This window comes from Dermochelys coriacea, chromosome 3, assembly GCF_009764565.3.
Source record: "Dermochelys coriacea isolate rDerCor1 chromosome 3, rDerCor1.pri.v4, whole genome shotgun sequence".
Taxonomy (NCBI): Eukaryota; Metazoa; Chordata; order Testudines; family Dermochelyidae; genus Dermochelys; species Dermochelys coriacea.
Window position 1 is genome coordinate 132,712,306 of NC_050070.1, and position 72,089 is coordinate 132,784,394.

At 42.4% G+C, this 72,089-nt stretch overlaps 1 long non-coding RNA gene across 1 annotated transcript; it reads right to left on the bottom strand.

The window, feature by feature from the left end:
* Positions 1-15,153: 15,153 nt before the first annotated feature.
* On the bottom strand, positions 15,154-20,185 carry LOC122459411. Its single transcript, XR_006280097.1, has 4 exons — positions 20,130-20,185; positions 19,020-19,174; positions 17,790-17,838; positions 15,154-15,740 (listed from the first exon to the last, which is right to left on the bottom strand). It is a non-coding gene; the product is annotated as an uncharacterized LOC122459411 (long non-coding RNA).
* Between the last annotated feature and the right edge of the window lie 51,904 nt (positions 20,186-72,089).

Below are 72,089 nucleotides of genomic sequence, written 5' to 3' on the forward strand. Positions count from 1 at the left end.
GAGTGCAGCTGTCATTGTGGTTCACAGAGCAAAACTTGATCTTTGATGTAGGTGGGGCTTGATCCAACAGGGCTGGAATGGGGGCAGGGGAGAGAAGCATGAGGCCCTGCCTCTCTGTAGCCCCACCCCTGCTCCTCCTCTTCCCCACATGGCCCAAACCCTGGCTTTTGGAAACTGAGGCTACCTGACTCCTTGCTCTCATTTTTCCAATCACCCAACCATTTTCTCCCAGACCCTCAGTTTTCCCCACCAAATAGCCCACTCCACTCCAGCCCACCACAGATAGATTCATTCTCATGCCAGTTCCCTCCCACCAACTTCTGATCGACTCCCTGCTTGCTCATGTTCTCTCAGCCCACATTTCATGATCACAGCAGGGTATTCAAATCTATTGTCCAAGGGGGAAGTGACTTATGCAGATGACACTGTTGACCACTTGGGTTTGCTACAAAATATAATTCTTGGGCTTTAAAACCCCCACCTATTTTGCTGAGACAATTCCATTGAATAACAGCAAGATTTTGGGATTATGAAAAGACACTCCCTTAGTGCCAGACAGGTGGAATTTAAAGGGTCCAGGATTGTATCACCTTCCACATAGTTTTTAACTCAGTGTGGATTTGGACTAAACCACAATAAGCCACATGTGCTCATGCAAATGCAGAGTCCCATGGATATGAATATTCTAAAGCACATTGATTGACAATGTTCAAATGAGTAAAATGACACAAATTATGGTTTTGCAGTTCATTAAGAGAGCTATTTGCATATGATAGCCCTGCTTCAACCACCTCTGCCAAGTTGCACTAGCAGGTATCTGATTGCACTATTCAGAGTTCATGAAAAACAAAAAAACAACCCCCCCCCCCCACCCACAATATTGTAATGTTTATCCCAGGTGGATCATTCCATTAGTTCTCTGCATTCATTGATCCTTGGAGTGACACTAGCTTTGAGAGGCGCTGTGTGGTCTAGTGCTTAATGCATGGAACTAGGAATCAGAAGTCTAGTCCTGGATCTGCCACAGACTTGTTTTGTAGCCTTGGCAATTCTATTGTGAATGGCAGGTGTCAAGCAAGTGACTCTGATCAAGTTATGAACAATGGATATACGGGGCTATTCCATAAACAAAAGTTGTTTCAAAAGCCTGTTAAATTGCGAAGTGACAATGTGCTATTGTATCATTTACAAAACCCAAGAGATTAAAAACAAGGAAATGAATAGTTAAGAACATCTATAATCTTCCACTGAACATGAACCTGTGATTGTGATATGTACAAAGAATTGCAGAGTTCATTTTCACATAATGTTAACTGATTTTTGAAATACGCCTTTTTATTTAGGGACTTCCCCCCTTTTTTTTGTTTTGTTTTTTCATGTGTGGAGATAAATAGAAATAGTTGCTTTTGTTTATTTGTAAACAAATGATATGGAGGGGCAAAGGCATAGATCCTCAAAGGCATTAACAAGGGTTAAGTGCCCAAATACCTTTGAGGATCTGTGCCAAAGAGATGATGAAAAACAAAGGAGTGAGCAGCCCGGTCCATCCTAATAATGGCTAGAAATCAAAATCCATATTGACACAGCAGCATGCAGATTGTTGTGGTAAAGGCTGCTCTCATTTGTGTTGGCTACCAGTGGCCCCTAGTAAGCAGAGTGGAGGCATGTTTATAGTCTCATCCTCTTCTGAACTAGCTAGTGGTCTGGAACAGGCACTGGAGGAAGTGCATGCTGCACTGAGTGACAGGATGTAGCTGTTGTCATTCCTATGCACACTCTTCCAGTACCACCAAAAACTTTCCACTTGCATTTGGTCTCTGCAGGCAGAATGCTTCTGGGGAAATGGCCTGTCCCACCCCATTCCATTCAACTGCAGCAGTGGCTTTCCAAGCCACAATACGGATCACAGTAAATTAGGACTTGAGGGATAAAATAAGAGATGAGCAACACTAACTTTTGACTGTAAGATTTGTGAGGTAGAGATTATCTGTGTTACATATGTACAGTGCCTAGGACAACAGGGTCTTGGTACATAACAGGGATGCGCACAGGTACTACCACAATACAAATAAACCCACCACCACCACTTTGCAGATTATAATTTTTATATAGCATCTTTCCTCATGAAGGTTCCCAAAATGCTATGAAATTATATAGATTGAAATCATTTAATTAAAATATTTACACAATAAAATACACAGATTATATTTTGCAGTCATAAATATGTTGGCATTCAAAAATTCTAGGCCCTGATCCATAAGCTATGGAAGTCAACGGGAAACTTTTCTGTGGGTTTGACATTTGTCTAAGAGCTTGTCGGACATGTATAATATTTGATTCCATAACTTCTCTATATATTCTGAAATACAGTCTTTCAAACCTTTTCATAGCATGGACCACACCTTCGAAGTTTGTCTCCCATTCTGAATCGCACAGACCACCCTCCCATTTTTGGTCAGTTATCCCTGTAGTAACTACTGCATTTTAGAAAGTAGAACAGTAATATGAGGAAAGTACTTGCTGTACCTTTAGCTGCTGTTAATGAGATGCAACAGCTGGAAATAAAACGGAACACCATGTGACAAAGCTTTCTGTGGTCACCAGCCAGCATTCCACAAATCACAGTTTGGGGTCTGTCAAACTAGGAAAGGCACTGTTTTCACTTTGCAGTCCTTCAATTAACCCGATTAGCTAATTTATCTTTTTCAGTTTCTGTGTTGGTCCATTGCCAACTGTGTCCACGTATCTATTCAGGGGACACCATCATAGGGCCTAATCACATCAGCCACACTATCAGAGGCTCGTTCACCTGCACATCTACCAATGTGATATATGCCATAATGTGCCAGCAGTGCCTCTCTGCCATGTATATTGGCCAAACCGGGGCGTCTCTACGTAAAAGAATAAATGGACACAAATCAGACGTCAAGAATTATAACATTCAAAAACCAGTCGGAGAACACTTCAATCTCCCAAGTCACTCGATTACAGACCTAAAAGTCGCAATATTACAACAAAAAAACTTCAAAAATAGATTCCAATGAGAGGCTGCTGAATTGGAATTAATTTGCAAACTGGACACCATTAAATTAGGCTTGAATAAAGACTGGGAGTGGATGGGTCATTACACAAAGTAAAACTATTTCCCCATGTTTATTTTTCCCCCCTACTATTCCTCATACGTTCTTGTCAACTACTGGAAAGGGCCCACCTTAATTATCACTACAAAAGGTTTGTTGTTTTTTTTCTCTCCTGCTGGTAATAGCTCACCTTAACTGATCACTCGTTATAGTGTGTATGATAACACCCATTGTTTCATGTTCTCTGTGTGTGTGTGTGTGTATATATATCTTCCTACTGTATTTTCCACTGCAAGCATCAGATGAAGTCGGTTTTAGCCCACGAAAGCTTATGCTCAAATAAATTTGTTAGTCTCTAAGGTGCCACAAGTACTCCTGTTCTTTTTGCGGATACAGACTAACAGGGCTGCTACTCTGAAACCTGTGTTTGTTATGTCTTTGTGACTATGTGGATTTTCTTCATACCAGTAACCAAACTTTACCACAGGCTTCCAGGGCCAGAGTTTTGATCTCTGTTCTTACCTGTGTAAATGCAGAATAGCTCCATTGATAAAAAGGTCTTTTATGGGTTAATCCCTTCATTTGTTACTGTAAGTCATATGTGGAATACCCAGTATATAAAAAAAGCATTGAGTGTTGAATCACATGGCACAGTACCTGGTATGTGGTACAAGGGAAGTTGCTAATAAAAGACTGACATATTGGCAATAGAGGGTAGTTTTGTTTTTAAATACTGCAAAGCACAGAAACCATCTGTGTAATGAAATCCTGAGGCAACCTATTTGAAATGCCAATGCTTTTTATCCTCTAAAATCCACAGCAGTTACCCCCAGCTGTGCTACCTTAAAAGCCTGCAGTGCAGTTTAACTTTTACCATTGGAAGTCAATTTAGATATAGAGCCAGGAGGCTAAAAGTATGTTTAAGATTGCAGGCTAAATGGTGACAGAGGCTCAAAGTAGAAGGGAAGTGGAGATATGCCACAAATTCCTTCTTGATAATTAGTTTTAAAATGTGGGCAGAGGATGAGTGATAAAGGTAGTTCCTTCTCCATTTTAAAGGACCATTTCTCCTTTCATTGAGGTTAACAGGAACATATCTACTGACTCCACTGAAAGCAGGACTGGGTCCTAAATATGTACTGCTTGACCCATAGTTATAATTGTAATGTCCTAATGTATATATAATTTCTATATTAGTGGTGGCATAAATAGGCACACATTAGAATTCCAAGTAATCCGTAAGGTACTGTGTATTCATGAGTGGTGCTGAGAAAAATGCTGCATATAGGTGTGTGTGGAATTTTCAGAAGGTAGACAACTGGCATTTTAAAAGGGCAAATTCTGGTTTCAGGAAGGTTAATAGTGCAAATTCTGGTATGTGCTACAATTAAAGACTGTAACATAATCCTGTGACTCAGAGGTTCTTTTTCCTTTCCATAGCACAGCAAGATTCTGTTATTAACTCTAATCATCTGTTTTTCCCTCTAGATATGACACAGGGGATTAAGATTTTTACTGGTCACTTTACTGGTTTCAAAGAAAAAAAGATGTAGCTGATCAGAGTATTTAACACAGAAGAAGAAAAAGAGCCAAGTTAGAAAAAGAAAGGCAGTTGTTTGAAGGTGTGAAATCAGAGAGCCAAGTTACAGAGATTGACAGAGCCAGAAGAGTACCCAGAAGTCACCTACTACAGGACAGGCCCAACAAAGAAAATAACAGAACGCCACTAGCCATCGCCTTCAGCCCCCAACTAAAACCTCTCCAACGCATCATCAAGGATCTACAACCTATCCTGAAGGACGACCCATCACTCTCACAGATCTTGGGAGACAGGCCAGTCCTTGCTTACAGACAGCCCCTCAACCTGAAGCAAATACTCACCAGCAACCACACACCACACAACAGAACCACTAACCCAGGAACCTATTCTTGCAACAAAGCCCATTGCCAACTGTGTCCACATATCTATTCAGGGGACACCATCATAGGGCCTAATCACATCAGCCACACTATCAGAGGCTCGTTCACCTGCGCATCTACCAATGTGATATATGCCATCATGTGCCAGCAATGCCCCTCTGCCATGTACATTGGTCAAACTGGACAGTGTCTACACAAAAGAATAAATGGACACAAATCAGACGTCAAGAATTATAACATTCAACAACCAGTCGGAGTAGACTTCAGTCTCTCCGGTCACTCGATTACAGACCTGAGGGTGGCTATCCTTCAACAAAAAAACTTCAAAAACAGACTCCAATGAGAGACTGCTGAATTGGAATTAATTTGCAAACTGGATACAATTAATTTAGGTTTGAATAGAGACTGGGAATGGATGAGTCATTACACAAAGTAAAACTATTTCCCCATGGTATTTCTCACCCCACCCCCCACTGTTCCTCAGATGTTCTTGTTAACTGCTGGAAATGGCCTACCTTGCTTGTCCCATGAAAGGTTTTCCTTCTGCCACCCCCCCCCCCCCGCTGCTGGTGATGGCTCATCTTAAGTGATCACTCTCCTTACAGAGTGTATGATAATACCCATTGTTTCATGTTCTCTGTGTGTGTGTGTGTGTGTGTGTGTAAATCTCCCCACTGTATTTTCCACCAAATGCATCCGATGAAGTGAGCTGTAGCTCACGAAAGCTTATGCTCAAATAAATTTGTTAGTCTCTAAGGTGCCACAAGTACTCCTTTTCTTTTTGCGAATACAGACTATCACGGTTGCTACTCTGAAACCTGTCAAGTTACAGAGGGTTTATCCATTTAAACAGACAAATTAAACAAGACATTTGCAACTAAATTGCACCCCTCTTTCACCATCATTCATAAAGCCAAGTTAGCTATTTTAATGACCAAGTTAAACAGGACACAATTGAGTTGGACTCCTTTGCAACTTGTTTTAAGGTGTGATATCTACAAAAAGAGCCAACACTGACCCTTTTTTGTAGATGTGAAATGGTTTTGATTAGCTCTTTTTAGACTGCCAGCCTGCTTGTGTGTTTTGGATGGGTCTTGCCAGTTGAGTCTGTATTTTCAAACACAGATGTAGCTAACAGAATTCCTGCGGGTGCAGAGTGCGGCTGAGAGGATATGGTTCCTGTGGAAAGGTGAATCGCTTTGGAGAAAGGTTTCAGAGTAGCAGCCATGTTAGTCTGTATTCGCAAAAAAGAAAAGGAGTACTTGTGGCACCTTAGAGACTAACAAATTTACTTGAGCATAAGCTTTCATAAGCTACAGCTCACTTCATCGGATGCATTTAGTGGAAAATACAGTGGGGAGATTTATATACACACACAGAGAACATGAAACAATGGGTGTTACCATACACACTGTAACCAGAGTGATCACTTAAGGTGAGCTATTACCAGCAGGAGGCGGGGGGGAACCTTTTAGAGTGATAATCAAGGTGGGACATTTCCAGCAGTTGACAAGAACGTCTGAGGAACAGTGGGTGGGCACCCCCACTATTGCTCAGATGTTCTTGTCAACTGCTGGAAATGGCCCACCTTGATTATCACTATAAAAGGTCCCCCCCCCAGCCCCCACCTCCTGCTGGTAATAGCTCACCTTAAGTGATCACTCTGGTTACAGTGTGTATGATAAAACCCATTGTTTCATGTCCTCTGTGTGTGTGTATATAAATATCCCCACTGTATTTTCCACTGAATGCATCCGATGAAGTGAGCTGTAGCTTACGAAAGCTTATGCTCAAATAAATTTGTTAGTCTCTAAGGTGCCACAAGTACTCCTTTTCATTTTGGAGAAAGTGACACAAAGGTTCTTCTGAAGTGTTTAAACAAGAGTCTCTGCCTTTTTAGGCATGACTGCCCTTCTGGGTCCCAAATGGCATCAGAAACAGAAAGGTCAAAATGCCACAAGAAAATACAGATGGGCTCAAGCCTCAGAATTGGGATCCAGGTTTCAGACACTATGATGTTTGGGGTGCTCACATTGATCTCTTTAAGAAAGCTTGTTTTTGCAGCATTTTTGTCTGAGTTTGGAAGAGGGAATGCTGGAAATTACAGCTGATCTGGGAGTTCCACTCTGCCGCAAAAAGCTTTGATGAAGAGGATATTATTTTAGTTTTCATTGAAGTTTATTTAAACTTTTTTTGGGGGGGGGAAGGGGCAGATTATATTAGAAAGTCAAACACTGAAATGTTTTGTTTCCAAGAAGTATAATTTCAGTTGCCAAAACCCATAAAGTGTTTGTTTTCAGGTTTTCATTAAAAAATAAACCTCCTATTTGTCAAATTTGTAATGTTTCACTTAATTTTTTCTGCTTAAAAAGTGTGTTAGTGGAAAACTAGCAGCTGTCTCTACTGGAAATCTTGTAAGATGCCCTATCTTTGGGAGATTTTTCCAGCCTGGGTTTGGATTCAGAATTTTGGGTAGTTCCCCAAACCTGAATTCAGTTGTCATTAAGAATGATTGCAAGAACTCACCCTCTAACAGCAAGCAGTGAATTGGCTTTCTATCCACTCCAATCAGAATGTTCATTTCAAACACTGTTGCCCATTTTAACCCAACTAGCTACTTAAAGTTTGGGGCCCTTAGGGTCTTCCAGGTGGGAGCAGAAATTGGTGGTAGTCAGGTATCTTTATAAATAAACAAATGTGCAAAGACCGCACAGAGTCCAGTGTCTCTGAAGGTAGGAGGAATCAACTAGCACAGCAGTTCTCAAACTGTGGATCGGGACCCCAAAGTGGGTCATAGCCTCGTTTTAATGGGTTGCCGGGGCTTGGATTAGACTTGCTGGGGCCTGGGGTTTCAGCCCTGGGTGGCCAGAGGGGCTCAGGTTACAGGCCCCCTGGCCAGGGCAGATGCCCTTGAGCTTTGGCTTTAGGCCCTCTACCCGGCTCAGCAGGGCTCAGGCTTCAGTCTCACCTCTTGGGGTCAGGTAGCAATTTTTGTTGTCAGGAAGTGGTCATGGTGCAATGAAGTTTGAGAACCTCTGTAATAGGAAACAGCTTCTTTTGTTCACAATACCAACACTACTCTATTTGCCTGCTCCCTTGACCCAGAAATCTCTCCCCAGTTTTCTTCTAGGGTCTGCCACTGCTCTCAGCTACTCCTTTGGGCATCTGTGCTCAGATTCTAGTGGTGTTCTGCCCACCACCCCAAAACAAAACAATACTCAGCGAAACCTCCTGGGTGGCTTCACACACTTCTCTTCGGTGCAGCTTATGCCTACAATTATGCTAACTGAAGGGTAAATTCACACCTATCAACCTCAATCCCATAACAAGGTTTCATCCAACTCATGAAACTATCCTCCCAATGGGTATTGGATTAATGGTGGCTATTGCTACCTTTGGTAGCCTATAGAGAGAGATTATCACATCACTAACCCTTCTCACCTTGACTAGGCCAAGTGACCGGATTTTATCTTTGTGGGATGCCACAAGTGGCTAGAAAAATAACCACCTCACAAGCTGCTGCTGCCAGAGCTTGCAGAAAAGCTGTAGATCTGGCAATCCACAAGCAGAGCCGTCCCTAGCAATTCTGGGGCCCTCTGCAGCCCCTCTGCGGGGGTGGGGCCCCAGGCCTCTGCAGGGGAAGGGGGGCTGGCTTGGGGAGCAGAGGGGAACCACCCCCCAGCACTCACTGGTGGCGTGGCTGGGGCCGGGTCACTGCACTTCCCGCTGCTGATGAGTGCAGACCTGGCCCTGTTGCAGAGCTCAAGGGAGTGGGGACAGGGGCCCTGGGGAAGAGCCGGAGCAGGGGTTGGAGCAGCACGCAGCTGTGCAGGGCACCAGGAAATTTGGTGCCCCACGCAGCTGCGTACTTTGCGTATGGGTAAGGATGGCCCTATCCATAAGATAGTTAAGAGAAGAAACTACAGCTCTGAGTCCACTTGAGGGGCAGTCTTCAAATATGGGAGTAGCTAGGCTGCTCTGAAGGGGAAGTCTGCTGGGCAGTCATATGGAGCAAAAGTGGCTCCTTCCCCCAGGAAAGCCATTTCTTTGCTATTGCTCTCTCTCTCATCCAGGTGGACTCATTAGAGACAAACCATGGAGGTGAAGAAAAGCTAAGAGCAGTGAAAACAAAAATTCAATAAGCCATGGCAGCTACTGTCAGTCTACAGTCTAGATAGATTTTCTGCTGGGTGTACAGTCAATATTAGTGCATTTGAATTTAAACAAAACCCAACAATAGCAAATAATCAGTTCTGCAATACAAGAACCTTGGGACTATGGCACTTGATTTCACTTTGGATGGTTTCCAGGTGAGTTCCTCCCCTTTTGCCCCTCAGAACCCAATCCTGGGGATAGTTGAGCACCTGCAACATCAACTAATGTCAACAGGAGCCAGCTGCAGGTGCTGATCACCAGGACCTGGCTTTGAAGGGGCTCCTACTCCAATTTACAAAGGATGAAACTCATGCACATTATGCCTCTGGGGCAGACATGTGTAGCCACAGGAATCCATCCCTACAAAAGATAACAGTGGAAAACATCCGTATTTGACTCTGCTCCTAATGGCAGCAGATTTACGACCTTGCTTGCAGCTAAACCTGTTAACAGTGACATCATGCAAGAAGAATTTAAAGGTGCAAACCATGGTATTAAGTTGATTACTTGAGAGGCACAGTGGGAATAAGTGGAGGAGCCCTAGGGGCTGAGTGGATAACTTAAGAGGGGCATTCCTCAGTGATAAATGAGAACCTCTGGCCTGCCCTCAGTTTGGTGTCATGGTGCTTAATACTTAGAACCGCAATAGAGCGAGTTAAACTCTAGTAATAGGAACAGCAGTCAGTTTGGAGGGAGTTTGTGCATGAGGTCACTGTCTCTCAGCATGAGCAACCTAATTTGTATGTTAACTGCAGACAGTTGGTGATAGAAAGTAATTAGAAAACAGAACAAGGTGCATGGATTTTAGGGAATCAACTGACAGCAAATCATTCATGATACCACTGTGGTTTAAGATGCATATCCAGCCCCTCCAGCATTGAAGTCAGGCTGTCTGGTATGGTTATGGATTCGGATGGGCTCTCCAACAGTTTGTCTATAACCCTTTAGTCACCTTGCTTTCTATGACCTCCCTTGGTAATTTCCAATCCCTCTTTCCCTCCCCAGTGTCCCATCACCTGAGTTTACTGGGCATATCATCTTTATCAGATTATGTGCAACTGTAAATTGGTCCACAGGACTGTTTCAAGCAAGTTTTGTGCACATTATACTCTAAGGTATGTCTCATAAACCTGCCCTATGAGATTAAAGTATAGCAGTGATGGGCCCCAGGGCAGAACTACATGCAGGACCCTTACCCACAGAAACAAATATGCAAGGGGTGGGGGGGGAAGACACTGGAGTGGGTGGGAACTAGAATTCAGACTATCGAGAGGAAAGAGAGCTACTTGCATGAGAAAGGTCACAGGGAGCATCTCCTTAGCAACCTTGTTACTTTCAGCACATTCAGATACCACCAGACTGATGTTCAGAGTTGCTGTCTGTAAGACAGAACAGGGTCACCACCTGCAGAGCACCCCCTCATGGCAAGGAGTGACTCTATATCACTCTCACCTCACTTCTCAGGGCTCCTCAAAACTCCATAGTCTGGTTTGGCTGCTGCAGTGACTTGGCCCTCTGGCTGAGTCTTAACAAAAGGCCACCCCCTTCTGGGGAAAAGAGAAGTTCCTTAGTCTAAACTCAAAACAAAAAACCACAAAGTCTTTGTCCTCATTTCAAGCTAAGCCCAGCCCCTCCTTCCCAAGCAGCCTGTCCGCTGTAAGGGCTTGTCTACACTTACAGCACTGCACCAGTGTAGCTGCAGCACTTAGTGAAGACACTACCTATGCCAACGGGAGAGCTTCTCCTATCAGTGTAGTTATAGCAACATAAGTTTGTAGCACAGACCAAATCTCAATCTTCTGTCTCCAGTTTTCAGCCCTTCCCAGCTCTCCCTCAGCCTCTCCTGAGCACCTTTGGGTTGCTCCATGCTCTTTCCCAAGCAGACACTCCCAGGCTTTCCTACCTGGAGTCTTTCACAGGCCTCTGCCTGGCTTGTGCTTTCCTCTCACTCCTCCCACCCTTCCTGCATTCACCTACTATCACCACTTCTTCCCCCCAGGCTTCTGCAGGGTAGATAAGGTAGAGTACTGATTGGGTCACATGATTCACTAGCCACATGACCTTTATCTTCCCTACCTGGGATGGAGAAGTTAGCTGTGTCACAGATGCGGCTGAGACACTTTTCACTGTAAAGAATCAGCCCCCCGTGACACTGGTTAATGTCTGCTAGTCACAACTAATAGTACATAGGGCATGATCCAATGTCCACAGACATCAGTGGTGGGGGCTTTACATTGATGTCAATGGGCTGTGGATCAGGCTGTCATGGTGGTGGTGGGTGCTATATAAAACCCTAAGATAGGTAGATAGGGATGAGCAAACCTTGTAGAACTGGCAGTGCTGTGAACCTTGTAAACTACTTTTGGTGTTCCTAAGATCAGTTGGAGTTCAAGCTGAACTTTCAGAAGCAAAAAGTTTAAGTGAGTTTGAATTTAGGCAAGATGACTTCCCTTATCCCCAATCAGAACCACATGTGAAATGTTTCCCTCCCCTCACAGGGGTGAATGTCTAGCTCTTATAGCATACATGTAACAAACAGGGCTAGAAAATTAGGCATGGAATCATTCTGCTTGCTTTTCAACCATGTCCAACCACTTACACTGCAAGCCCTGGAAGTGTGGTGAGATGAAGGAGGGGCCCTGAGATGGAAAGGAAGGATGGATCTGAAAGAGAAGTGGGTGGGTTCCACAACAGGAGGGGCTAGCAAAAGAATAGGTGAGAGAATGGAAGACTCTGGTGGCTGAATTATGTTACCTTTAACAGAACTCTTTACTGGTGTATGTATCCTGTCAATGCACACGTGTGCCTGCACATGTACTCCTTGCCTCCTGACAGACTGGCTGTGCCTCCCTCTCACTGAATTCCAGCGACGTTACGTGTCCGTCAGAAAGGAAAAACTATTTATGCCACAGGCATAAATAAATCCAGAAAGCATTTGCAATAACACAGATTGCTAAGGGCCCAATCTTGATTCGACTGAAGTTAATGACAAAATTCCTATTGGTTTCAGTGAGAAGTGGATCAGGATCTTAAGAGCGCAAGGGGAAACACAACAAAGGCAAACAGAAATGGGAGGAAGAATGAACGGACAGAAAATAATCTTGGTTTCCAGGAGGAGTGAGGAATTGTTCAGGACAGCTCTGTGTGTTTGTCAAACTTTCAGCAACACAGGAGCAGGATGTTCTTGTGAGGCGGACCGTTGACGTACATTCAGCACTTTGATCCTGTGGTATTGTGCACATTAGAACTGCATAGATAGATTAGGCAAGACAGATTTGTGCCTGATTAAAAAAAGAACATGGTGAGGATTCATGCTGTGTAATAATTTCTATTTGTTATTTAAAACCACATCACCTTTCTTTTTCTTTCAGATGCCAATTCATGCCTGCCCTTTGATTGGATGAACTTACCATAAGAACGGCCATACTGGGTCAGACCAAAGGTCCATCTAGCCCAGTATCCTGTCTTCAGACAGTGGCCAACGTCAGGTGCCCCAGGGGGAAGGAACAGAACAGGTAGCCATCAAGTGATCCATCCCATCGCCTATTCCCAGCTTCTGGCAAATAGAGGCTAGGAATACCATTCCTGCCAATCCTGGCTAATAGCCATTGATGGACCTGTCCTCCATGAACTTGTCCTCCATGAACTTATCCTCCATGAACCCTGTTATAGTCTTGGCCTTCACAACATCATCTAGCAAAGAGTTCCCCAGGTAGACATACCATTATCATAATCATTGGTAGCAGTATCACAGGATAGCCTAGAGATGCTAACTGAGAACTGGATCCCCACTGTGCCCCAAAAGGGACTTTTTTTAAAAAAAAGAAGCAAAACAAATTAAAGGTTGTGTGATCCAGGGAACATGTGAGCGCTGCTGACTTTAGCAGATGTCTCTTTCTAAGCTGATCTGGTTTCACAAAAGGAAACTCCATTAATGCTGGAATAGTGTGTCAGCTGGTGTGTGATGGAAGTCCAAGGGTCCCCACCTCGCAAAGACAAAACACAAGTAGAGGATTAAGTTGCCACATCATATTTTTGTTTTTATATGAATAATCACATTTTTAAACCACGTTATCCTATTTACATACTTAAGTGGTTGCATTATATGTACTAAGGCTCAAAACTAGTCCCTAAAAACCTCAAATTCTCCAGCTACAGTTCCTTAACTACTAAGCTTCTGGAGGGTGCAGCAACTTTGTGTTCATTTTTGGCTTCAATGCTATTTGTGCCAAGCGATGCATTAAAAATGTCAGCCTTCAATATGACAGGTTTCAGAGTAGCAGTCGTGTTAGTCTGTATTCGCAAAAAGAAAAGGAGTACTTGTGGCACCTTAGAGACTAACAAATTTATTTGAGCATAAGCTTTCATGAGCTACAGCTCACTTCATCGGATGCATTCGATTCAAATAAATTTGTTAGTCGCTAAGGTGCCACAAGCCTTCAAAATATATATATAACATTTGCATTAGCAACAAGAAACTTGAAAGATTTGGTTGTTGGGTGAAATCCTGTTCATTTACCATCAATGGGGAGTTTTGTCGTTGACTTCACTGAGGCTAAGACTTTACCAGGCATGTATTTGAACCTATTCATATCTTTCAGTAAAGAAATCTGGTTGAAAACATCACAAGAAAAGGATTTCTTGCTAGATTTCCAATATTGCCTGGTTTCAGCTGATTGGAAAGACTGCAAGAATTGTTTCTGAAGTGAGCTGTAGCTCACGAAAGCTTATGCTCAAATAAATTTGTTAGTCTCTAAGGTGCTACAAGTACTCCTTTTCTTTTTTGTGAATACAGACTAACACGGCTGCTACTCTGCATTCTGTATGATAATTTGGAATTTCTGCTTCTGATAGCAGCTGAAATCAAGACTTCAGCCCTGGAAAACCCCCCGGAGTTGGTGTCTATGCCGTGGTGTCAGCATTAGAGAGCAGTTCAGTGTTCAAGGAAGGCAGGGATACATACATACGTTCACATTAAAATAATTCTGCATTTCTGTAGTGCTGCCCACCTTAGGATTGCAAAATTCTTTACAGACAATAATCAGTTGATCCTCACAACTCTCTTGTGACAAAGGCAAGAATTATTTCCACATTTCATGGACAGGGAAACCAGAGTTTAAGGCTGAATCTGAACCACTGAAGTCAATAGGAAGGTTGCCATTGACTTCAAGTGGAGCAGGACCAGGCACTAAAGTGATTGTGCCCCAAAATCATTTAGCAAGTAAATGGCAGAACTGGGAAACAGACCTTAGACAACTCCCATCCTTTCATGTATTTATACCTGTTCCTGTATTTTCCACTCCATGCAGCCAATGAAGTGGGTTCTAGCCCACGAAAGCTTATGCCCAAATAAATTTGTTAGTCCCTAAGGTGCCACAAGGACTCCTCATTGTTTAGACCTCAGACTCCTGGCTCTGTGCTCTAAACAAACTCCCTCTTACTGGGTGCATGTAGCAGAGCGGGAAGCAGCCAGGTCAGAAATAGCTCAAGTAAGCAGTTCCATGGCACCTTGCAGCAAGATCAATACTAGGAACAATGTCGTTCAGATCCTCCAAGAGGTCAGTCTATCTCAAAGAGGTCAGAGCTTTACAATGAAAGCACAAGGGCATGACTATGCCAGGGCACAAGCGGAGACAGCTTGGCACAAACAGAAAACCTGGCCTGGCCTGGAGCTACCTAGTTTCCACTAGGGTTAGGGAGCTGGGGAAAATGCTATTTCAATCAGCAGGGTCTGAGATCCTTCTGAAATCAGGGGTTTTACAAGGAGCAGGTTTGCTGCTGTGGATTATAACAGCTGGGGCCAAGCCAGCACAAGCTCCATCTCTTTGTTTTCATGGCACTGATCTGTGTATAATCAATATCATTTTCTGGACAAAGGGGAAAATACCCTGATGAACAAAGAGCGTTGATTGCTCAAATCAGTGTCATTCTTTTCAAAACAGAATAGCCATCAAAATGAGCAAATTAGGCGAAGGCAACGTCTTCTTTTGTTCTCATGCAAACGTCTTTAATTTAAGAAAAGTAAATATAATCGTCATTTGCATTTGCAGACATGGGATGATCTCAAAGCATTTAAAAGCACTATTGAATAAATCCTCTCAGCACCTCCCCACTCCTCCGTGACAGCGGGAAGCATTATCTTCACCATTAATCATGTGGGCAACTGGAACAGAAATGGCAAGTGACTTGCCCCAGTGACTCAGTGGAAAGGCTTAAAATACAACCCAGGTGTTCTGTCTCCCACTCAGCTGGCAGAATACTTTCTAAGATGTATTTCTCCAAGCTTTCCCTGAGAAATCTGATGCTCATTAAATGCATTTTGGGAAAACAGGACATTCTGAGATAGAAATATGATATGGGTTCAGAAATTCACGGTGTGGGGGGTTTGACAGCAGATTTGGGATCCAATTTAGTGTGGGGGTCCACTTCTCTCTATTCTGCAAGGCTCCAACACTGCCTCATCTCTCCCATGGCCTCCAAATCCTTCTGTATCTTTCAGACTCAAGTCATGGGGTCTGTCAGGTCCAAAAGTTGACAAGTTTTTGAGCAATATCTATCAAGCAGATTATGTGAGGACCTGAAAATCTGTAACATATATTCCTGGTTAAAACATGCAAGAAAGTTCTCACTTTTCAGGGCTCTTGAATTAGTTTCTATTCTGATGAGTGTCATATCCTAATCTCCTGAAAGAGAAGAACAGTTTTTCCTGGGGAGGTCATACTTAGCTTGTCTCTAGGGAAGCAGGATGCTAGATTGACAGGGGCCTTTCCAAGGCTATAATTTGTTTGATCTCAGGTAAAATTTACTGGCCAGACATGTATTTTCCTGTTCTCAGAAGAAGCTCAATTGTGTGTTCAGCATGCAGAATAAAAACTTCATTAAACAGTAATGGACATGGACACTCTGGAGACTATGATTGCCACCAGTCTCAGATTTGGCAGTGCTGGGTGTGCCTCCTGCCAAGTGTCTGACAATGGCTTGTGACACTGCTGTTGCAGGGTAGCATGATGATGCAATATCAAGACATCATCATGATGCAAACATGGGATTATGGTGTGACAGCTTTGTGCTGGAAAACAATAGTTAACTCAGGCAACCTACATAGAGAGTAATGACTAATGACCTAATTCACTTTCCCTGGTTTTACACTGGTGTAACTATTAATGTCAGTGGAAATACTCCTGGATTTACAGGGGTGTAAGTGAGAGCAGAAACAGGCTCTAAATTATGGACCTAACAGAGGGAGGCATTTATGTTCTGCTTCAATTCCGTTCCCTTCATGAGGAACCATGGAACCCTATGGAAACTCAGGCAGTAGTTACTGCCTGTTCTTTTTGTTCCTACAAATAGGGACTTTATCTAATAGATGGCATTATTCTATATTTGGGGGATTTGCTCTTGGAGGTTTCTGTTTGTACCTTGAGGCTATAGTTTAATTTAATTCTCTTTATTCTCTTTATCCCTGCTTTAATTCTCTTTTCTCCTCCCACAGATGACATCATCTGGTGTAATGAAGGGTCTTTTCTGTCTGACTGGGCTAGGCTGAATATTGGTTGGATTTGGTCCCTGAGGGAAGCAGGTGTTTGCTCAGAACCATTCCATCCCCAGAATTAGGCTGCTCAAATCCTTTCAACTTGCTGTATTTTTTGTCTGAATCTAAACGAGATTTGAGGGTTCTGAGGAGCAGGTGGGATATGCTGATTATTTGAATCCTTGTTGTTTGAGTGCATGATGAGTAGTTTATTTTTTCCTTTTCTTTCATGTTCACACAATGTTTTACACTGATTTCCCTCCACATGTGTATTGCCAGACAGAATGATATAATGGACACTGTGAGTCTCACTCTCAAGGGCTTTTGTAAGAGCTTGATATGGCCGGGCTGTGATCTCAATGAGAGGCAGTGTGTGTATCTAATCCTAAAATACAATAACAGGCTTCTTCTTGGATTACGTTGAGTTTGCTTAATGTATGATTGTTTATTGTTCACCTGTGTAATGATGCACATGGGGTTTAGCACAATTTGAAAATATTAATGAACATGATAACATTTTAAATAATACATCATACAAAATCCTCCCATAACTTAAGGGAACACTGTCAATATAAATTCACATTGAGCAGGAAAATAAAAAAAGATTTTCCCTTATCTGTGTTACTTACTATTAGTGTTATAACCTAATAGGTTATTCACAGTGAAAGACTTACTGGGGGCCTGATTCACCAGTTTTACACTGGTTTAGTGGAGTCACATCAGTATAAATCCAGTGGAATGTAAAAATAGACATTAAATTAGGTGAACACTGATGAATCAGCCTTTTTACAATTTGAACTATTGGTTTATGTTCTGCAGGTCAGCCAGGGTGGGCATGAAACTGGAGTGGTCAATTTCACTTTCTGACCATAGATATTTTCACATGCTGGTTCCCATACACTCCTTTATAACTCTGCAGCATTTGCGATTCCAACATTGCAGTAGGATCTTTAAATTAAAAAAAGAAAGTTTTTATGACTATTTAATTAATGAATGCAACACATCTGATCTCTATCAGGGTTTTGTAATTCCTCCCCTTCCCATATTTTTGCAAAATCTAAATGTTGGGCCTAAACTAAACTAACAGCCCTTTAATCACTTACCAGCTGGTCCTGAGAATACTGCATTATTGACCCCAGGGCACTCCATCAGCTGGAAGAAGGATATGGATCAGTTAAACATTCATCCAAACTCCCCTTAGACTTCTTGAACTGTCAGTGGGAGCTGGTGAACTGGAACTTCTTTCACAATTTTGCAAGGAAAATACAAACGGGTTAAAGCAGGATGTCAGCTACAGGGAAATCTCATCATGTTGACAAAGCTGTGACACTAGAATTTGGGAAGTTCTGGCAGCAACTATTTCACTTTTCAAGGAAACATTCTTTTTCAATTAATACTGCACCAATTTTGACACCAAAGGGTTGATGAGGGAGTTGTTGCATATAAGCAACAGCCATTGAGGTCACTGGGAGCTGCCTGTATGATGTGGCTGCATAACTGAGCACCATATGTTCACCAAAAATAGCTCTAGCACACGACCGATGCATTTTCTTTCAAGTGCAACCAGTGATCAGCTGCCAAAATTTGAGCAAGGGGCTTCTGTAAAAATATTCTGCCTCCGTCAGTGATACCTGTGACATTTTGTATAAAACATTCCAGCCACTCCATATTCATGCACCATCCTTTCTTCCGCTGCTGGCTCTGCACCTCTCGATTCAACATGCACTCCCCTTGCACTAACGTCATGGAGGCTCCGCTAGGTAGCTCCAGCAGTAGTTGTGGTGGCAGGTGGGTGTCCTTGGCCACATGAGTCACAGGAGCAGTCAGCAGCCATGGGAATGGAGAGATTACGTGTACGTAGTGATTTCCTCAGGCACTCCCCCGGCACTGGCAGGGTTTACAGGAGGGGAGTCCCGGTGGTAGCGTCTGTGGCAGCTGCACACAGCAGCTGCCTGAGTCAGCTCAGTCCCATCCCCAGGGACAGCTGAACATTTTAACAAGCCGAGTTAGGCTTAGCATTTTGGGCCTGTGAAACATTTTTGTGCCACCCATTTCCCCACCATTGTTTCTTGGAGAAACAATGCAAAGACTTTGAAGAGAGCTGGAGTAAAAGGGGAGAAGCTGGCGGGCAGCGTGTGTGGGAGAGAGAAAAAACCCTGAATTCAGCTTTCCTTGGGAAATCTGAAAACGTATACCTCTTTGGAGACCTTCCAGCCATTATTTGCTTTTCCACCTTGTAGATCCCCCACCCAGCCCATGCCTTTCTCCTGCAACAGCAATAACTATAGAAGTCCAAGTACAACCAACCAAAGTTTGGTTGGAGCTTAACACACCTAGGAGCCTTTCCGCACTTCAGCCTGGTCTGCCTTTGATAGGTTCCTTTGTCTCCAACCATTTCTCCTACACAACCTGGCCAGCCTGTTTGGGCATGGGGCATGTTTGTTGTAATGACCTCCCGTTGTGAAGTGAGCTGGGCGTACTGGTTCAGCTATACAAATAAGAACAGACTTAAACCTTTAGTCAAAAATCAAACCCAAATCATTTAGAATTTTTAAAAAGCTCCAATGACATTGCTTTTCATTTTTGTAATTCTCAGCATTTCCTAGCTGTGGTTGGGACTGGAAGCAGAAATGATTAAATATTGCAAAAAAAAAAAAAAGTCCTCTTGGCAGTTCCCTGTGTAGAACTAGAATCAGGAAGCTCTTTAGATGCAATGGTGCAGTCTAAAAGCCTAAGCAGAACAGAGGACCAGAACTCTCCAGAGAATGCCTCTTCTAACGTCTAGCTAATCCATTTCCCAGACACCTGAGGGTTGGATCATTTGATAATATCTCAACTTCTAGGTTTTTACCCCAAACAAACCTCAGAATCTTTTTAGGGTTTGTCAAGGTTCCTTCCCCACTCTGGACTCTAGGGTACGGATGTGGGGACCTGCATGAAAAGACCCCCTAAGCTTATTCTTACCAGCTTAGGTTAAAAATTTCCTCAAGGTACAAACTTTGCCTTGTCCTTGAACCCTATGCTGCCACCACCAAGCATGTTAAACAAAGAACAAGGAAAGAGCCCACTTGGAGATGTCTTCCACCCCAAAATATCCCCCAAGCCCTAAACTGCCTTTCCTGAGGAAGGCTTGATAAAAATCCTCATCAATTTGCATAGGTGAATACAGATCCAAACCCTTGGATCTTAAGAACAATGAAAAAGCAATCAGGTTCTTAAAAGAAGAATTTTAATTAAAGAAAAAGTAAAAGAATCACCTCTGTAAAATCAGGATGGTAAATACCTTACAGGGTAATCAGATTCAAAACATAGAGAATCCCTCTAGGCAAAACCTTAAGTTACAAAAAGACACAAAAACAGGAATATACATTCCATTCAGCACAGCTATTTTACTAGCCATTAAACAAAAGGAAATCTAACGCATTTCTAGCTAGATTACTTACTAACTTAAGGAGTTATGAAGAGCATTCCTGATCTGTTTCCGGCAAAAGGATCACACAGACAGACAGACCCTTTGTTTCCCGTCCCCTTCCAGCTTTGAAAGTATCTTGTCTTCTCATTGGTCATTTTGGTCAGGTGCCAGCTAGGTTATCTTAGCTTCTTAACCCTTTACAGGTGAAAGAGTTTTGCCTCTGGCCAGGAGGGATTTTATAGTTCTGTATACAGAAAGGTGGTTATCCTTCCCTTTGTGTTTATGACAGGGTTAATTCAGAAGTGACCCTTTATTAAAGGCAGTTATAAGGGAAATCTCCATGCTGTGCAGTCTGGTTTGTTCAAACCGATGAGTTTCCTGATGGATTCAATGAAAGCAAATGGTATTGATCAATGCCACACCCACCTCCTTGCAGCTTTGCAATATTACACAGAACTTCACTGAGAAAAATGATTCATTAGTGGATGCTATTGATTGGAGGTTGTGATTAATTCCTTCCTCCCTTCGGGTGCACCTTGGTAATGAATTCACTCAATTTAAAAACCTTACAACCAATAGCCCAACCGACTGAAAGGAAGTGACACTTGACCCTCCAGTCCTGCTCCTTGTTGCAGTCGAGAGATTTTCTGCCTCATCTGTATAGACATGATAATACATAGCATTTGTACAGTGCCTTCCGTGAGAGTACGTTAGAAACATGAACGTATTTAGACACCCAAACCCCTGAGAGATAGGAAAGTACTATTGTCCCCATTTCACAGGTGTCAGTAACTAAAGAACTGATCGATAAAGTGTCCTAACAGGCCACACAGTGAGTCAGTATCATAGTCTGGAATGGAGCCTAGATCTAGAGCTTTCCAGTCATGTGACCTAACCAGTAGATCACACTGCCTCCACTTTGCTTTCTGTTCCCCTTCATTCTTGCTCTCTGGCCCCTCCCCATCCTTTTTTCTCATTCACTACAGGACCGATCCAAAGATGGACAGACTCCCATTGACTTTAATAGGCTGTAGATCAGGCCCTGTTTGCACTATCCTCTAATGCTGCTTTTGAGTGAAGTAAGGAGAAATCAGCACTGGGGAGCCAGACCGAAGCAGCAAAGCTGATCTCTCTATGATGAAGGAGCAGGAGTAGTGTTTCCAATCGAATGTTTGGTGTCAGCCGTAGGCAAGGAGCTCTCCTCCAAGAAGGTTCCCGCCTTGGGCAAGTATTTCTGTTCAAAACAGAAGCTAAACAAAATAAACCCGTGCATGCAATACAGATACAACACACCTGCTTGGCTTGTGGCTTCCCTGGTGCTAGAGATGAGCCTGAACCACAAAGCTCAGATATGGATTTTGGTTTGAGCCCATCTTTAACTAGTTCAGCTTAACTTCAGTTTAACTAATGTGAAGTCTCAGCCGCTAAGGTACCACGCTCCAGATAGTAGCTTAATTCACTCCTGCACTAATGGAAGCAGCCATACCCCATGGGAGGTTAGGCAGTGTTTACAGTGCCATCCTCCTCAGAGACACCAGCAGCCAGGGCAGCTTTCAGTGTCAGATTCATAGTTGCTTAGAGTTTAAAGCCAGAAGGGACCATTAAATCACCTAATCTGACCTCTGATAACTTGCATGCAGTTATCTCTGTAATGAGCCCCATAACTATAACTTATGTTTGGCTAAAGCAGCTCTTTCAGAAAGGCATCCAGTCCTGCAGAAATCAAGAGATGGAGAATCCACCACTTCTCTTGTTCCTATGGTTAATCTCCCTCACTCTTAAAAACATGTGCCTTGTTTTTAATTTGAATTTGTCTGACTGCAGCTTCCAGCCATTGGTTCGTGTTAGGCCTTTCTCTGCTACATTAAAGAGCCCTTTAGTACCCCAGTATTTTCTCTCCAAGAAGGTATTTACACACTGTAATCAAATCACCCCTCAATCTGCTTTTTGATAAACTAATCAGATTGAACTCTAAATCTCTCACTGTAAGGCTTTTTCTCCGAGCTCTCAAATAATTTTGGTGGCTCTTTTCTGCCCCCTCTCCAATTTTTCAACATCCTTTAAAATGGACACCACAACCGGATGCAGTCTGCCAGTACAGGTCTCACCAATGCCTGTAAAATCACCTCCCTACCTCTACTCACGACTCCCCTGTATAACATCTAAGGATCACATACCCCTTTTTGCCACAGCATCGCAAGGAGAGCTCATTTTGAGTTGCTTATTCACTATGACCTCTAGATCCTTTACAGGGTCACGGCTTTCCAGAATACAGTCCCCCATTCTGTAGATATGGCCTGTATTCCTTGTTCCTAGACATGTAACTTTGCATTTGGCTGCATTACAATTAATTTTGTTTGAAAGGGCACAGCTTACCAAACAATCCAGATCGCTCTGGATGACTGCGCTGTCATCATCATTATTTACCACTCTGCCAATCTTCATGTAATCCGCAAATCTTATCAGCAGTGATTTTATATTTACGTTCAGATCATGTTGAATTGGATCTTATACCGCTCCCTGTGGAACCCCACTAGAAACTCCCTGATTTGATGATGATTCCCCATTGGCAACTGCTTTTTGAAAACTATCAGCTAGTTAGGTCTTAATCTATTTAAGATGTGATTTTTTGATATTGTATAGTGCTAATTTTTTAATTAGTATGTTGTGCAGTGTTAAGTCACATACCTTACAAAAGTAAGTATGTAAGTATGTTACAGCTACACAGTTACTTTTGTCAACCAAACTTATAATCACACCAAAGAATTAAATAAGACCTATTTTCCATAAAGTCATGTTGACTGACATTAATTATATTCCTATCCTTTAAATCTTTATCAGTTGAATCTTTTATCGTTTTTTCTATTATTTTGCACAGAACTGATGTCAGGCTAACTGGTCTGTAGAGACCCGGGTCATCCCACTCACCCTTTTTGAATATTGGCACAACATTAGCGTTTTTCTGTATTCCAAGATTTTTTTAAAATTAACATCAGCAGTAAAGAGGTCTCCTCAGCCAACTCTTTTAAAACTCTTGGGTGCAAGTTATCTAGGCCTAATTTAAAAGTGTTTATCCCTAGTAGATGTTGTCTAACATCCTTCTTAGTTATTAATGAACTGGAAAATACTTCATCATTCTCATGATACAAAAATATCATCCTGCTTCTTTGCAAATACAGAACAGAAATATTTATTAAACACTGCTGCCTTTTCTGCATCATCATTAACAATTGTACCCCTCCATCTAGTGATGGGACTATCTCATTACTAGGATTTCTTTTGTTCCTTACATACTTGAAAACCTCCATATTGCACAGATGGTGCTGTCACAGGGCATCCCTTCACCTTGCCTGCAAGTACCACTGCCTAGCCTGTTCTTGTAGTCTCCTAGTCACAAGCATGTGTGGACTATTTGTCTTTCACTACATGTGCATTTAATCTTCAGTTTCAAAGCACAACAGAACGTACCACAGGTTTATAGCAGGAGAAAACTTCCACACAGCTTTCTCTCCTCTCCTAGGCTTGATCACCCTTTTGAGCTCCTGTTCACTTCCTGTTCTTCCCAAACATACAGCCTCCCAATTACTGAGCCAACTGCCTCATCAGCCCAGCAATTGCCACCCAAGTGTCAGTCATTCCCAATAAAAATGGGTTAATTGCCTTCAGTTAAGCCTGCAGTCTTCTGCAACTGCAGTGACCAGGGCACTACGCCCCAAATTTATTTATATGTGTTAATATTATTGTAATCTTTCCTCATCTTTAAATCTATGTAGTTTAATGCTTATTTTTATGTGTCATTTTCATTAACTTTACACACACATTATTTCTCTATAGTGCTTAAATTATAGCATAAGTGCAGTTTAAGTGGAGTCCTTGTGCTTATATAGTTCCTCTCTGACCCTGGTTTCCTTAAACCTTCTATGTGGAATATAAATTCTAAGATACACTGCACTTATTTCACTCTCCACAGGCATGCCAGCAAAGTGGGAATGAAGCATGGTCTAATGCAGTGTTTCTCCATGGACTGGTGCCAGTCCCTGAGATCTCCCTGGCACAGTTTAGGAAGGCAGCAAGCTAGTCCTTGGTATCAGAAAAGGTTGAGAAATGCTTGCCTAATGGATAGGACTGGGAGTCAGGAGACTATCTAGGTTCTATTCTGAGATTTGCCATTGACCGGCTGTGAGACTGGGACAAGACGCTGGCCTCAGCTTTCCTGTTTGTTAAGTGGGAATAATGATACTTTCTTTCCTCTATAATGTGTTTTGAGATCCACCCAAGAGAAGGGCTTGGATGGGTCTGATACAAAGCCCACTAAAGGTAACGGGAGTCTTTACAATGACTTCCGTAGGCTTTGGATCAGTCTCTGTGACAGTCAAACAATGCAGATTATTATTTAGTGTGTTGGCAGAAGTCTCCTGCCTGGTTCTTTGTGTGGATCCCATCACACACTTCACAGTGTTATGACACGTCATCTAAGAGGACACAGCACAATGAGATATGTCAGTTATGCAGTTAGCTGAGAAGTCGAGTTCAAGATCATTTATAAACAAGAAGCTGGAGTTGTTGGGTTTGATTTTGTCTTTTTAACTCACACCTAAGACACTGGTGTTTAGCATTTACGATAGCCATTTTTTCCAAAAGGTAATGAGTGTAATAATTGAAGAGGAAAGCTGAAACGAGGAAGGGTCTGGATCCAATCTGTTATTCACTCCTCATGGAAAGATCAACTTTGGTTCAGAACTTTCCAGCTGGTAAAACTTTCACTCTGTAAATTCAATGTGAAACCAAATGTGTTTCTTTAAACAGATCCTCTGCGGCCTTTCAAAGATGCTGGCAGGTCAGATGTATCCAATTAGCAAGAGCCTGTGACAGCACGGAAGGGCCCTGAGGGGAGGGAAAGGGAATCTTCCAAAGCACATTTCACATGCACTGAGTTGAGCTGCAATAGGTTCGCTCCTTGGGCTGAAGCACAGTGAGCTCAGGGCAGAGCTTGTTGTCAGAAACATATGGAAAGAGCAAATAGCACTCTGTGCATGGAGCACAGAAGGAAGGATCCTGCAGTGGAATGGTTTATACAGAGCAGCCAGGTGAATAAGAGCCAAATTCTGCTCTTGGATATTCACACGTGGCACCCGTTGGTGGAAATGTGAGCCCCACACATACATCCAAGAGCACAATTTTGCCTAAAATGATTAAGTAGAGCAGACTGAAGAGCCAGGAATTTTTTAAAAATACTCTACCTGACTTATCATGTGAGTTGCTTATGTTTTATGAGGCCTAAAATTTCTGGTAGATGAAGCCAGACCCTGCGAGTCCTTCCTCAGGCAAAATTCTAACGGATGTCAGTGGCAATTTTGACCGAGTACGAAGTACAGGATGAGCCTTTAGGTCCCCTTCTTCACTCCCAGTGAAGTCAATAAGAGTCTAATTGGACCTTTGAAGAGCACTGTCCTTTACCCTCACCAAACCAAGCTCCTGGCTGGTGCTATCCTAAAGAAGCATGACTGCTAGGTACCAGTTCAAATAGAATGGCATCTTACAGGAAATTTAAATGAGGAACTTTAATCTAAAACTTAAATTGAATCCAGGCCTATTTTGAATTTCAAAAGTTTAAATTTCTCTGCGCTGGTTGGAGCTGGAAATGCTGAAGTGACACAAGACAGTCTGCACTCTTGGGATTTCTGGACCGTCTGGAAGTGGCAAACACTGAACATCTCGTGAACAAGTGTGTTTGTGTGAGACTTCTAGTCCAACTTTGCACAGTCAAGACCTCCACATAGTTTGGTAAGGTTCCATGTTTACGGGTGTTTTTCTAACTCTTTGGAGGATCATCCCTTACTGCTCAGAGATAGGCCCAAGCGACTTTGTTCAGATCCGTACTTCCCTAAATATAGGAATTGGGATCCAGGGTTCCATCTTAGCCCCCTCTATAGCTAGGAAAACAGTTGTGAAGTTTAGATCCAGATATAAACTAGCTCAAAAATCTAGGGTGTTTGGATCTGGGATCTAGCTCTAACTTATTGCAACAATAGGATGTTGATCCAAACTTTCTCCAGAAAAAGGGGAGCTCAGAACCAGGGATTTGGAGGTCAGCATATCTCTATTGCTTACACCTCCACTTTGAGATTGTCCACCAAATAAAGAAACAAGTTGAAAGCTTTCCAAAAGTACAGCATAACACTATTGCTTTATAGTTACATAGAACCTTTCAGCCTGAGGGATCTCAGAGCATTTCACAAATTATACGCGTACACCACCACTGAAATGCAGCTTCCTGCGGTAAAGGCCAGCACAGGATACTGTACAAGAGCAGGAGATGACGGGAGAAAAGGACAATGAGAAAAACCTCTATTGTTATGGCATCTGTTAACAGCCATACAGAAAGTAGGCACAACCTCGGTTTGTAAGGCCTCAGTTGAAAGAAATGTGAACAAAGATGGTCTTCTGGTGACAGTGCTGGTCTGGAACTCAGGACACCGGGGTTCTCAGCTCTGTCACAAGCCTTCTGCATGACCTTGAACAAGTTACTATATCTTTCTGCCTCCATTCCTGAACTGTAAAATGGGAATATAGTAACACTTCCCTGCCTACCTCACAGAGGTGCTGTGGTGATAAATCCATTACTTAAAACCAGTCTCTCACTGATAGAGGTCAGGATGAGACCTACGCTAGGGAGCCAGATGATCCCATATCTGCCTACTGTGGGTTTTGTAGAACTTCCTCTGAGACATCTGGTACTGTCCACTGCCAGAGATGGGATACAGCACTAGATGGACCTTGGATCTGATCCCATCTGGCAATACCTGTGGTCCTATGCATATGACACATTCAAGTACCAAGGAGCTGGGGGGGCGCATAAATAGATTATATAAGTGGAGACCTGAGAAGCGCTTCTGTAACAATATTACAGACAGTACCTCATCAAGCTGTGTGTTGACTAGCTTATGAACAAAGAGGGGCCGATCATAGAGGCTACTAATTTGCTTCAGTTCACCTGATAAATATTAATATATCTCCTAAGGTTAGTTCTCTGTGTAATCATGTTTCCTCACAGCTGTCTGACAGCAACATCAGGAACAAAGAATCAAAGTACAGGTGTCTTTGAGGAAAGGCTGAACATGGGCTTTACATTTTAGATGGGCTTTAGGTTAGAAAAATAATAAAACCAAACATCTTAATAGAAAGATCAGCTCTAAGGACAATAATCCGGCCAGACAACAGCAGGATGCAGAGAGACCTGGGGAACGTTTGATGTAAAATCAAGGTCGTGCCCAGAAAATCAGAGACAGACGTTGAGAGTGGTATGTGAACCATTAAAAATGAAAGGAAACCTGAGACAAGCTGCTCTGAAAGCTGCCAAAGACGCCGCACTCTGTTTGTATACGCTGAAACCCCCACTTCCTTGTGAGTCTGGCGAATGCCGCAGTTAGTACTGTCAGAGGAAAGGAAACCCCCAATAGAAACAGGAGGAGAGTTAGGGAAATGCTTTAAAAATTCCCTTCTGGTCATTAATCTAGAGGGAGGAGGGAGTTTCAATGCTTAGGCTCCAGATCCTGAACCCAAGTGACTGAACCCCTCCTTTACCTACAGAGCTCATACAGAATGGGCAGCAGGGCACTAGCTTCCCCAGGGCCTCCAACCCTGAAAAGAACAACAGGAGACAAGACAGCATGTCAGTCCTCGGTCCATTCAGACCTTAGCCCAGACGTAGTCCTTTGTTTTTTGGTCCAGATCCACATTCCTTGGTCAAGGTCCAGACTCCAGAGAAAATAATTTAAAAAATAACAATAATGATGATAAATAAAAATATTTTGGGGTCCATTCAAAAGCACCTGGTGGTCCAGATTTGGTCCATGATCCGCCTGTTGACTACCCCTGCCTTAGCCTGTCTGCTGGGACTGCTGGACAGCAGAGTTGGGCCTAGTATGCTATTCAGGCCCCAGGACTGAACAGAGACCAAAGTCACGTCACACAGGGTCAGGCAGTTTCCCCTTCCCTTTGAGACCTTTCACAAGCTTGCCCTCCCTGTTCACCCTTTCTTAGGGGCCTGTGATACTGAACTTTGAAGTCAATAGTTTTGCCATTGCCATTCACTGGGAGGAGTAGCAGGGCCTTCTATCTTATCATGTCATCCCTATTCCACTCTGACATCAATGCCAATCTCATTGCCCTTAATATCTTTGTGCTTTCTTCCTCCTTTCCCATACACATGGAATATCCTCCCTGAACTAATCTATAAAACCACTAATTTGTCCTTTCTCCAACCCCTACTCAAGATCCACTTCTACATTGATGGGTATGGGTAACCACCAGCTGGGAATGACTAAGCAGCCAGCCAGCAGGGTCTCCAAATATTCATCTTACGTATTAGTTTCTCTTATAATTTCACATTGAGCTTTACATAAATGAACACATTTCCATTTTACACCCAATGCTTCAGGCTGAATTTCAAATTCCTTGTTTCATTTCTTTCCGTAAAATCTTGGATTTGCCATGAATGGAGTTTGCGATCAAAAGCCTTTAACCTGATCTCTGCCATGGTTAAAGTCAACATTTTCTTTTGTGTCAATATTTTATGCTTATTTTTTTCCCTGGTAAAACAGCAAAACAATCCAAAATCCCTGCTGGAAACATTCGCTTAAATGATTTAAAGTCTTCCAAGTCTGTCCTAAAGCTTCAGAGAGCTCACACACACTGTGATCTAAGACATAATGAGCTCATGGAGCATGTTTATTTTGGCTTTGACCCATTTGACATGGTGTTATACCAGCTGGCAAAAGCATGTCAAGTGACCACAACTGACACAAACCACTGATCCTTAAGTACAATATTAACCAACAGCTTTTGACCGTGGGCATTCTGCCCACAGAGAAAGCCAAATCCAGCTCCTTTATTTGTAAAAGTTTACCAACAAATTATGCCTCAGCTTTATTGCAGTGGTTTATCTCTAATAGTTAGGGTCACTGTAAATTGCATAAAAGATCCAGCTAACTTTGCTGCGGGTGCTCACTGTAGGGCTTTCCAAACAGATTTATTTTATGTAGTTTTATACTTCAGCCAGGGTCACTATAACTGTGGGGAATGACAGGGCCATATCCAGGGGAGCTCAAGCTTCAGGGTCCCTGGCCAACACAGTTTTTATTAGACAGTAGTAATAACACATTGGATGCTATGTTGGGATCTTGTGTGGTGACACTTCTTCACCATGTGATGACCTTGTGTCACCAGAGACAATGATGTACTCTCCCCACAGCCTAAGACAGGATATGATATAATGCCACATTACTGCAGGTAGGCAGTAAAAAGTACAATAAAGCTGCATTGTCTATTATTTGTCAGCCGCGAAGGTCCCTGAACCTCAGTAGGCCCAGTACCCTTGTGCCTTTAGTCTGACCCTCTTCTCTGAGAAAATATGTTAGATTGCAAACTCTTTGGTACAAGGGATTGTCATTTCTATATCTTTGTACAGCACCTAGCACAATGGGGCCCAGACCTGCTTTAGGTTACTAGTACTACCACAGTATCTTTCATTGTTGTATGCAGTGTTGTTGCAGCCGTGTTGGTCCCAGGATTTTAGAGAGGAGCTCTGTGTAAGCGCAAAAGTTTGTCTCTCTCTCCACCAGAAGTTGGTCCAATGAAAGATATTACCACACCCACCCTGTCTTTCTAAGAAGAACGATGAGAAAATGAAAGCGTCTCTAGGATCAGTGTTGTTTAATATATTCACTAACAGTCAGAAAAAGGGGATGAACAATGAGGTGGTGAAATTAGCAGATGAGATCAAATTATTTTGATAAAACTAGATAAAACTATTTTGGTAAAAACTAGAGAAGAAGACTGTGAGGAACTTCAGAGAAATCTAACAAAGGTAGGCAATTGTTCGTACTTGGCAGTTTTTGTGTATGCTCCTAGAGTGACATATAGATGCCCAGTTGTATAAACTGAAAGTAAATAATAGGTACGACAAGTCAAGGCAATATAATCACTGATATATCATAGAGAAGTAAACACTGGGAATCAAAATGCAGAATCAAGGCTTCAAGATAAGATGATTTCATTCTGCTGGCCAAATACAAATAGGTGCCAGACCTATACTAATTAGAATAAAATTTAACAATGCTCACCTATGCAGGCTTTCTGGGCAACATTTTGCATGTGGATCTGGTCATACTGCTCCATCAATCTGACCTCTTAGTATCTACCTATTTGCCTGTTTAGGCATTTATACATTCACCACCCTGTGGTATTTGAGCACTTTCATGTCCTGTTGAGATTGACTTGACATTTAATAAATGGCTTTCTATCCAACGTTATATCTTCCCCTTTGGTTCTTGTAATTCATTGTCAGTGAAATATCTGAAACACAAGTTTCAAAGGGTAGATTGGAATCTGGCGCATAATTTATCATCGCCTTCCATTCCAGAAGAAAGAGATAGTTCCAGTAAAGTCTGGTCCAGGGGGTAATGATCTATTGGCTAAATTCCTTTTTGCTTATTAAGGCTGGGTGTACAGTACTTAAAAATGTCTTATGCAAGGGCGGCTGGATCCTATCCTTGATGTGGTTGTCAAAGCCCTAATGCTGGTGTTAGAATCAAGATTTAATGACTAATGACCAAACATATGCTTCACAGAAGCCAGACTAAGCCAAAGAACAGTCGTGATGCAGAAAATGGGAAGCAATAGTATTAAATCAGCAGAACTACTTTGAACCCACTGAGACTGAATTGTCATATTTAAGTCACAGACACAGTAACCAGCAAAGAGGTGTGCCACCCCTGCAGCAGCCCCTGGAGAAACTGCCTTTCTCAAGAATGCACCCTGTTTGTGCTGGCTCAGCTCATTTAGTGTAGAGATGCACCAGGCCATCGCTCCACAACCACTTCTCTCTGCCCCCTGCACAGTTTCTAGTGATGCCCCCATCTTTTGACCTGCACTCGAGGATTGCGGCTGAGCTCTCTGCAGGACTTGTGCCCTCTCTCACAACCCCCAATCAAGACTGGTTCTAATCTAAAGTTTATGGCCACGGTTTTCAGAAATAATGCCAAAAATTAGGCTCCTCCATTCATATCATACCTAAATAATGGGCCTGATTAAAAAGATAGTTACTGTGTGCTCAGCACTTTTGCCCAGTTCTTTAGACACCTAAATAAGGATTTAGGTGCTTAACTCACCTGGTTTTTTTTTTGTTTTTTGTTTTAATCTTGGCCTATGTTATACTGGGTCAGATCATTTTACCGATGGGTCAGTGCAATCACATGTTTAATGCTTTTTAAAGATCAATATGTCTAGATTACCACATGTAAAGCCACTGGCTGTGCACATTCAGCATTGTTGCTCCATGGAATTGTGGGGTTTGATTTTCATGGCTTCACACCCCCCAAGTTTTGCTGCGTGCCATTTGACATTGCATGATTTGTATAGTTTTGACATGAAGCCATAAATCAATCCAGTTTGGGTAGAAAGGTTCACGAACCCTGTTGAAGCTTTTAACGAAGCTGGCTTGAGTTTCGAGTTTATAATGAAACCTGAAACCAGGCAGGTTTCACAAGGATTCATGTTTCATTGTAAATATTTTGCAGAGCTTTAATAAGAATGCAGTGATCAGGAAAATATTAGGGTTGTTTAAAGCAAATAAAAAGTGCAGTACTCATGCGATTTAAGTGGACGAAGGATGCTTTTATGAAATAATCCTATTGAATTTAGTAGAAAATGATAATTTTTCTACAGATATTTTTAACTATCCGAAAACATTTAATGGAGAATTACTTCTGTACTCTAGGATTCTCTAGGATAACTAAAAAAATCCCATAGAAAGGATCTCATTCTCTATTAAATTCAATAAATTTTTAGAATAATTTCTAAAGAACTTTGTTCAGTTTCTGTAGGACCCTATTGATTCATCCCTATTAACTTCAATAAAGCTGGTTGAACATTTTCTGTGAATTTTTTTGTTGCTTTTTACCAGTTTTTACAGTCGTTAAAATTTTTCAAAAGTATAAATTTCAACAATTAAAAAAAAAATTAAAAATCTAACAACATTTTTCTTCATTTTTCAACCAGCTTCTAAATTCTACATGACTTTCTTATAAAAGGTAAATCTAAAGAGCTTGCCAAAAAGTCTGTTCTTGCAAGTTTCCCCGATTTATTTTCTAGACTAAACAGGCTAAACTCACCCCCACTTTAATTTCCATGAAGTCAACAGCACTCTACATGGGAGTAGACTGGATTAAGGACTATGGAGAACTTCAGATAACCACAAGTCAGACCCCCCAAAATCACAAGTCAGACTCCTTCCAAAAAAATCATGAAATTGGATTCAAAATCATGAGATTTTAAAAGATAAGTTTGAGGTTCTTTTTATTTGCCTTCTGGTTTTTGAGCCTTAAGGGTTCATGTTTTTAAGTTTTTCTCTACAATAACGAGGGCTAGAAACGTAGGCAATGTCTACACTTAAACTGCTACAGCCACACAGCTACAGCGCTGTAAAAGTACTGCTGTAGCGTTTCACTGTAGAAACTACCTATGATAATGGAAGGGGTTCTCCCATTGCTGTCATTAATCCACCTCCCCGAGAGGTGGTAGCGAGGTCGATGGAAGAATTCTTTCATTATCCTAGTGCTGTCTACACTGGGGGAGGTCGGTTTAACTGTGTCACTCGTGGTGTGGATTTTTCACACCTCTGAGGGGCGTAGCTGGATCAACCTAACTTGTTAATGTAGACTTGGCCCCAGGTTTTGTTTTTTTTTTTTTTAATGAAAGCTGAAGGCTGGCTTACACTGAAAACTTACATTGGCACAGCTACACCTCTTAGGGGTGAGAAAATTCTTCCATTGATCTAGCTAGCACCTCTCAAGGAGGTGGATTAACTATGCCGATGGGAGAACCCTTCCTGTTGCTGTAGTGAGTATCTACATTGGAGCTCTACAGTGGCACAGCTGTACCATTGTAGCACAGTTTAAGTGAAGACATAACCTCAGACTCTCACATAGTCACATGACTCCTGGAGCTGAGGCCTTAAGAAAAACACCAAATATGGCGAGACTTGCAATAAAACTTGCAATATAATTGTGACAGTTGGCAACGTGGCTTTTGGATGCTTACTTGAACTGCTGAAACATTTTAGGGTTGACCTTCACTGAGGCTTACTACACATTGGTGAGAGTCTTATAATATTTGTTAGATTTTAGAATATATAGTAAGAGTATATATACTGCATGTTAAGAAGCTACTACAACAAATCAGCCTCGTGTTCTGCTTTAATTTAGGAGGAGTTTTGCTTTTTGATTCAATGGGAGCTGGATCAGCCCCAAATTTAGCAAAAAATGCATTGAAATCAATGCCAGTTTAGCCATTTTAACAGCCGAGTATACAGTAAACAGTGCCTTTTAATCAGCTTTATGTAAAATATCTACTTCTCCTATGCAACGACCTCTGTTCTGGTGTAAATAGTTGAACTGCATGAAAAATACACCACTGGAGTCCACTTGAACAAGCAGATCTTGATAATTTGGAGAAATGGGCTAAAAAAAAAAAAGGATGAATTTAAAGTGATTTGTTTAGGAAGGAATATCAGCTGCACAAATATCAAATGGGGAATGCTGGCCAGGGCAGAGTGGGATCTGAGAGTTACGGGGGATAATGAACTGAAAATCTGTTAGCATTGTGCTGCTGACACAACAAAATAAATGCTGTGGGCCAAATCTTGCTTCCAGCCACATAGATGTACCTCTTGTAGATTCCAAAGTGATTGCACCTATGAAAGCGACAGCACAGTTTGGTATATTTGGCTTTCTTATGTGCTCATTCTTGAAAAATCTTACTCACACTGGGCTAAATTCTGACCTATGTTGCATGACTGTAAGCCTGCAGTATCAGTGAAACCACCCTGGATTTACACAATAATGAATGAGATCAGAACATATTGCTATACAAGGCACCATTTGCATGACTAAAGCATTGAAGGATTGGGACCCAAATGAGGTAATTATTTTGCCCTACTCCACAGTGGTTAGGCCTCGGAGTATTATGTTCAATTCTGGGCACTCATTTTAAAGAGAGGCCCAGTAACAAGTTTCGGAAAAGAAGATGGACAAGACAAGGTAATAGAACTGGACAGGTCAATATAGGAGCAAGAAGACTAAGGGGAGGCATGACGATTGTCTACAGCTATATAAAAGGATGTTATCAAGACAACAGGGAATGATTATTCTGATGAACCAATGAAGATGAGACAAGAAATCATGGGCTGAAAGCTACAGAAGGAAGGTATATAGGTTGTTAGATGTTCGGAAAACTTTATGAGAGAGAAAAGGAGTACTTGTGGCACCTTAGAGACTAACAAATTTATTAGAGCATAAGCTTTCGTGAGCTACAGCTCACTTCATCGGATGCATTTGGTGGAAAAAACAGAGGAGAGATTTATATACACACACACAGAGAACATGAAACAATGGGTTTATCATACACACTGTAAGGAGAGTGATCACTTAAGATAAGCCATCACCAACAGCAGGGGGGGGAAGGAGGAAAACCTTTCATGGTGACAAGCAGGTAGGCTAATTCCAGCAGTTAACAAGAATATCAGAGGAACAGTGGGGGGTGGGGTGGGAGGGAGAAATACCATGGGGAAATACAGGTTTCAGAGTAGCAGCCGTGTTAGTCTGTATTCGCAATACAATAAATTTGTTAGTCTCTAAGGTGCCACAAGTACTCCTTTTCTTCATGGGGAAATAGTTTTACTTTGTGTAATGACTCATCCATTCCCAGTCTCTATTCAAGCCTAAGTTAATTGTATCCAGTTTGCAAATTAATTCCAATTCAGCAGTCTCTCGTTGGAGTCTGTTTTTGAAGCTTTTTTGTTGAAGTATAGCCACTCTTAGGTCTGTGATCGAGTGACCAGAGAGATTGAAGTGTTCTCCAACTGGTTTTTGAATGTTATAATTCTTGACGTCTGATTTGTGTCCATTCATTCTTTTACGTAGAGACTGTCCAGTTTGGCCAATGTACATGGCAGAGGGGCATTGCTGGCACATGATGGCATATATCACATTGGTAGATGCGCAGGTGAACGAGCCTCTGATAGTGTGGCTGATGTGATTAGGCCCTATGATGGTATCCCCTGAATAGATATGTGGACAGAGTTGGCAACGGGCTTTGTTGCAAGGATAGGTTCCTGGGTTAGTGGTTCTGTTGTGTGGTGTGTGGTTGCTGGTGAGTATTTGCTTCAGATTGGGGGGCTGTCTGTATGTGAGTGTGTGTGTGTGTGTATACACACAGAGACAGAGAGAGGATAGTGTATGCTCTGCAATTCATTGTTACATGCTGCTATTTTCCCCCCATACCTCCACTGACACAAGCAGGTAAGAGGCTGCCGTGTGGATAAATCAGTAATTTACCAGGAGAAGATTAAAACCAAGCTGTGGGACTGTAGTGTAAAGTTTCTGTAGCATTGCACTCTGGGCTTCCAATCAGAAGTTTACAAACTGCCTTCATTTCATTTCAAGAATTTAACACAGCTCCTCTGCAAGACAAAATGGCCCACTCCTTGCTGTCATCTTCTGAGATTTAAGGAGGCAGTGAGAAGTGTGTCTGTTCCCTGTCACTGGATATCTCTTTGCAGCACAGCCAGGAAAGAGGTTTATTAACTTGGCCTCCGGGTTTCCTTTTTTCTGGTTACTTTGGCAAAGGGGTCTTGAATTTCTCCTTTGTTCTGCTTAAAAAAATTGTATAATTTGGAGATTATGTGGAATGATTTTATCAAATAAAATTAACTCATACTGGATTTGAAGACAATCCTTTTTCTTTCTCCCTTCTCCATGCATACATAATCTGGAGCATCTATATATCCGTGTGCTGTACCTACACAAAGAGCATATAGTTGCAGGGGCTGAGGCAGCTGGCATACAACCAGTCTTGCTACAGAGCTCTCACAGGGAAGCTCTGTTAGGTTCAGAGATCCTGCCACCATTGAAGTTAATGGTAAAACTACCACTGGTTTAGGTGGGAGCAAGATTAGGCTATGAATGAGCTGGAGTTTATTTCTTGCTGACAGAGTCCTAACCAGTCGGATGGCTAAGACACACATCCATCGCCACACTGTCTTAAGGGCCAAACTGCTCTTGGATGCCTGCAACTTCCATTTAAGTCATATGCATATATCCAAGGATAGAATTTGACCCTGAAACCAAACCTATCAGTTCATGAATAGACAATAGTTCATAGTCTCCTCTTAAGAGGCACATGCAACTCCCATTACCGCTAATATGAATTACATATGAGCTCTGAGAATATACTCTAAAGATCTTACCATTTACGGTGCAGCTACTGAACCTTTAATGCAGCTAAAACTTACAAACTGGCTTGGAACTACTTAACCTCTAGCTACTGTAAAAGGAGAGGTTTTTAATAGCCACCAAATTGCTAAATCAAATCATCAGAGGATAAGAATTAAGAAAAATACATTTTACGTCAGAAAACCAATTGTTGAACGAAAGATCTTTTAGCTGAGCCTTTTAAGTGGTTCAGGAAAAGAGAAACATTAAGAGGTTGGGTGGGGGGTGTGATAAACTGTGCAGTGATTTGTGATTGAGTCGATTCCTCTTCTAGGGCCCCATGCACTATTTAATAAAGCCTGTGGGGTCTTGAACCAGCAAGTACCACATACCAGGTGGGTGTAGGCAAGCCTGGAAATCCAATCTGCTTTTATAATGTAATAACAGTGTGTCCTTTTTGTCCTGTCCATAAACAGATCACATGGCTAATAGCGGTACGTAATGCACAGGCTCGTCATGCAGTATAGAAAGCAATACCAAAAAGAAGCAGAAGCTCCCGGCAGGGTGGACACTGTACCTTTCCTCCAGCAATGACTGAGGTACCAGCACTACTTCTGAATCAGGAAAATGTCGGTTTCGTTTAATCCATAGACAACAAAAGATGCTAAGACTGAAAAAAGCAAACATGCCTGTTGCATGACAGGGCTGAGTATCCACAGAATAATTCTTTATTCAAACATTTTTAACCCAGCTCTATTACTTATTTTTTGTATTCCAGTAATGCTTAGAAGTGTGCACCCAAGATCAAGGCCTTATTGACAGAGTAAGTCTCTGTCCCCAAGAATTTAAAATGTATACATACAAGAAAGACAAAGGCTGAGAGAAAGGATGTACTAGTATCCTGTGATGGGGTCTACAGACCCCATACTGAACCAGGGCAAGGAGTAGAGCAATACTGGGCTAGGAAGGCCCCACCCCTCAACAAGTGCAGGGCATGTTCCCAGTGGAGGAATAGTTTAAAGGATGCTGGTAGCCCAGGCAAGGCGGGGAAGGAGCTGTAGGTGGCACCAGTGGTGAGCTGCGAGGGACAACTGGTTCTAAAAGGGCTTCTAAATTTAACCGGCCAAAAGTGGCGCCTTAGGGGAAAATTTGGTGGGTGCAGAGAACCCACCTGCAGCTCCCTGCCCCACCCCCAGCCCCAGCTCATCTCCACTCCACCTCTGCCTCCTCCCCTGAACCCACCGCCCCTCGCTGCTTCTCCGCCCCCCCAGGCTTCCCGCGAATCAGCTGTTCACGCGGGAAGCTGGGGCAGGCTGAGAAGCAGGCAGCAGCTTCCCGCTCAGGCCCAGGGAGGCAGAGGTGAGCTGGGGGAGGAGGGCGTGAGGAGGGCCGCCCGCGCCGCAGCAGGTAACCCGGGGGGGTGCAGGGGAACCGCTCCCCACCCCAGCTCACCTCCGCCACCCTCAGCCTGAGTGGGAAGCCGCTGCCTGCTTCTGAGCCCTCCCTGGCTTCCCGCCGAACAGCTGATTCGCTGGAAGCCGGGGGGGGGGGGGGCGTGGAGGAGCAGAGCAGGGTGGTGGGTTCAGGGGAGGAGGTGGAGGCGGAGTGGAGGTGAGCTGGGGCTGGGCGCGGGGTGGGGAGCTGCCGGTGGGTGCTCTGCACCCACCAAATTTTCCCCGTGGGTGCTCCAGCCCCAGAGCACCCAGGGAGTCGGCACCTAAGGCGCCACTTTTGATGTGATCAGTGGGGGGATTGGCCGCTCCCCCTGTTCCCCCCAGCTACGCTCCCCCGCCCCTAGGAGCCAGAGGGACCTGCCGGATGCTTCCTGGGAGCTGCCCCAGGTAAGCACCGCTGGGACTCCCCACCTCGCCTCTGGCTCTTAGGGGTGGGGTGGGCACCCACTATGGTGGCCAACGAGAGCCTCCTGCCCGGTTCTGGCGGCAGTCAGGGGGACAGGGGAGGGGGATGGATGGGGCAGGGGTTCTGGGGGGGGCATCATGGAATACGGGGGGGTTGGATGGGGCAGGAGTCCCGGGGGGCGGGGGTGGGCAATGACCCCCTCGTGGGGTGAGGAGGGAACCAGTTGTTAAGATTTTGGCAGTTTATCAGTGGGTGGCACCAGAATGCAAGGCTGACACTGGGAGCTGTGATGGGGTGGCTTCACCTTTGCTAAGGCTGCTCTAGCAGCAGGGATCTAAAGTCTACACACACCCACCTTTAGGGACCTGAAAGCCCTAAAATTGCTCTGAACAGGACACTAACAGACCAAGTGAAGTGTTCTATGCCTACGACCGTGCCCCAAACAGAGACACTCTAGTCTGGTAGGAAGTGACCCAGGAGATGGTATAACTTGGGGGTAGATAAATCACTGGTCTGGACACTTTGACAAATCCCCGTAGGCCCTGGTGGAGTGAGTGGACCTGAGTTAACCCCTACCTTGGCCCCTCCTACCTTGGCTCCTGTGTCCTGATAGAACCCCAAGGAGAGTGCTAGGAGCACTCAGGAGGAATAGAGGCCTGCTGCATACAATTTGGCCAGATCCCCTCTGGGACTATTAGGCTAGCAAAAATGCTGCCTGACCACTAGACCAGCTGGTCATCAGACTATCCGGCTACATATCCCCACATGTAAAAATGGGAACCAATCACAGAGAGACTGAGCAATTTGCCGAAGTTCATACAGAAAGTCTATGCCAGAACCTAAAAATGAATCTAGATCTTCCAAGCCCCACTCTTGTACCTTTTCCACAAGACCCTCCGGCCTCCAAAATGCGTACTGTTTACTGAAAACCATCTGTTAACAACCATCTGAAATAAAATCTACCCATCACCAAATGTACTTTTCACAATAACTAAAAGTAAATATAGATAATCTACAAATTCTGGGGAAGTGTCTGTGTTGTTTGGAGGGAGCTGTGTATTTACGAAGAAAGAGTTGGCTTATGGAATCACTAGCAATTGCTCACCAACCTCAGAAGGATATATTTATTTTCTTAAACAATCATCTGTTTAATCTGCTTTCTTGGCTGGGAATGAGGAGATAAAACAAAGACAGTTAACATCTTGTAAAAAAGAAAAGGATGCTATAGAGTTCTATAAAGATTCTTAAGAAGATAAAGCATTTCTGTATCTAATTTACAGAAGATTACTAGGTTTCTTCAGTGGCACATGGGTTCTATAGAAACAAACAGAATATATTGTCGATAAATCCCTCTGGAAATCTCCTTTTCTTTGTCATCTGGAAGTAGCATTAATTTGTGGGGAGACTAGAAGGGCTAGAACAATTAAAAACTCTTTCGCAAAATTATTATTTTACTTCCTTAGCTAAAAATTACTCAAATCACATTGTACTTAACACAGGCGGGGGGAAAAATAATAGTGAAGCCGTTATTGTGCGAAAGCCCTTGAAGCCATCACTCAAGTGCCTGACTGCAGGAAAAAGCAGCACCGTACCACTTACTTGCAAAAGCAGAGGGAGACATTCTTACTGATACTAAGGAAAATTAAATGTAACTACCGAAGTCAATAGGCTTGATTCACTGATACACTAAGGCTACTTTGCACTACTCTAGTAGTGGCCAAAAATGGCCACTACCTCAGTCTAACCGGGCATGGGAGGACTCTGCCTGTGCAGAAACCTACATCTGGTGATGTCAAGTCACCACAGAAGTATCTGCTCCAGTTCCTTCCTGGCTACCAGTGCAGGAGAGAAGGCAGTGGGAAAGCACTAGCATTTCCCTACCTTCTCTACACAAAGAATCTACTGAGGTTCATCAGAGGGGATTCTCTCCACTGTAAATCACAAGAGATTGACTGGGCTTCCTTCTTGCCATATCTTCCTGTACCCCAACCAGGCTTTGGAACAACTTCTTACCTGGACGCCTCTACATTTGACAGCTTCCTATCAAGAGATTTGCTTCCACCATCTCCCCTTATCCTCTTGAATCCCACAGCCCCCTTGGGAGACACAACAACCAATGAAATTTTTTGACGTGTACAGTGCCCCTCATGAATTGACTCATTTCAGCCAATGGAATTGTAAAATGCAAATCAACTGGAGAGGAATGGTAATGATTGGCTGAGTTACCCTAGCTATCAAAATGCTGCTCCTTAGGAATGACCTGAGCTACTGATCTGGTCTTGACTGTAAAAAATAGATAAAATAATCATTGATAATTTTGCTTAATTGCAACCAGATTTATTGAAATATAGCTTAAGTACCAGTTTACAACGATTTTTAACTGGGTGGAAAGTAAAAGGGGGTAAGAACAAGCCATTTATTGGCTAGAAGAAGCACCTGAGAAAAGCGTTTGAAAATTTCTTAAAAGATCCATTTAAAAATAACTTGCAAATTAACTGATTTATTTGTAAATTCTCAGATGCTGTACTCAAAGACTCAGTGCTGCAAGTTTGGGGATGATACACTGTATTATGCAGACATAACAAAGAAAGAGGTTGAACCCCTGCTTTAAGTACAAATCTCAGTGTAACCTTAACTATGAAGTTGCTATGACACCTTCGTACTACAGAGCAGGCTTTGTAAGTTAATTTCTGATGCAGATGTCAATACTTGTTGTTAGGGTGCAGGGGGAATAATAGTACAGTATCCAAGTTCCTTAGATTTCACATTGCTGAGACATAGCTATTGGGCCTGAATCTGCTCCAATTTAAGCCAACAGCAAAACCTAAACATATTTCAGTGGGACCAAGATTGGGTCCATTAAAGAGACAAATATTAGATTCCCCCAAATGCAGACCTTTCCCTCCAAGACTGGCCTGCAGCTGGCTGTTCATTTCTTCTGGCTCATTCTAATTAATTAATGCGTGATTTTACATACTTAACATAAGACTGGTTATTAATGTTGGCTATGCATCTTTTCCCAATAGAAATTCATGAATAAAGTTGTCATTATCATAATGCATATACATGAGTCTAACAGAAAGCCATGTGCATATATATTCGTCCATCCAGACTTCATATGTGTTTTACCATCAATGATCTTGCTACACCTGAAATTAAATGTGTGTGTGTCAAGGTTTGCAACTCCTGGGCTGAGAAATAGAACTAAAAGAATAATAAGAGAGGCTAGAAACAAGTGGAGGTAACAACTGAATCTGGTCAAAACTTAATATTGAACAGTATTTTTATCCTCCAGCTGGCGACACCATCATAGGGCCTAATCACATCAGCCACACTATCAGAGGCTCGTTCACCTGCGCATCTACCAATGTAATATATGCCATCATGTGCCAGCAATGCCCTTCTGCCATGTACACTGGTCAAACTGGACAGTCTCTACGTAAAAGAATAAATGGATACAAATCAGACGTCAAGAATTATAACATTCAAAAACCAGTTGGAGAACACTTCAATCTCTCTGGTCACATGATTACAGACCTGAGAGTGGCTATCCTTCAACAAAAAAACTTCAAAAACGACTCCAACGAGAGACTGCTGAATTGGAATTAATTTGCAAACTGGATACTATTAACTTAGGCTTGAATAGAGACTGGGAGTGGATGGGTCATTACATAAAGTAAAACTATTTCCCCATGTTAAATCTCCCCCCAGCCCACCTCCCACTGTTCCTCAGACGTTCTTGTTAACTGCTGGAAATGGCCCCACCTTGATTATCACCACAAAAGGTTTTCCTTCTTTCCCCCCTCCTTTCTGCTGGTAATAGCTCATCTTAAGTGATCACTCTCCTTACAGTGTGTATGATAAAACCCATTGTTTCATGTTCTCTGTATATAAATCTCCCCACTGTATTTTCCACCGAATGCATCCGATGAAGTGAACTGTAGTTCACGAAAGCTTATGCTCAAATAAAATTGTTAGTCTCTAAGGTGCCACAAGTACTTCTTTTCTTTTTTACTCTTAATTATAGTGAACTGAGCTGGAATTCTTCTCTAATATATTATCCTTTCCTGAATGGTGGACAGTGTAAAATGGAGCAATAGCTAAGTTTTTGGGCAGTAGAACACTAGTTTGGGCTCTGGAGCAAGACAGAGCAACCTCAAAGCTGCTCTGTTTTACACCCAGTTGCTCATGACCTCCAGGGTTCATTCCAGCAGACAGGAAATGAGCAGAAGTTATTGCCTCCAAACTGTGTCCCTGACATATCCCTGATACGGGGGACAAGGGACAGGAGTGGCAAACAGATGGGTATGCTGGCTTTATGCCATTCAGGGATTTACAAACACTGGAGGAAGCTGATTTAGCTGGCTTTAAGGCTTTAAATTCCAAATACAAACTACTGTTATATATTTCAATAGATTATTTAAAATGTGCATAATTTAAGTCAGGAATAAAGGAAATGCAGCATGAAAGGTTGATTGAAGAACAGAGCTCTGCCCATATCAAAGATCAACAAGAGGATGAAAGAACAAACGTGACAGATGTGTAGTCATGTTGCTTAATGCACCACTAGAAGTACTCAGCTACTACTGTGATGGGTGCAGTATAAGAGTCAGAATAGAACAGAAATGTAAGAGAAGGCATTAGCTTGTTGTCTAGTATACAAACACCACCACACTTGGTTAGAAATGACAAAGCTGTATGGCTACATATCACACATAGAAGAGTATTTAAGGGAGTCTGCAAATAAATCAGTGAACCGGTAACTGATATTTGTTAAGTTCCCAAATCATTGAAATGTTTCATGACATTTGGAAAATGGCAAAGACGACTCTGCTTTTAAAAGCAGGGTAAAAGACAAACCAGACTAGTGAGCTTGACATCTGTTCTGGGAAAAATCTTGAGAGCTATTTTAAGGCATGTGTTGGGAGAACACCTAGGAAAACCTAGCTTGATTAAAGAAAACCGGTATGGACTCAGGCATGGGAAGGTCACGTCATGCTTAACTTGCCTGCTGGAATTCTTTGAAGATACTACTGCCATGATAGATAAGGGGAATTTAGTGGGGGCAGTATATTCTGATTTTCCGGAAACATTTGACAGGTTTCCACACCAGAGATTAATGGCTTTAGTAAAAAGTCATGGAGGAGAAGATAAAATAGTAGTTGGGATGGAAAACTGGTTTAAAAGCAGGAGAAGAAGTCTGGCCATAGATAAAGAAGGAAACATTTCAGATTGGCAAGGAGTTAGGAATAGAGTCAAGCTATGTCTACACTAGAGACTTTACAGCAGCACAGCTACACCGCTGTAAGATCTCCCATGTGGCTCCTCTATGCTGACAGGAGAGAGCTCTCCCGTCGACAAAATTAAACCACCCCCAACGAGTGGCAGTAGTTATGTCAGCAGGAGAGCATCTCCTATCTACATAGTGCTGTCCACACTTCCACTTATGCCGGTGAAACTTATGTTGCTTGTGGTGGTGGGGAGGGGTGGGGGGAGTTTTCACACCCCTGACATAAGTTTTGTTGACATAAGTGGTAGTGTAGACATGGCCTCAGTTTTAGGATCTATATGTATAATGGGCCAAATGCTACTCCCAGTGAAGCCAGTGGTAGTTTTGCCTCTGATTTCAGTAGATCCAGGATTGGGACCATTATAGAAGAGATCTGCAGGAGGGCAATGAAAACAAGATGCTTAATTCCCCAAGCCATTTATTATCCTTCAAACCAGACTATAGAGTATATGATGATGCTCATCTTATTGTCTGGACTGCAGGAGCGTAACAATTGTAATCCCCATTCATTTCTCCTAGAGCAGTAGTGAAGTTTGATACACTACATTGGGATTCTGAGAGTAGAGATGTTCTATTAAGCAATGCAGAACAGTGGGACAGTGCCAATACACAAGCTCCAGGCAGCAAATTACAAAATCATCCTTTAGGAAATGGCACGTCTCCACTGCTGCAGCTTTCTCTCTGCACAAACATGTAGGGTTCAATGGTCTAGCACGGGTCTGCAAGCTCTGAAGTTGCACCCCAGCTGTGATGTTAACTATCTCTGTGGCCTGAAATAAATCCATTGAACTTTGCTTCAGTTTCCCATTTTGTAAAATGAAGATAAAGATACTTGCCACTTTCATCACAGGGGCATTGTGAGGATAAATTTATGTTTGCCAAGTGCTTTGAAGAAGGATCCCAGCCATCTAAGCCATACAGTCACTGTGGGCATGGCTACACTGGCAGATGTAGAGCTCTTTGAGTTAAACCAGCCTTCGTAGAGTGCAGTAGGGAAAGCGCTGCAATCTGTCCACACTGACCGTTACAAGTGCACTGGCGTGGCCACATTAGCAGCTCTTGCAATGGCCAGAGAGAACAGTGCATTGTGGTAGCTATCCCAGCATGCAAGTGGCTGCAACGAGCTTTTCAAATGGGTGGGGGGGGTGGAGTGTGACAGGGAGTGTGTTGTGTGTATGTGGGGGGAGAGAGAGTGGGTTTTTGGGGCGCTGAGAGCATGTCAGCATGCTGTCTTGTAAGTTCAGACAGCAGCAGTTCTCCCCTCCCCCCCAGCCTCTCTCTCACACACACAGCATTCCACACTAATGGTTGCTTTGTCTCGGAGCAGATAAGCAGTCGGCTGTCAGAAACGGAGCTTTCAAAGGGCATATCCGCATTCCTGCAGTGATTCAAAAACAATGACAAGAGTGGCCACTTGACTTAAGAGGATTATGGGATGTTTCCGGAGGCTGATCAGAGCACAGTAATGCAACACCTCATTCACAATGACACCAGGTATTTCAGCCAAGGCGCAACAAGCGTTAATCTTCTCGCCGAGGTGGAGTACGAGGAGTGCTCTAGTCGTGGAGTCAGAGCACACTACGTGTCTTGCCAGTGTGGAGGGGGAGTGAGCTAAGGCGCCCGGGAGTGCTTTAATGCGCTCTAACTCGCAAGTGTAGCCAAGCCCTAAATCACTATGACTTCCTCATTCAGTCATTGTAATTAGAGCAATCAGAGGAAAACCAAGACACAGGAAGCCATCTTGTCCATTCTGGCTGTCAGAACAGGGCTGTCCCTTCCAGCATATTGACCAGCGTTTTCCCCAGTTTATTTTCAAATGGAAAAGACAAAAAGCCCAGCTTCTGTGGGAAAATCCTTCCCTTTCTCATAGAGTAGATTTGTCCCTGAACAATTGCACTCAGGAAACAAAGCACATGTAGAGCTATTGACACCTGGATACTATTAAAACCAACGACAGAACAGATCACAGCCTATCCATGGCAGTGCAGATGTTGAACTGGGAGAAGGATTAGTAGAAATGTCTAAAGTGTTCTCTGGAAGCGTGCACTTACGTGACAGGAGCCATGGAAACAACTGCTGGTATTGACTGATCGGGCAGACTAGGGGATGCTACTGGTAGCCACTCGAGGAGGTGGAGCTGTGCTTCAGTGAACTCTGGCATGATTTTAGTCTTGATTCAGAGGCTGCTTAAAAGAGGGTTTGAAATATATCACATTGTTTTCACATCCCTGGCTCAAAGTACTATAAAGATAGCAACTGTTCCCTTCCCCTACTTTCTAGTCAAGTGCTACCACCTTCCTCCTCCTTCCTTCTCTTGCCAGTGTGTAAAATGAGAAGAAAACTGAAAAAGAAAGGACATTAAAAATCAGAAATGATGATTAAACCTTACAGTTTTTTATTACCATACAAAAAAAAAGAGCAGATAAGAATCAGGTATCATGAGGATGAATGTGTTATAAATGAAGGGTTGAAACCTGGCTCCGCTGAATTCACTGGCAAAGTGCCATTGACTTCAGCAGGGCCAGAATTTCATCTAAGTGTCTGATCTATTCCCTCATCACTCCAACCAATCGCCCAAATACAGGGCTGGCCCAGTGATAAGTAAGAAAGTCCAGACTGGAGTGACACTTACTGACATTAGGGACTGTAGGTATTTATCATAGAATATCAGGGTTGGAAGGGACCTCAGGAGGTCATCTAGTCCAACCCCCTGCTCAAAGCAGGACCAATCCCCAACTAAATCATCCCAGCCAGGGCTTTGTCAAGCCTGACCTTAAAAACTTCGAAGGAAGGAGATTCCACCACCTCCCTAGGTAACACATTCCAGTGCTTCACCACCTGCCTAGTGAAAACGTTTTTCCTCCTATCTAACCTAGACCTCCCCCACTGCAACTTGAGACTATTGCTCCTTGTTCTGTCTGTTTATGAACAAAAGGTGAACACATAATGAAAAAGAAGGTTGTAGCCAATGCCTAAAAGGAAACATGTCAATTTTAGCTGCAAATGTAGGTGTGGGCCTGATCCTGATCTCACTTACATTGGTGTAAATCAGTAATAGTGCCATTGACATTAGTGGAGTTACACTGGGGTAAAACTGCTGAGAGACCACAACCAGGCTCCATCCAACTTGCGATAAAACCTTTCACCGGTAAAACTGTTTCTGAATTTTTTTCTTTATGCCGACACAATTTTTATTTTACACAATTAGTCTCTCATGGCGTTTTATCCCAAACATTGCCACATAGGACTAGTGTATGAGAACCAGCAAGTGAATTTGACTAGCCACAAAAGTGAAACTGACTAATCTATTTTCATTGTCCAAGCTGAGAGAAATGCAATATATACATAAAAACTGTTTTCAGTTTTAATCATGCAAAGTGTTATTACTAGTATAGACCAGAAAACTTTAAATACATAGAGCCAGATAAGCAGCTGATGTAAATCGTGGTAGCTCCACTGGCTTTATTACCAGCTGAGGTGTAAATTGGGGTATGTGCATTAAAGTCAATTCAGCTACATTGATTTACACTAATTGCCCTTTTTAAAAACTTGAGTGTCTATTTAAATGCCATGGGGATGTGCTCAGAGGGGGAGAAAGAACATCCACAATTAAAGAATGGAAAGCCTTTCTTCCCTGGTCCTCCCCCCTCAAGCCCTGTCCGCCTGTGTGGAACAGTCTTTAACATAAGCGGATGCCCTTGTCCTCTGACATGTGCTCTGCTTGTCAGATCTGCTGATCTAGGCCTGTGATATACTTGGATCAGGGAGAGCCCACAGGTATTCAACTTGTCTACTTGAAGTATCTCTCAGTTTGTTCTCAAACTACATTAATTGTCCGACAGGAGGCCCATTAGACTGTAAATCACTGGTTGAGTGAGAAAGAAAAGACTAATTTTCTCCCACAGGCCTTCATTATCTCTCCTAGTCCTACAGGAAGCACTCTGCAAAGCATAATTATCTCTCATTTGCAGATGATTTTGCCTGAATGCTCATTCTGTCACTTCCAGTGTTGTCTCTTGTACTTGGTCCTGGCTTTTTACAAACAGGAGAAAAATGCACCATATTTAAAGAACAGTGGGAAACAGAAAATAGTATTTGAGACATGTATTGCTTTTAGATATAGTTTTCTACCTGTGTCCTGTGTTTCCTCTAGAAATGGTTGGAATTCATGATTCCAGCTCAGTTCTTAAAATACTCCTGATCAGAATGTCAGTAAATGAAGATAAATGTGTCCCATTTGGTCCAAGTTGTTTATATCTTTGTAAACTGCATGGCCCAGTAAATAATGTCCAACAAACACGTGACAAGAAGTGACACTTAGACAGCTTGAGCCACATTCTGCTCTCACTAACACCACTGTAAATCCAGAATAGCTCCACTGAAGTCAATTGAGTTACCTCAGTAACAGCAAAATCTGGCCCATTATCTTTCTTCCCGCATCTCCACGAGACAAAAATGAATCAGGGACGAGACAAACAGAAAGAAAAACAACATCTGGGTGTTAAAATGTTTGCCTGAAGTTTAACTTTTACCTAGCAGGGGGTCTTGTGTTAAAGATTAACATAACAAATTCAAGGGGGGGGGGAAACAGCTGTGCTTTCTGTTGTTTATTTAAGATAGCTCCTCACTTACTGTAGCTTAAATTTTTAAGGTTTCAGAGTATATGCCGTGTTAGTCTCTATTTGCAAAAAGAAAAGGAGTACTTGTGGCACCTTAGAGACTAACAAATTTATTTGAGCATAAGCTTTCGTGAGCTACAGCTCACTTCATCGGATGCATTCGGTGGAAAATACAGTGGGGAGATTTATATACACACAGAGAGAACATGAAACAATGGGTTTTATCAATGCACTACATTGATGACATGTTCATCATCTGGACCCATGGAAAAGAAGCCCTTGAGGAATTCCACCATGATTTCAACAATTTCCATCCCACCATCAACCTCAGCCTCGACCAGTCCAAACAAGAGATCCACTTCCTGGACACTACGGTGCTAATAAGCGATGGTCACATAAACACTACCCTATATCGGAAACCTACTGACCGCTATTCCTACCTAGATGCCTCTAGCTTTCATCCAGATCACACCACACGATCCATTGTCTACTGCCAAGCTCTACGATATAACCGCATTTGCTTCAACCCCTCAGACAGAGACAAACACCCACAAGATCTCTATCATGCATTCCTACAACTACAATACCCACCTGCTGAAGTGAAGAAACAGATTGACAGATCCAGAAGAGTACCCAGAAGTCACCTACTACAGGACAGGCCCAACAAAGAAAATAACAGAACGCTACTAGCCATCGCCTTCAGCCCCCAACTAAAACCTCTCCAACGCATCATCAAGGATCTACAACCTATCCTGAAGGACGACCCATCACTCTCACAGATCTTGGGAGACAGGCCAGTCCTTGCTTACAGACAGCCCCCCAACCTGAAGCAAATACTCACCAGCAACCACATACCACAAAACAGAACCACTAACCCAGGAACCTATCCTTGCAACAAAGCCCGTTGCCAACTCTGTCCACATATCTATTCAGGGGACACCATCATAGGGCCTAATCACATCAGCCACATTATCAGAGGCTCGTTCACCTGAGCATCTACCTATATGATATATGCCATCATGTGCCAGCAATGCCCCTCTGCCATGTACATTGGTCAAACTGGACAGTCTCTACCTAAAAGAATAAATGGACACAAATCAGACATCAAGAATTATAACATTCAAAAACCAGTCGGAGAACACTTCAATGTCTCTGGTCACACGATTACAGACCTGAGAGTGGCTATCCTTCAACAAAAAAACTTCAAAAACAGACTCCAACGAGAGACTGCTGAATTGGAATTAATTTGCAAACTGGATACAATTAACTTAGGCTTGAATAAAGACTGGGAGTGGATGGGTCATTACACAATGTAAAACTATTTCCCCATGTTATTTCTCCCCCCTGCCCCACCTCCACTGTTCCTCAGATGTTCTTGTTAACTGCTGGAAATGGCCCACCTTGATTATCACCATAAAAGGTTTTCCTCCTCCCCCCACTTCCTGCTGGTAATAGTTCATCTTAAGTGATCATTTGCCTTACAGTTTTCAGAGTAGCAGCCGTGTTAGTCTGTATTCGCAAAAAGAAAGGGAGTACTTGTGGCACCTTAGATACTAACAAATTTATTTGAGCATAAGCTTTCGTGAGCTACAACTCACTTTATTGGATGCAACTTACAGTGTGTATGATAAGACCCATTGTTTCATGTTCTCTGTGTGTGTATATCAATCTCCCCTCTGTATTTTCCACCGAATGCATCCGATGAAGTGAGCTGTAGCTCACAAAAGCTTATGCTCAAATAAATTTGTTAGTCTCTAAGGTGCCACAAGTACTCCTTTTCTTTTTGCGAATACAGACTAACACGGCTCCTACTCTGACTCCTAGAAGTGGTTACTCCAGATCAGGGATTAGGCACAATAGTGCAGGGAAGCTTTCACTGGCACTTAATGTTCCGTGGATAAACAGAGGCTCTGAAGAAGAGCTCTGTGTAAGTTTGAAAGCGTGTCTGTGTCACTCAGAGAAGCTGGTCCAAGATATTACCTCCCCAACTTTGTCTGTGGATAAACTGACAATTTTGAGGGAGCACAGTATATTTATAGAGCACTGCACTGAGAGTCAGGAGACCTGGGGTCTGTTCCTGGTTCTGCCATTGGCTGCTGCATGATGCTGGGTAAATCACTTTGCCCTTACAAACCTACAAACTGATTCTGATTTTCCAGGTCTGACTAGCTGAACTTCTATGGTCTGTGACATACAGGATGTCAGACTGGATAATCTAGTGATCGCTTCTGGCTTAAACTCTATGAATCATTGAAATTTTAAGCATGTGCTTCCAGTGAAGTCAGCGCTTCAGGTAAATGCTATCCTGAATAGACAAGATTTCCTGAATTGGGGCCTAACTGCTCAGTGCACCTTATTGATTGCTTTCCACACCTTACTGCATCATAAAGGGAAAAGTACACTTTCACACTCTTTGTTCTGAAAACCACAAATGAAAGACTTTAGCTTTTGCTCAAACTTTCCAAAAAAGTGTCACCCTCAGGGGAAAACCACACCTGGAAAATTTTGGCCACTAAGGTAAAAGTTTCATAAAGTTACAATCATCTGAAAAGAAAGTCTTAAAATGGAGAGTCTTGGACAATCTTAACAACAACCTAACAATAGCTGTTGCTAGTGCTCCAGTGGTCAAGCAATCCACTATATATTATATCTGTAATTTTATTTATTTCCAAAGCAAAATCTGATTAAAGTTAAAATCAGTCACTGGAGCTAATGGAGAACCTATGATGTTTTTCCATGACATATTACATGAAAACCCACATTCATGCATGATATGTCTTGGCTAACTAATAATTCCCATCCCAATAACTACCACTTGGCCAGCTTCTGCCTGTTCAATGGCAACTTGGTTTTGTGGTGTTGCTGTGAACCCAGATTTTTCCTACAGTGCTTGAGCACATCACTGTCACATAGTCACAGATTACAGATGATTCATCATACACAGTCCCCTAATGACATTTGGCCATGTCCTAATATGATTGCAAAACCCCCATTGACTTCAATGGGCCTAGGATGTGGCCAGGCAGAAGCAAACATCATGTAGATCTCCCAGGATAACTTCACATCTGATTGGCATAGATTGGTGTTTACAAAAATAGCGAAGCCAATTTAATGTAGCTCTGGTATGATGCAGATTTTTTTAAAAAACTTTGCTTGTTTTACAAAGACAGTGAAGCAAGAGTTTGATGCCACTGCTAACAGCTAATAAACCAATAGATTTAATGGCTTCTTTCCAAACAGACAGCTGTGTTTATTAGTTCAGGGCATGAGTCAAAGGATTCAGTAAAGAAGATTTCCTCCTTTCTTAGTTTTGTGTTTATGATATCTTTTCTTCTGTGTAAGAAACACAACTGACATGAAGATTGTCAGAATCCCATTAACACCTACATTTTTAAGTGTCTGCAACTAGTACTACAGAGTAAATGTTGCAGGAAATGAAAACTAAAATAATTTGTTTTATATTGTAAGGCAGATTCATGGAAATGAATGTTGGTGGTCTCCCAGGTCCTAGTGGATACGAAGTGTCCACATAACAAAAAACACTGGCTGGGATCCATGAGGGGACTTAAGTGTTTCAACACTGAATGTCACAGCACCTAACTTTTAGGCACCTAGAAAATCACAGGAACAACACTATGATCCACAAAGCCAAGTTAGGCACCGAGGCTCCCTATACTATGAATGGGGAGAGACAAGCACCTAAGAATGCAATCCACAGAAGCCAGTGTGCTAGGCATGGAGCCGCCTAAATTGGCCAATTGGAGGTGCCAATGAGAAGGATGTGTGCCAAGACCTGCCCTTCTCTCGGAAAAAGGCACTTAGCTCTGCCTAGTGATCCATGAATGGGAACCTGCTGCCTAAAGTGATTCTTGTGGTAGTGAGCTAGGCACTCCACACAAAATAGCTAAAGGGGGAGGAGATGATGGTGCCCACCTTATAACTGTTAGCTCACCTGGTTAGAGTACTCACCAGAGATGTGGGAGACCCAGGTTCAATTCCTCCCTTGGCCTGAGGAGGAGAAAGAATTTGAACAAGGGTCCCCCACCTCTCAGGAGAGTTCTCTAATCACAGAACTATGGAATAGGGATGTGGAGCTCCCTCAATCTCTCCTGGTGAAGCTGTTGCACTGTGGATAAATAATGAAAGTGTGATTGGAGCAGTGGGACTGGACCAGACCAATGGTCTCCCACCTGGGGGCTCTAACCACTGGACTACAGAGCCATTTGTATGCTCTGAAACAATGACTCTTTAATTATTTATGCACAGTTGAACAGTCATAGGGAGGCAGCCGTGCATGTGCCCAGAGGGAGTAACTTAGGTGCCTCTGAAAACATAGGTGCCGAGAGTTTAGGCGTCTACCTGGTTCGTCAAGAGTTTTGTGGATTGCAGTGCAGCCAAAACTGGGAGTTAAGCACATAAACCCAAGATTTAGGTGCCTGAGTCTGGGGTTTAGATGCCTAAGTATCTTCATGGATCCTATCCACCATCTCTATCGGCACCAGCTCTGCAGGCACCTTTACTGTTTTGCAGTCCCGGCAGACAAGCTAGGGATTTAATTGACTTGGAAAATGAACTACCCTCTAATGAGCTCCCACAGATGTGAGACACAGTGATTGGCCAGCACGGAGGAGTGTAGATTGCCATTGTCTGTTCTGCTCTTGGCCTGTGGAGATAGGGCTTTAGAGTGGGACTTAGGCACTAAACCCCAAGAGAGAGGTGGGGTTATCAAACACCTATCTCAGCAGTGTCTCCCACTGGCTAGCTGAGGCAGCTCCCTGCCCAGCAGGCTGGCTTTGTGGATTGCATTCAAAGGTGCCTATCTCTTCCCATTCATTGTGAGAGACTCAGGGGCATCGGCAGCAGGGATCAAACCAGCGACCTCTGAAGCTAAATGCATGAGCTTCTACTGCACAAGCTAAAAAACATGTGTCTGGTAGCTAAGCCTCTAACAGGCGTATCAATCTCTAGTTGGTCTATTCACCACTAGAGGGGGACAAAGTGCAAGCAGGGTTACAATTGTATGGAAACCTAGGTGCTGATCCCGGGCTTTGTGGATCCCAGTGTTGTTCCTGTGATTTTCTAGGCACCTAACAGATTGGTGCTGTGATGCTCAGCATTGCAATGCCTAATTCCTTTTTGTGGATCTGGGCCTTACTCACTGGGAGCTATCAATCCAGTGCTGTAACCAGCACTAATTTCACTTTTTGAAACAAGGCACAGATACTGTGTTCCAATCAGAAAGGAGAAATCAGACCAACTGCAGGAGCGGCCAACAAGGCCCCAAAGTTTCCCAAAAAATTGGGGTGCCTCCTTTTTCGGGTGCCCAAGCTGAGCCTGATTCCCCAAGGCGCTGTCCACCTGCAGTTCAGACTGAAGCCAAAGAGAGCTGTAGGTGCTCACCATCTCTGAAAAACCAGACCCTGGGTATTTAAAAATGGAGGTCTCCAAAGTTACTGCACACTTTCAAATGGACCCCTAATTCAATAAAATTGCTTCCTTATTAAAAGTACCTGAGTGTCCTTGTGCCATTCTGGAGTAACAATAGATCAGAATGTGAGAAAAAGATACAATTGCTGCTTTTCTACATCATTCAAAAAGCAAAGGTATTATATTAGCATTAATGACCAGAGCCCATGCATTTTCTGAGGATTTAATAATCAGTTCAGGTTACTGGCCAAAGGCAAAATAACTCAGCTGGTCATTATTCTATGAGAAATGCCTTGAGGCTTGATCTTTCTTGGGATTTTTTAATGAACAGCAGAAATGTCAGATCAGTTGGTAATTAAAATAACCCCAAATTCTGACTAATCAGGACATTTTTGTTAATTACAATTTATACAAAAATATTAGATCTTACCTCCTTGATATAAGAAAAATACTAACAGACCTACATGATGCATATTTGTCCTCAAAAGAAAATAATTCATGAAGAATTGCTAATCCTGAGCGTCAGTCTTGTTTGCATATGCTACACTGCAAAAGCAACAGTGTGAATAAAAACCCAATGGGCCCAAATAGATCACTGGTATTACTCCATTCACTGCAATGGAATTACACCAAAGATAGATTTGTCCCTAGATAGAAAAATAAATGGCCGCATTAAACAGAATCATCTGCCAAGTGCAGGACTCAGCGAGCTACTAGAAAATGGAGGGAAGCCATACAGACACCCAAAAGCCAGCAAGAGTTTAAAACAGTTTAACCCAACTCTCACCTTAACAAGTTAGTGCCGCCTATTAAAAATCACAGCTTCCCCCCCTCTGTTCCCTGGACAGCAAGTTGCTCCCCACTATTGTCGCTTGCTACACCTACATTGCCATATCAAGACCCAGAGTGTTTTCTCATCTATTTCTTTTTGTTCCCGTCTCTTAGATTTATTTGTGTACATTACTGATGCATTTCCTTGGAATCTGCTCATTTTCAGCTTGCATGGAGAGCTACATCACCTGGCTAGTTTCAGAGCAGCAGCCGTGTTGGTTCTGTATCTGTAAAAAGAACAGGAATACTTGTGGCACCTTTGAGACTAACACATTTGTTTGAGATGAAGTGAGCTGTAGCTCACGAAAGCTTATGCTCAAAGAAAATTGTTAGTCTCTAAGGTGCCACAAGTCCTCCTGTTCTTATCACCTGGCTAGTTATTACCAGGCTACATGTATCACTGCATCTTCCAAGGTTCTGCAAAATCAAAATATTTTAGCCACAGAGGTTCAGTGGTTGGTAATATTTTAGCCACAGGGGGTGGTGGTTCAGTGAATTGGTAATCAGAAGTGAAGTCTTTCATGTCTAGATGGCCAATTCTAATCTAGCCTAAATCAAAAATTGTTACTAAGTGATAGCTGCTTGGAGGCTGATGATTCACAGATTTTAAGAACAGAAGAGACTATTAGATCATCTTTTCTGACCTCCTTTTTAATGCAGGCCATAGACAATGTACCCCTGTACAGAGCTCAGTAACTCGTGTTAAGATAAAGCATACCTTCCTGAAAGGAACGCAACCAAGACATCAAGAAATTGAGAATCCACCACTTCCTTTGACAGTTTGTTCCCATGGTTAATCACCCTCATTGTTAAAATATTGTAACAAGAAAGTACTTATGCATATGTTTAAGTCCATCCCTATTCAGTAAAGCATGTTTAACCTTAAGCACATGCTTAAGTCGCATTGATTTCCATGGGATTTACGTGCTTTGCTAAATAGGAATGGATTTAACCATGAGTTTAAGTGTTTTGCTGAACCAGGGCATTAATCTTGTATCTGAACAAATTGCAGTTTGTTCTGTAGAAATCTTACAGTTACAATTCTGTCAACTGGACAGAAAATAAAAACAATACAAGGTTAGTATAAACATATCTCCGTCGCTGTGGGACCAAGTCCGGCAGCCCTGGTTCAGGCAAAGCTTTCAGGACTGGGCGTCCCTGTAAGAGTGCTTAATGGCAACTGTGTCAAATAAAAAGTTCTCTTCAGAGGCTGTGTCAGTGTGACTGAAGCAGGTGAATAAATTTGCATCCTCAGATCAGAGAGGGTCACTCAGATGAGAGATACCAAATGACAGAAGAATCCAGATACTTAGCAGCACAGGTGAATTGGTCTATGCATTTCTAATGTAGCTTTCAACAGAGTGCTTAGATACCACAGCACCACTTCAGTCCAAAAAAGACCAGAGTCATCAAACCTCTCCCTCACTTTATGCTACATTCCCAAATGGTATTAGTATATAAATGTCAGCGTTAGAGTGTGGGGACGCAGTACTCCAACAGAGAGATATGCTCATATTGCTTAACGTTATTACACTTTACAGAACATCCAGAGATGGTCTCAGATAGTTAACTTTATCCACCAGTGAAGAATTCCCCACAGAAGTGTGCAGGCAAGTATGGCATGAGGAGCAAGGGGAAAGTCTCAACAATATGAAATCCAGGAGATAGTATCATGAACATTAGACTGACAGTAATAGTGATGGTCTTCATCAGCTTCTGGAAATACATGCATATCTATTTTTCTGCTTGTCATTTCACTGCTTTTTAAAAAGAAGTGTGGAAAGGAAACAGAGCTGGTTTCAGACATTTGGCCTGAGAGCAAGTGTTGTACTTCTCTAACTTCATCTGTGAGCTGTCTGGAGCTGGCGTAAAGTTGACGTGGAAGTTAATTATAAATTTGGACAATGGGATGAAATATAGCAAAGGGAAATGTAAACTATCAGGACATGTTTCTTAACAGTGAGGGTTTTTAGACAAATAATCTTGCTAAGAAAGTTGAAGACACCGCGTCAGTTGAGTCATTTAAAGGCAGAACAGACAAAGTTCTAGAAAACATACTCTTCTCCTCTCCCTCCTTCACTACTCTGCTCGTGTGCAGATGGCAGTGCTAATGGTTGAAATATAATAAGGCAGCAGGTAAGAGTGCATGTGTATTGAGAATCTGCACAGTGAAACAGAAGGATGGACAAGCAGACAAGTATGCAGAAATCTAGGACCAAGTCCTCAGCTGATGTAAATTGGCACCACTCTAGAGAAGTCAATGGAGCTGTGTTGAGTTACATAGGTGAGGATCTCACCCCTACTGTCTATAACTATTTTACTGAAACAAAAGACCACATCAGAGGGTTTACTCCAGGATATAGGGTCGTATATAACCTAAAGCAGAATTTTGCTCTAAGAATCTTTCTTCATAAGAGCTCAGAAGCTACCAAAGGCATCAGATATTAAATCAAAGCCAGGATCTTCAAATAAAGAGACAGGTGGCAGCCCTAGATGCCTGTGCCACTCTGGCGACTAACTGACAAATATAAATCAGATCTTAGTATTTCAAAGCTCATTTACATGCCTCTGGAGACAGTTTGTCAGGAGAGGATGCAATTAGGTCAGAACTGACAAGACTTTGCATTTGAAATATCACACACACACGGCTGGTTTCATATCCATTGCACTATGAATAAACTGAACATCAGAAAGAGGAAGGGAGACTGGATGGCTGAGGAGTTTGGTAATGGGACTCAATGCTTTTCCACACTAGATAGCTAGCAAAGGTAATTATGACACTGGCAGAGCAGATGCCAGCTCATGCTAAGGCCCAGGGCCTCTCTGAACATTGACTAATGCATAGCTGGGAACCAGTCTGGCCTACCTGTGGGTTGGTATTGTTAAAACAGATATTAGTGTTATAAGAGTGTATTGAATGTTTAGACTTTATGGAAGGCTTGTAGAATGCTCCACGTAGTAATCCTACTTACGGTATCTGCCTCCCATGGTAAAAGTAATTAGAGTTTCACTGGCATGAGAGCAGAATCAGGCATATGGCCCTTGTTTTTAAATCTATCTAAATAGTCCCAGAAAAAAAAAATGTTACGATGGAGTAAAAGGTGACAATATGTATCAGTAACTTAAGGGTAAAAAGCATTACACAGTTGTTGTAATTACCCCCAAACCAAGTAGTCTAAACTCAGGAAATTCAGGTTTACACTTACAAGCAATCTAAACATGTTAAGCTAAGAAATGCACAGTTTAGGCACCCATGCATACCTAACTCTGTCCTGTAGTGACATGATGTGATAATCATCTTATTATAATTAAAACTTTTGAAAGTTTGTGGTTTCACGTTAGATTAAACTGATTTTTACAGCCATATTAGATGTTTTCATATTTCCCCCTTCTGGCATCAGTAGGGCAGAGCAAAGGATGTCTGAGTGCCTTAACAGTGAAGCTGGCCTTTAATTTACAGTTAATGTATTGTTTGAGAGGGCTGGGTTAGTCAGAGCAGCATTATATGAAGTTGGGAAGGGGAGGGACCAGTCTGAGTCCCAATATCTCTGTGCTTTGAAGATGCTCCCTGCTTTCCAGACTCAGTTCCCCCAGCAGTCCAGCATCAATACACAGTGGAGCCAAAGCAGCAGTAGTGCCACGAGGATCCTTCCAAGCACAGATGTCCAAGTTACCTACCACTGAGCACTCTTCGCAATGTATGCAGTCTCTCTCATACCACTCAATCACTACAACCAGTAGAACTGCATGCAAATTAGCTGTAGAGGAAGGTTAGTGATTGGTTGAGTTACCTCTGACACGTTGGCTTGATTTAAGAGTTACCTGAGCCTCTCTGAAGCCTATGGAATCATAATAATTAGATAAAACAATCATTAATACCTTTGCTTAATTACAACCTAATTTCTTCAAATTCAGCTTATGCACAGGATTTCAATTAATATTAACTATATGGAAAGTTTGAAGTCTCAGCATCATTCCATTATTAAGATAATTAAGGACAAAGAAATGACTGAGAAATGCTCAATCTCTTGAAGGACTCAGTTTTAATTATTTTAAAGTTATAAACTTTAATGGATTTACTTGTAAGTTCTTAGAAAATTCATTCTCAAAAAAGTAAGTGCTGAATATTTGGGGAGGATGTGCCCTATTTTTCATACGAAATAAAGAGGATGAATCTCTGTTTTAAGTGCAAAATGAAACTCAATCTTAACTATCAAGTCACACTAGCACCTCCATAATTTTTTGGAATAATTCCAATTGGCTATATAATTCTAGTGATTTCTCTTTATTGTGTAGTATTCTTTGGACCAGAGTTGCATAACTATGTGTATAAACATGAATGTACATACATTAATTATGCAAATTCCTGATGCATGCATGCCATATGGACAGTTAGCAATCTGATTTTAACACAAGCATTTGTATGCATAAATTGGGTGCGTGCAAATTCAATGTGCTTATGCACTTAAAATTTGAAAAATCTGTCCCTTTACATTCATTTGTTTCATATATGGTAGGTATGTACCACAGTTTGTTTTCTCCTCCTATCCATATCCTCTCCCCACTTTTTTTTTAAACAGAAAAAAAAATCAGAATCTGGAAATGTTACTTGGGTGATATGTTCATTCTTGTAAATATAAACTGATTGCGCCGGGGTGAATGACTTCATTGGGGCCAGGTTTTCACCCCAGGACTCCTGCTAGCAAGTTACTTTTGGTGTAAGCAGTAAAAGCAGCCAACTACTTTGTCTCCTGAGCATTTTCACTGGAAGATTGTTACTAGAATTCCTGAACCACTTACTGGGGGGATGTTGGAGACAAGTGAGATGTATTACAGTGTCTGTACTTTGACCCGTTAACCTTTTACCCCCAATCAGGGATATTACAGATTATGTATTCCTTACGCCATCCAAATTTAAACCGAACTTCGCACCCCTTGATAATCTGTGCATTATTCCCTGATCACCAGTAACTTCTACGCTTAAACTCTGTACCGTTCACTGTTTTTTAAATATCATCTTAATTAACAGGAGGAGGGAAGGGAAATAGGAAGGAAGGAGAATCAGTATTGAATCAAGAAGACTGGTGAATGTAGAAATTAAACTCCACTGAAAATGGAAGAGCAATCTGAAATAAATATGATCGAGTAGGCATTTCTATCTGTAACTTCTATGCAGATTGATTCTCAACAGGAATGTCCTACTCAGAAGATATGCAGTGTTGTAGCCAAGTGGTCCCAGGATATTAAAGAGACAAGGAGGGTGAGCTAGTATCTTTTATTGGACCAACTTCTGTTGGGGAGACAGACAAGCTTTTGAGCTTACCCAGAGCTGAAGAAGAGCTCTGTCACACACTTTGAGTCTCTACTAAGATGTTATTAATGATGCCGAGAGTTTGGCCACAGAACAAGTGGGTTTGTTTCCCTCTGTCAGTTTAGTCTGAAGTCCCTGTAGGTTAAGGCAGCTCTGTTGCCACCTCAGAGGGCTTTAGACTGTATATACCTAGAGCAGGATTTTAATTGCATCAGGATGGCCAAATCACTCTCTTCAGACAGTCCCAGCCAGCAGGCTGGAGCCATTGGCCCAGAGCACAAGGTCTTGAAACAAATGAAAAGACTAAAATGGAGTCCAAAATCCAGGTACAAAAGGTTTAATTAGCCTTGGGAACAGTATAAGGTTTCAGCGCAAATCTACACAGAAACAAATAATCACCTTCAGACCAAGGTGAACAAAGGAGGCTGAGGAAAGAGCTGAGACAGTGCTTTTATTTTAATGAATTAATATTTACAGATTTCAGAGTAGCAGCCGTGTTAGTCTGTATTCGCAAAAAGAAAAGGAGGACTTGTGGCACCTTAGAGACTAACAAATTTATTTGAGCATAAGCTTTCGTGAGCTACAGCTCACTTCATCGGATGCATTCGATGAAGTGAGCTGTAGCTCACGAAAGCTTATGCTCAAATAAATTTGTTAGTCTCTAAGGTGCCACAAGTACTCCTTTTCTTTTTGCGAATATTTACAGAACTGATTCTGCAAGGTGCTGAGCAGCATTAACTCATACTGAAATGAATGGCAGCATATGGTGCTCAGTGCCAGGCAGGATTGGGCCACACTAAAGGAACATTGAAGAGTCCACATTAACACTACCAAACAGACATTCAAAGACTGATTCTGATCTCAGTTACAGCAGTTACACACTATGTTGCTCCATTTAGTGGTATTGGCCACTGCTGGAGACAGGATATTACACCAGGGTAAATGGATCACTGGTCTGGTCTGATGTGATTTTTGCTGTTGTGAGTGAAATCAAAATCAGGCTCTTGTTTTGTTTTGTTTTATTAACTAGAACTCTCTTTATGAGGAAACTCATAGTGTATCATTGTCATAACGGGCACAAGTGGCCATTTTACACTATGCAACCATTTGACAACAGATACTCATATTTCTTCCTCTCTTCACATCTCTGTGTGTGAAAGACTAAATACAATCTTTAAAGCATAATAAGGACTATTTGAAAATTCTCTTAAAGTGACTTTCTCCCCACGGTCACATAACTCAAATTTGGCTGATAAAGCTTCCTGTGATATTCACCTTTGGGATGTGAACAAGTATAAGAAATTTCACCCCATTGGGGAATATTTGCAGAAAGTTATAAACCCACCCAAACATGATCTTATAAAAGAAATTGTCATTTCTGCTCGAGAATAATAATTTTACCATATAAATCTCTACCCTTTCCAATGCGACCTACAATCAGAACTATAGAGTTTAATTTCGGGGACGGGGGTTCACAGGGTATGACTACACAGCAAAGAAAAACCCACAGCTGGCCCATGCTAGCTTTCTCAGGCTCGCGGTGTGGGGCTGTTTCATTGCTGAGTAGACTTCTGGGCTCAGGCTGGAGTCCAAGCTCTGGGACCCTCTTACCCCACAGGGTCCTAGAGCCCAGGCTCCAGACTGAGCCTGTATTTCTACCCAGCAATGAAACAGCCCTGCAGACTATGGGGTGGCCAGTGACCCAGCTGTTACGGGAGGCTAGGAGCAGGAGCCCAGAGCCACCATCTTCACATATCTCCTGTAGGAATATCCAGTTCTGACCAAGTGAGAAAGATCATTGATATTACAGATATCCATGATGGGAGACATACCTAGTTGTCTGGAGAGCCTTGCCACAGACCAAAAAAAAAGTATTAAAATGTAGTCCTCACTATTACATTAACAGTATTTTACTAGCTACGTAATTCGATACTTCACTCATCCAGCCAGGATTATCTTGTCTTCCTGAGTTTCACAGGAGGATTCTCATTTTAATGTCCGGTTACACCATAAGAGATAAGAGCACACTGCCAAAGATAAGGCAGAGGTGCCCCCAAAATGTCATTTCATCCTACACAGGTCTAGTAGAGATGGGTGAGCATTGAAGTACAGACAACAGATATCAGCCTGCTTGCATCATTATGGAAACAGTGGAAGATTGCAAGCTCTTGGGGGCAGGGACCATCTTTTTGTTCTGTGTTTGTCCAGCACCTAGCACAATGGGGATTTGGTCCTGGACTAGGGCTACTAGGTGCTATGGTAATATAAATAATAATAATAATAATAAATACAAAAGATCATCCTCAGTAAAATCTGTTTTCTTTTCATTTCTCCAGCTTCATATGTTATGCGGAGAACATACATCATGTTATATGCTCGGATATGGCAAAGGGGAGGGAGTGCTCATTACATTAATAACAGGTCAAAAAAGATGTGAGTACTAGTAGACTACATGACAAAATGAGGCTCCTGGGACATAATACCTTATTTGAGGCCATTAAGAAGAGCCTTTGAGATGATTCAGGCTGCAGAGATATCAATACAAGGAGGACATGGAGATCTAAGTTTCCGTTTCATTAGACCCAAATGGTACAGTCTCCCCGCTTTCCCATTGTCTGCCTGAGATAGAAATGAGGAGGAGCGTAAATTGGCAACAACAACAACAACAACAAAATCTAGACAAGAAAAATCTACTGCTGATTTTAATGGGAGTTGGACATATGCAAGCTTAACTAAGCCGTTTATGAAATGCTTAACAAAACAGTGTTTATTACATGAACACATATTATTTCTCACTTAACACAATAACAGAGCATAAATTTTATTCAACAAGCTTAGATACACATGTGTATCTCCTTTATAGACTTTATCCTCAGTCCATGTTCATCTTCAGTACACTTTTTATTGCAGCTAACTTGGCTACTCATGCATTCTCAGCATTCCTTTGTTGTGCACTTTACTAGCTGTCATAAATATAAAGGGAAGGGTAACCACCTCTCTGTATACAGTACTCTAAAATCCCTCCTGGCCAGAGGCAAAATCCTTTCACCTGTAAAGGGTTAAGAAGCTAAGGTAACTTCACTGGCACCTGACCCAAAATGACCAATGAGGGGACAAGATATTTTCAAATCTGGAGGGGGGAAAAAGGCTTTTGTCTGTCTGTGTGTATACCTTTGCCGGAACAGATCAAGGATGCAAGCCCTCCAACTTCTGTAAAGTTAGTAAGTAATTTAGATAGAAAATGTGTTAGGTTTTCTTTGTTTTGGCTTGCAAATTTGCTGTGCTGGAGGGAATGTGTATTCCTGTTTTTGGGTCTTTTTGTAATTTAAGGTTTTGCCTAGAGGGATTCTCTATCTTTTGAAACTGACTGCCTGTGAGATTATCTTCCATTCTAATCTTACAGAGGGTTTCTTTTATCTTTGTTTTGTTCTTCTAATAAAGTTCTGTTTTTTAAGAATCTGATTGGGTTTTTAGGGTCCTAAGAAACCCAAGCTGCTCTGTGCTTAACTTGTTTATTCTCAAGCCTCCCCAGGAAAGGGGGTGTAAGGGCTTGGGGGGATTGCTGGGGGAAGAGGAACTCCAAGTGGTCCTTTTCCCTGGTTCTTTGTTAAAGTGCTTGGTGGTGACAGCATACCCTAGTCCAAGGGCAAAGATTTTGTGCCTTGGGGAAGTTTTTAACCTAAGCTGGTAGAAATAAGTTTAGGGGGTCTTTCATGTGGATCCCCACATCTTTACCCCAGAGTTCAGAGTGGGGAAGGAACCGTGATATAGTGTTACAGGTGGGATCATTTTGAACCAGAGATCATTTTGAACCAAAAGCACAGACCTGAAGAGGTTTTTTTTAGCTGAAAGCAATTAGAGTTTTTTCTGTCCCTTTCCCTGGAGGCAGAGGTATTAGTGGTTTTAACAAAAGGATGTTTCTGCAGGCTGGGAACAGCTATCAGAGACAAAAGTATCAGCTTACAGCACAGTGAATTTACAAGCCAAAACAAAGAAAACCTAACACATTTTCGAGCTAGATTACTTACTAACTTTACAGGAGTTGGAGGGCTTGCATCCTTGATCTGTTCCTGCAAAAGTATCACACAGACAGACAAAAGCCTTCCCTTCCCTCCAGATTTAAAAGTATCTTGTCCCCTCATTGGTCATTTTGGGTCAGGTGCCAGTGAAGTTACCTTAGCTTCTTAACCCTTTACAGGTGAAAGGATTTTGCCTCTGGCCAGGAGGGATTTTAGAACACTGTATAGAAAAAGGTGGTTACCCTTCCCTTTATATTTATGACATTAGCCTAGAAAAAAAACCCAGATAAGACACACACATGACTTCCAAAGCTTCATAACAAACCAAACCAATTTTCACTCAAACACACTTCTGCTCAACAATGGCTCATTTCCTGGTTAGTTTCAATGTTCTACCCACTGATGTTTCTGCCATAATTTTTTTCTTAAATAGGCAATATTCTTTTACAGGGGGACAGTGTATTCTCTTCACTTCCCCCAGCTTGAAAATGGCAAAACAGTTTTTACTTAAATATAAAATTCAATAAATAAATCACCTTTTAGACAGAGACCTACAGCAGGTCTACACTTACAACGTGGCAGCGGCATAACTGTGCCGGTCCAGCTGCACTGCTGAAGCGCTTCAATGAAGACACTACAGCAGTGCGTACAGGAAAAGCTTCTTCCATGGCACAGGTACTCCACCTCCATGAGACATGTTAGCTATGTTGATGGGAAAAGCCTTCCAATTGACTTGCCACTGTCCATACCAGAGGTTAGTTTGGTTTCACTGTGTTGCTCAGCGGGTGTAGATTTTACTCACCCCTGAGCGATGTTATTATACCGACCAAATTTCCTAGTGTAGACATGAAAAAGTCAGCCCAACAAGTGAACCTCTCAGAAAGTTATACGTTTTGAGAACATGGGGTCAGAACTGAACTACTTATGCAATCTTAACTGTTCTTCAGATACCAAAAATGAGTTGGGCATCTAATTATTTTTTAATTGCACCTTAAAACTGATAGTACAAATAAAAACAAGTTTTCTAAAAGAAAATTCTCCATTTAGGATTTCATTAAGCTTCAGACATGCAAACAAATTAGAACGTATGGCATATGGTGAAATTACATGAGAATTCTGGCCACAAGTGGAGCTTCCTATCATTTGTGTCACCTGCTTTCCCCTCCCTGCCTTTATGGCAGTTGTTTTCAGTAAATGCATGGTTCTGAACGTTTGCCTTAGTTTAATTTATGAATTCCATTTCATAATAGCAAAAGCATATTCAGAGTAGTACATTCCTGGGGGATTATCTTACCTCTTGAGTCTTGAACATAGTGCTCTGAAACATCACCTGAGGCATTCTATAACTGACCAGAAATGGACTTGTTTGCAGTGTTGTTGTAGCTGTGTTGGTCCCAGCATGTGAGGTGGGTGAAGTAATATATTTTATTGGAGCAACTCCTGTTGGTGAAAGAGACAAACTCGAAAGCTTGTCTCTTTCACCAACAGAAGTTGGTGCAATAAAAGGTCTTATCTCACCCACTTTCTCTCTCAGCAATTAATTGTATGCCGTATCTTGTTGCTTAAAGAGGAGAAGTACATTCATACCTGATATCATGGAGCAAATTCATGCCTAGCATAACTCCACCGAAGCCAATAGTTACACCAGGTATGAATTTGGTCTAGTATTTCTACAAACATGGCATGTAGTCAACAACATTCAGTTCTCACAGTCTGATTAATTCTAAACTTTCTTTCCACATGAACACCCAGTTAATTAAATACAGACAGGTTTTGCTGCAACCTTGGCCATAATAAGAAAAGAGGTTGATTATTTGGACTGCTGGAGAGGGAAGAGACAACTGTGATATTAAAAGCTAATCACACCCCCAACCTCCACATTGTCTGAGCACAGGGCAAGTGGTCCCAGAAAGCCTAATATGTCCTCAGATGATTCTCAGTAGAGCTGCTTGAAAAAATGGGAATTTTTTTGGTGCAAATCTTCATGAAAAATGTGTCTCCCTCCACCCCCCTCTTTTTTTCTTTTTTTTTTTTTAAAGAATTTCCATTTTTAACATAGTGATAACTGCAAAAGGGGGCATTGATCTGTGTAAGTGTGTATATTTAGGAACTATTGTGATAATCTAGTCTGACCTTCTGTATAACACAGGCCATAAGACTTCCCTGAATTAATTCCTGTTTGAACCAGAGCATTTAAATCACTAGTGATGGAGATGCTAACATAGCACTGAAATATGACATAGGACTGATAAAATTGACATAACATTGCTTAGACTGTGCAAAAAGCTTCAGCCTTCCTTGAAGGATTTCATTGAGATGCCATATGCTAATCAGTTCTAAACACACACTCATAGGCCCTGGCATTTAATTAACTGAACCTCAAAAAATATTTTATTTGAGTTTTGGAAGGTCCAGATTTTGCTTACTGTCTTTTCCCATTCTGTTTGGTTTTCACAGATATTTGTCCTTCTAAGGTTCCAACCCAGACTAGAATCAGAAATGCCAAAATAGCACAAAAAAGGCCATACTCAGAAAATCCTAAGTAGCTCAATGTCTATTTCATTTATAGAGAGAATTTGAGAACCCCCCAGAAAAATGAAGCCTAATTAACTACATGTCAGCAACACAACTTGATTTGGTTTACAAAAGAAAGTAACAGGTGGTCAGATACTATATACTGATGTGTTCAGTTTACAAAAAAACACCCTATATAAAATAAGAGGACACAAACATGTAAATACATAGATATTTGTAATAAGATGTGTGTGTGGTAGTAGTATTTATGAATATTCTGATTAAATATTAATTGCCATGTGCATCACACCCAATTTAGTTCACTTTTTACAAGCGAATTTCTGTATGCGTGAACATTTATAGAAATTGAATTTCAGGCCTGTAACTGAAATTTGATTATTCAGGAAATGAAACTAGTTTGGTTAACAAACTAAGCTCACTTTGGGTATAAGCAGCAATAGTTTATAAAGGTTAAGTCATCCAATCAGGAAACAGAAATGATGCTATGTTATTTAGATGACCAATCGTACAGAGTGAATAGAAAATTCCACACAGCATGTCATCAAATGAATACTCACTCACTATAACAGTTAAAAGTCAATCCAGCAGCTGAAATTTGATCACAAATTATTAGGTTTTGAATAACAAATTCAAAATTAATGAGTAAAAAAATCAAGATTTGTTCATTGATTATTTGCAAACAGAGAAAAGGGCTATGTCAGATAGTTAAATTCACCTCAATGACAGCATTGTGTCTCTTTTATGTAAATGGATCTTTTTTTCTCCTATTCATTTACTAGTATTTTCAGGCTGACATAGCTTTGCCTTTTCTAAACGCCCTGCTATGCTGCACCAGCCTTAAGTGGGGCATAGCATTTTGTTGTGGTAAAGTACCAGATTAAGCTCCATTGGTATAAGAACCACTTACATTTCCTTAATGTAGACCAGACCAAAAGAAATCCTAAAATGGCATCCAGCTGCTATTAAAGTCAATAGGACTCTTTCCACTAATTTCAGTAAGATTGGATTGGGATTCAGGGTCAAATGCTCTCTTCAGCTAAGGACATATAGTACCCAGTGACTTCAATGAGAACAGCTCATGTGTATCTCAGACCAGAGCTTGCCCTTTAATATATTTTCTTCCCCACTCATCTACCATCCCTCCAAAAAGTCAGTAGCCAATTAAGGCAGAATCAAGTAGATTGTCAATCCAGGCCCCTGACTCTGAACAGTGTGTGGTGGTGCGTGGGGCACAGGGGGTGGAGGCGGGGTTTCACACTTTTCTATGATATATATGGATCATGTTTAGTCATTACTTTGTCCCTGCCAATAAGAAAACAGGCCTTTCAAATAAAGTTAGAAAATAGCAGTCAGTTTTTCTGATACCCCCACAATCCCATATTACCACGGGCTCAAGGCTGAAGACATACTCCAAATGGCCAATTATTATTATTGTCAGGAGGACAATGAGGCAGAAGTTTCTCAAGCCAGAGGGAGAACCCCGATGATTTACAGTGCTTCACATGTCTCGTATATTTTCCCCTGACCAATCTGGGTAAATACGGTATTGGAAATATTGTATGCACAATTGCTAACAATTAATGTTAAGAGACTTGTCATTTTTTGCTTCATTTAATATTCACTGTAATTATATTAATCATTAATACCAAATGCCTTTTTTTAGTGTGGATGCCACATGGCTTTCCACAGAAATCCCACTGTAGTTCAGCAATAATTAATGCTCCATTAACACCTTAAGTGTCTCATCATTATTTATTAATTTAGCATTAAAATTGATGAGGCTGTGTTAAAGAGAAAGGAGTCCAGAGATACTGTATAAAAACTTAATTTGAGGTTTACAGCTAATATGTACCTATGACAGGCACGAGGACATCAGTGTATCACCATAGACTTGTCATCCCTAATTGTATTCTTTTGGCCAAAACAATGAGATAGCTGAGACAATCAAGAAATTCAGAGACGACTTCACACTAGTGCTTGGAGGATGGGTGTGGGAATCAGGAAAAGCAAGTTTTACTCCTACTCCTGTCACAGTCATTCCTTATGGCCATGGGCAAGTTTTATAGGGATAACTCTGCTATTAAGGATAGGTAGATTTCCCACACCTTACCCAGCTGATCTATGTCTCATCCCTTGTACATTGCTCTACAGAGGACATGCCTTGGAGTGATTGCATATCTGTGTGGTTGCCTTGATTACTGCTTGGCCCTCCTCATAGAGAGAAATCACACCAGTTCCTCTGCTAAGGGAGCCTCCACAGCCATAGTATCTACCCCCTTACCCTCTCGGTTCCTCACTTTCCTGCCCTGTAATGGGGATAATTACCTATCAGGAGTTCTTTGAGGCTAAATTAATGTTCATGAAGCACTTTTTAAATGCTGGAATGAAAGGAGCTAGTGATGTAGTATTATTAATTCTTCATACAGCTACAAGGATTTGTATTTCTATAGCTCATTTTAACCAAGGATCTCCAAGAAACCAGCTCTCCCAACTCCCCTCCCTGTCTTTTACCCTCAAGATCATGCTTCTCCTACTATAGACATGGAAGATTTTAAAACACAGGATGTTTGACTCCAGGTTTCAGCTCAGAATGGCTTCTGGGTACGTTCCTACAATTGCATTGCTATACTTAGTCCTGACTGACTTTCCAGTTACTCCCGTCATCAGCACAACCAGCAAGAGACATCAAGGCAAATGGCAAGCCTCTGTGACTAGTTTAATAAGGGCTGAAGTTAATCAGGCAGGTTTTGACTAAACACAGCCTCACAACACTGTAAAATGGGGGGAAATTTTCTTTACTCCATAACAGAAAGATTTCCTTGTTCCCTGACTTTCATTCTCCAATTGAGCTATCGCACAGCTGTTGCTGTTTTATTGGACCCAATAAAAGATATTACTTCATCCACCCTGTTTTTCTAAAATCAGATCAGTCATCAAAAGTGTAGTCTTTATGTTTAGATTTACCACCGAATGAAAAAAAACTGCCAGTGCCTGAGGAGATTGAAACACTTTTGTTTGACCATTTCCCCCACCGCACTATCACATACAGTATCTTGAGATGTTTCATTCATTGTCAAACCTTGGCTGTTTTAGAGACAGCCACATGTTCTCGGCATATACTGAAATGTGATACATTTTCTGCCTTTATGGTCTTCATTCTTTGCTAGATAATTATTCTTACAATTAAGGTTATGTAGGGAATAGAACATAACATATTCCCAATGTGCTCTCATTCAGAGTTTCCCTTTTCCTCCCCTTCCCACCCTTTTTTAAAGTGTCACAAAAGCAAACAGTGCAGACAATTGGTGCTGAAGATTGTATATATTACATTACAGCCCGCCCAGTTAACATGCTTAGTGTACTGCCCTTGATTGCAAGGGTACTGCTGAAATGGAGTGATTGTCCATAGGAGACGAAGCTCCATTAAAAGTCATTTAGAATAAATATATACTCTTGCAGAAGGCACCTGACCATGAAACATAACTTCTTTGGCTCAGAAGGAGGCAGTTTGATGGATAAGCTGCACGCTTCGCCTCTCATCAGAGAGGCCTTTCCCTCACATGCTGCGTTTCTTCCTGTCTGAGCTATTTTTCTAAGGTTGTTCACACAAGCCAAGGAATTTATGTGTTACAGCACGGTGCATACATATTGCAAATAAAAAGTTAATGAACCCATCCTCCAATACTCCATGGAGAGGAAAGGGCCATTAACTTCCTTATACAAAATAAGGATAAACTCTTTCATGCATTCACATTTTCTTCTTCACTGGTGTGTGTGTGGTTTGTGGGATGCGAGAATTATAGAGTGAACAACAAGCTCAAAGCCCTTGCTGTTGCACATGTGGAAGTTGTAAAGTTATGTGCGTAAAAAATGGGGACTCATTTGCTTGCACTGTGTTGCCATGAACAATGTTGCTGTTTGTTCACGTTCCCCAAGTTTGTGCACCAAGCTGCCCCCTGGCTGGAGGCACAACCAGCTGTCACCCCACATAGCGGTTACTCCCACCTCCTCGGATCAACTATCACATTCCAACCATCACAGAACCTCTAGATGCCAACATTCCCTCTGGTTCTCCCGGGGCCCAGTGACAATTGAACCTGGCAATACACCGAACAAAAAGAGCTTTCAGCTATGTGGGTTTCCTTCACTTCACACTGACTCAGCAGATAGGCTTCAGAGTGACACACAGACAAAGTGACAATCCTGGAAAAGTCATGTTACTTTGTGTGATGGTGAGTGTGGGGTGTGCACTGCAGTGAGAGGCTATGGGTCTTTGGGGTTATTGTGAGTGCGAGTTGTGGTGTGAATGGCTGTTTTTGGAAAACTGTGGCAGCTGGGCCAAGTAATCTACCTTCTATATAGTCTCCTTCCTTCAATGAATGAAACTGTTGCATGCAAATTAGCTGTAGAGTAAAGATGGTGATTGGTTGAGTTACCTCTGATACCTCATTTGTCTAGGACTCTTGGCATGGGATAGACACCAGCCTCACTGTAACCACACACCACATGAAAGTAATTTGTAAAGTCAAAATGGCAACAGACAGCAAAATCCAATGATGATTGAACCTGGTGACATTCACAACAAGAAGAGCGCTCAGACATGCTTGTAACTGCTTCCTTTGCTTTACACTGACTCAGACATTTTAGGCTTCAGGATTACACAGAGGCTATGTCTACACATCACTGGCACAGAGCATACTTGTAGCTAATCAATACTCAAAATTCAAGCTGCTTTGACTGGACACGTCTCATATGGTATGTTTTGTTCCTTGACCCAATATTCAGGGGTGGCAGGTTGTATGGGACTGTGGTGCCCAGGCTCCAGCAATATTCAGGGCCCTGGGACCCGGCTCCACCAATGTTTGGGGCCGGGTCTCTCCCCCGGCCCCACCTGCCATCCCTCCACCTCTTCCCCTGAGTGTCTCCCAGACCCCATTTGCTGCCCCCGTGCACCTTCCCCGGGTCCCAGGACATCCCTGCCTCTCCCCTGCAGCTCCACTCTGCTCTGCTGGCTCCTGGCATCAACTGCTGCTGCAGGGTCCTAGTGCCCCCATCCGCTAGTGGCATGGCAGGCTGCGCTTACCCTGCCCTTCCCCCTCAGACCCTTTCATTTTCCAGCAGGACCCTCCACCAGCAGAGGGGACCTTCCCACCCACAGTCACTGCTCCTGCCCCATGCTGGGCAAGGGGCAGCCCCACCCCTCACCCCCAGTGAGGCTACAGTGAGGGGCAGAAGCAGGGGAGGAGGGGCATATGTGATGGCAGTCCCCCCTCCCCTGGCACCCACCACAGGGGAGGTGAGGGGCCTTCCTGGACCTGAGAGGGGCCCTAGGAGCACGTGCAGTGACAGTGGTGCAAGGTGAGTGTGCTGCCGGGGGGGCCCTCCCCCAGAGCTGCACTCCCTCCCTCCATATCCCCTCCCAACCTCAAACTCCCTCCCAGAGCCTGCACCTCTCACCCGATCCTACACCCCCACCCGCAGCCCAGAGCTGCACTCAAACTCCGTCCCAGAGCCTGCACCCCCATCCCCTTCCCACACACCCTTTCCTGCCCCCAAACTCTTCCCAGAGCCTGTACCCCAGCCCTCTGCACTCCCTCCCAGAGCCTGCACCCAAACTCCATCCCAGAGCCTGCACCCCTCACCCAGCCTGGATCCTGCACCCAGCACCCAAACTCCATTCCAGAGACTACACCCCAGACCCCCTCCCCCACCCAAACTCCCTCCCAGAGCCTTAAGCAGGTGGGGGGGGCAGAGTTTTAGGGGGCGTTCTGGGCACCACCAAAATTTCTACAAACCCGCCACTCCTGCCAATATTCACTGCGATGAAT